The sequence below is a fragment of the Triplophysa rosa genome, linkage group LG4, assembly GCF_024868665.1.
Source record: "Triplophysa rosa linkage group LG4, Trosa_1v2, whole genome shotgun sequence".
Classification (NCBI taxonomy): Eukaryota; Metazoa; Chordata; class Actinopteri; order Cypriniformes; family Nemacheilidae; genus Triplophysa; species Triplophysa rosa.
Genome location: NC_079893.1, coordinates 25,219,577 through 25,280,524, shown reverse-complemented (window position 1 = coordinate 25,280,524; position 60,948 = coordinate 25,219,577). Strand labels below are relative to the sequence as shown.

The window sequence follows — 60,948 nt, the reverse complement described above, 5'->3', positions numbered from 1 at the left end:
GTACTGATTAGGCACCCTATGATCCATCAGACTACAAGTGTGAATCACAGATCGTCTTTGTGTCAGTAGCAAGTGAAGATAGATTAAGTTGTCATGGTTTCTCTCTATCTCAAAACACTAAAACCGTGTCTACACCGGACGCATCGCGCCGCGACAAATGACAATAGAACGCATTAGAACCCATTATAACTTTACATTTTCTCCACACTGGATGCGGTGTGAGCACACCACGTTTCTACAGAAGCTGCAGCTGAATAACGACAAGAGATATTTCTCAGGCACAGTCATTTCTTTGAACAATCAGTTTTTTTACAGTAGCCCTAAATGGACCAACTGCTCTACAGAGTGCGTTTCGTAAATACGTTATCCCCTTCGGCAAATAAGTAAAAACGTGACATCATAGTTGTGTCAGCCACCGTACAGTAGTGCTTTGAAATGGATGGCTGGAGTGAGCCGCTGGTTGGGTGCAATTCACAACCTCACCACTAGATGCCGCTAAATTTCAATTTAATTTGGTATCAAGAACTCCCATATATTCGTACGTTAAAATGATATATTTACAAAATATATTTCTTATTTTGTGTGAACTATCCTTTTAACTCAAGGCATTGTTTTGTTAACTTGACTTCTTTAGCAAAGATCATTATTTGTATCAAACAAATCTGATGTATTGCACAGTACAGTAGAAGCTGAAATCCCCACATTCTAAAATCTGTAATATAGACGGTTTCAAAGCGACAACATAATATATATATATAATATATATATATATACTATAAATATAAATTATATATATAATATAATAGCATATAATAATATATTTATACCACGGGGCTGTTGAATGCTTCATTCTGATTGGCTGACGAACGTTCGACGGGTGTGCATTATTTTTCAGTTAAACGCACACCTATGAAGGTGTTCCAGGTCTGCTGACCGCATTACAGTTCCATATCACTTCGCCAAGTTTAGCCTACTGTCCCCAGTGAATATGTATCTAACAACAGACAAAGTGACGGCAAATTCCATTGTCTGAGAAGAAAAACTATTAATATTTATGGACAGCATGAACATTTGAACAACAATGGCGAGAGCACTGTACAGGACTGTTCAACGATAAAACAAAAGCATATATCAAAGGTAACGGCAAACTACATGACACAATCAGCGGGTTAAAGATAAAACACGAAGCACAAAAATAACAACAACAACAACATGTTAAATTCGTCTGTGGAATGGGTAAACGGGACTTAAAACACACAGCAGGAAGCTTTCATGCCACTGCGAGAACCGCTTCTTATACGACAGGGGTGTTAAATACGACGAAAACAAATCAAATATAGATACTTGTCTTTTCACTCTCAGTGAAGCAAACGCGTGTGCACGTGCACTGTCTGTCTTCCTCTCGCTCTCGGAAAACTGCATATGCAGCTCAAGCAACGCCTTCAGATGAGATGCGTAAGAAATTAGTCCTACCAGAAAGAGCATTCCGGGACAAATACCATACAAATGTCTTGAGATAAAACATCGTAACAACGTCTTGTGGTATCGGAACAACGTCTTGTGGTGTTGTGACCGTGGTATAAGGAATAATTGACTCCGGTCCGTTCAATTATCGAAAGTTAATGCACACCCGAGGTGTAACGGCCACTCCGCTTCGCGTCGTGACCGCATTACCACCTGGGGGTGTGCATTAACTTTCGATAATTGAACGGCCCGTCGTCAATTATTCCTTACATATATAATTCAATTATTTGTCAAGTATGGTGACCCATACCCGAAATGTGACTCTGCATTTAACCCATCCAGAGAGTAGTGAACACACGCACAGCAAGTGGTGAACACACGTACACCCGGAGCAGTGGGCAGCTATCACTGCAGCGCCCGGGGAGCAAGTAGGGTGCAGTAATAAGTAGTAAGTAGTAAGTAATAAGGGTGCAGTAGTAAGGTGCCTTGCTCAAGGGCACCTCAGTCGTTACCCGCCGGCCCTGGGGATCGAACCGGCAACCTTCTGGTCACGAGTCCGACTCTCTAACCATTACTTTGCTAAACTTGTCTCTCCAATATTTTGAATTTAGACTGCAATACCAAGCTCAACTACCATACGGTTTCTTTAAATGCGACCAAACTACAGGATCCATTCAACAAATTGTTTATTTAATAAAATGGACACACAACAAAATTCAACAAATCGTTTATTCAATACGATTACTATACAATAAAATGATAATATAAATTAATGAAATATAAATAGTTATATTAGACACTAGCCCAACACAGACCGGAAGTTAGCTGCAGTCCCGGCACGCGTGTCCGATGAAACGGTCTATACAAGCAAAAATAAGTAGTGAGTTATGAATTCATATAATGAATTTATTTTAGAACTAAATTCTAAAATAAAATTTCTGACTAAAAGTCACTTACAAACAGAATTTAGCAGAACCTGTGTATGTTCACAACTGCAGAATTGGACAGAGCTTGAGAATCACAGCGTGTACATCTGCAGTTCTCTTGCCTCTGTGATCTGGCGATCCTGGCTGACTGGAGAATAACAGCATGTATCTGTGAAACTCACAGCTGCCGGTCCATCTGCTGTATGACAGACAGGTCGGTTAGGAAAAAAAGAATGGCCATGTGCGGCCATTAGTTCTGGGCAGTGCTCGAATTGAATTAAGTCTTATGGGGGGTCTCGCAATATGCAATTTACATAAATGAGCTTACATAAAAGAACAGGCTTCTTTTACTGTATTTTGGATCAAATCAATGCAGACTTGGTGAACAGAAATGACTTTTGAACAGTAGTGTACGTCCAACAGAATAATTCTAGCATTATTTACCAATGTAGTATTTTCCCTAAAAACAACTGGATGATTGACACTTTGTGATTATAATGTTTGTTCCAAAAGACTTGTTTAAATGCAAGAAACTAGTTTATTAGATATTAAAAATATATATTGTGACAAGAACATCTGTGTTAGTGTTGTGGGGATTTTTCAACGATTTCAGTGGTTTACATAGTTACGTACAGAAGGTGGCGGCAAGGGACTGTTATGAGTTAGTCTGTCAGTCAGCAGACTATTCAACCATTTCAGCCCAAAAGTGTGATTTATTCAGTATGGCTATTAATATAACTATGGCTATCAATATGTCAATCATAGCTATTTCAAGAGTGAATCCCGCATTTATATGCCGATGTAATTCCCGAAACTTTGCAGCGTGTATGTGGTTTTAGCAGCATGAAAAACAAGTTTTATACAATTCTGAATGGATTATATATAACGTTAGACCTACCACAGAAACCGCACAAGGGGCACTCCCTTTATAATTACTAAAAAGCTGTCACTCATTTTCATCGAGACCTCTAGCACCCCAGAAGGCCTAATAATAATTTAAGCAAGAAATACAAAAGCCCCGACATGGAGTTGATAAATATAGTGGAAAGATATATAGAGAGAGAAAATTACCCCTCAAAAAAGTAGAAGCTTCCTCTTACCGACTGCGAGTGGAGGTTTATTATTCTCCATTTTTTAGCTGAAGTTAGCTGCACCGGAGCGACGCCAAACAAGCAGTCATGTCAACGATGTCCTGCGCTTAGCGGTCTTTAGACGTGAGCCATTTAAAATATAAAGAAACATGACAACTAGCCCATAAACAAACTTAATATAAATTATTGTAAATAATTAATTCACGAAATTTACCATATCCATTGCATGAATTTAATCACATTTGTCATTATCATTTTTACTCAAATAAAACTATCTGAGGGCCCCCTAAGTCTATTTTTTACTTCCTATGGGGGGTCCCGGATCCCCCCAGTCCCCCTTCAATTCGAGCACTGGTTTTGGGTGATGTGGTCGCTTTCCTCTGATCTGAGACCAGCCCCACTACACCCAGACACTGACATAGCAGGAGGTCCAACTGACAAGTCTTCAACAATAGAATGACATTTAACACTGGTGCATTTGTCTTTTTTTTGTACATAAAAGCTATATATTTTACAGCTAGCGCAATTTAAAAAAGTCTCAATTCTGCATTAAAGCTTTTGAAAAAGTAAGACTGTGAAACCCCAGGGATTTGTTCACTGCATTTCAGTCTTTGGTACTAGGCTTATACATACATCTATTGTTAAACAAACGAGTGAAATCCCCCAGAGCAAATATTCTTTAAACAAGAGTCCACTAAATCCCCCACTGTGGTTCAGAGTGCAGGTATGTTTTCTTTGGGGCTTAACCGATCACTAACCTCGGTCTGGTTACTGTGAGCGTGTATTTGTGTATAATATGATCCGTGTCTCTCGGTCAGGGTCTGACCTGTCTGGCTGTGAAGGTATGCTGACTAACCCAGCTGATAGACTGTTTACAGTATCACTTTACAGCATGCTACAGAGGCAGGGGGTAGGAACACCTCGACCTTTAGCTCCTAATACTATTCCACGTTTGATTATAAACAAATACAGCTAGAAAATAGAAAGGTATTAAGTGATTTACTAGGCCTGTTTGTTTCAAACCAAGTACCTTATTACTTCACAGCTACAGCAATGCAAATAGCATATTTAAATTCAGCAATAAATCTGGGGTTAAGGGGATACAGTACCATAAACTTTGTGTCTACAGCTCAAAAAAAAATTGGATTGGTGCATGTGCATGCTTAAACAAAGTGGACCGTTTCAATTTCTCTCAGTCATTTTTAGATGAGTTGCCCATCTTTGTACTGTACAGTATGTCTCTTGCAGAGCATAGGGGCTTAAGGTAGCTAGTGGAAAAGTGGTGACGTGCATTGCTGTAAAGGCGAAGTGTTCAGATGCCTGTCCAAGACGAAACCTGGAACAAGACTCATCACTACTAGCATAACAGCACTTTGCTGATTTGTGCTATCATATTGATGTTGTCAATTGCTTTATACTGTAGATCCCCTGTATCTTTTAAAGTACTGTGTCTGTGTCATCATAACTATAAAAATCTATAATATTTTGCATTATAGATAGCGAGGTGGGTTTAAGAAAACAATCAACTCAAAAAGGCCTTTTCAAAGTCCCAGTGGGCCATTCCAGTTTTAAATGAAATATTGCATAATAATAAATAAATAAATAAGAAAAATCTGTTATGATTCATTCACCCTCAACGCTGTTTAAAATGTGAATATGACTCTTTATTTGGTGCAACACAAAAGAAGATATTTTGAGTAGCAATGCACCGAATGTTCGGCAACCAGAATTATTCGGCCGAAAATAACGTGAAAAAAATTACGTGTGATATGTTCAAGCAGCAACCAGAGGAGAGAGAGAGAGAGAGAGACTTTTTAAAAAATCTCTTTATTTACAATCACATTTCGATAAACATTAATTAAATATTAAAAGAAAGAAAGAAAAAAAGCATAAATAGTTGGCCACGCATCAGGAAGTGCAGGTTTACAAACATTCAACTCTCAGACAAAAATTTGCAAACAACAGTCATAGTCAATTTCACAAATACATTGGTTTATACGCCATTTGAATCTAAAACTATCCAAGTCATCAACGGACTTGTAAAAAGCATACTCTATGTTAATACGGGATTTTATCAATTAAAAACCAAAACAACATCTGTTAATCCTGCAGCCAAGTAGTTTCCTTTTACGTGACAACCAAATAGCTAATTTTGCTTGCCCAAATATAAAATTTAGTAAAACATGAGCTTGCATCCTGGTCCTGCTGTATTTAGGTCTATAAATGAAAAAGATAGGTGTAAAAACCTCCCCCAGCATTTGACAGTAACCTTCCATTTGATGCAAAAAACGCTGCAGTCTAAAACAATTAAGAAAAAGGTGAAACACTGTCTCTTGCGACCCACAAAAAGGGCACCCCTCCCCTACCTGTGGATCAAGGTATGCTCTGTGTCTGTTTGTAGCTATTATACCATGCACTATCCTCCACTGAAGGTCTCCAGACCTTTTCTCAATGGGATGTTTGTACAGGGTCCTCCAGCAACCTTTAGGGGAAGCGCCTGAGCCAAAAATGTCCTGCCGCTTGGACTCCCTCAAGTTTTCAAGCATTTGAAAATGAGTCACCAGAACATAGAGAGCCTTTCTTTCCCATATCACCAACAAAACCTAGCTGAGGTGTTGTGAAAGAGAGCAGTCCACCCTCCATTTCCTGCCATTCTCCCGTATCAGCTGAAAGAGTCAGTTCTGGAAAAGCAGTGGTATCCACCTCCGATTCCTCTAAAGACAGTCTATAGTCCAGTGAAATCCCGTATTTGAATTGTCAGTCTCTCTGCCACTCGAACTGACCTCATGCCCAATTTTAAGGCAAAGGCCTCAGCGGATATCCATCCACTCTCAGAGATTAAATGTCCAACTTTAGTGATCTTTACAGACCACAAGGCTTCTCTGAGGGAATCTGATTTAAAAATATCCAAGTCCAACGAGGGGTTAAAATACAATGGTTATCTTATCTTCCCTCAGCCGAAATCTCTGTACACCATTGGCTTCTCTAGAGAACTTAAAAAGTGACCATGTTCTTAGCACTGACCTGTAAAAGAATGTTAAACCGGTCAGGTTCAGCTTATTAATGTTCAAGAGAAACAGGTGACGGTACAGCCCCATGTTGCCTGCTCTCCTTAGAAGGGCACAGGCTACTCCAGACCAGCTTATATCCTCCCCATAGAGTAGTCTCTGAGCTATCTGAAGACTAAAAGCTCTTACTCTGGATCTGATGTCGACGAGTCCTCCTTCCTGAATGGGTCAGAGAAACACACAGCTAGGGACTTGCCGCGCCGGAGTAAATTTCTGAACGAAAGTGTCTTTACCGGTCGTTAACTTGTGTACTTCAGACTGGAGCGGGTGGCCTGACAGTAGCCCCGCTGCTCGCGACATCCTTTGACATCATACAGTGGTCGCGTGCACACAGTTCCCTGTACTAAACAACTTGTCAAAGTATGTTCTGTGCATCCCGGCCACGAGTGCACCTTCTAAGACAACAGTCAGCTTTTGTGGGAGGAGTTTGGAGGAGAGACGAGAACTGAAATAGTTGTCAATCAGAATTGCTTGCATGGATGTTTTTTTCTTAAATCATTTTGCAGCGTAGCCTATACTAATCCAACAGTTTCGTTTATTCATATTTTTAGTTTATAATGTTGAATGACACTTTTTAATGAAGTGTTTTGTTGTAGGGGTACAGAGTACAGTACATTCTTTCAGCAATCCGTTATAGGGCTATTCAAGAAGAGAGAGGGTTCAATTTTTTGTTTTAATTTAGCCTACTTGTTTTGCTCAATTTTATTTTAAGTTATATTGTATTATATTGAAAAGCAAGACAAAATATAAAAAGCACATTTTGACCATTCAGTTTATGCAATAGTTAAAACATTGGCTAAATAAATAGAAGAAATGCGAAAAGCCATGTTCGGTGTTCGGCCTTCAGGGCAAGTGTTTCATTTTTATTCGGCTTCGACCAAGAATTTTCATTCCGGTGCATCCCTAATTTTGAGAGATATCTCACTGGTTTTGTGTGCACAGTAGAAGTCAATGGGAGTTAATGTTGGTTGGCTACCAACATTCTTCAAAATATCTTCTTTTGTGTTCTGCAGAAGAAAGAAAGTAAAATAATGAGACAAAAAAATGACATTTTTGGGTGAACTATCCCTTTAGCTCACTCTAACTCACAACTACTGCACTGTGTTTAATGCCTTTTAAAACCTTGAACCAGATTCCTGATGTGCAGTGGGGCTTTGAACTCACCCCAGGACACGTTTCCAAAATTAACCGACGTCCTGTCGCCCACAGAGACTCAGAAGGTAATCAAATTTCTTTCCTATTCTGAGGAAAGACCTGAGAGAAGAACTGAGATGGATTGTTTGAATCTACGACTGTCAGAAGCTTCCTTCCTATAATTCAGACAGGAGGATATAGACAATGTTATTACAGATACGCCCAAGGCGAGACAGGAGCAGAACAGATGTCGGGTGTCACCTCGGGTGTACCACAGCTAAAGGATAGCAGGGCGGAAGGCGTTAGGAAAATGAAGGGTGTTGTAGGGAGAGGATGCAAACTCCCTTTGTTAAAGGGATAGTTCATCCAAAAATGAAAAATCTGTCATCATTTACTCACCCTCACGTTGTTTCAAACCTCTATAAATGTCTTTGTTCCAATGAACACAGAGAAAGATATTTGGAAGAATGTTAGCAATTTTATGCTATAGAGTAATTTAGATATAAAATGCATTTATCCAAAGCAACCTTTTATTCATTGTATATTTTCAGGGTCAATGTGAAGGGGAAGAATTTATAAACTTCCTCAGCTTGTGGTCATGAATATTAATTGAAATTATGTAACACGCCACCTCTTTACGTAAGCAGCTTATGGGAGGGTGGGCTGGCCTGATAAGTTATGCAACATTGGTGAATGAGATTTACTCGTAACACATGGTAACAGAACACTGTGCCACAAAACCACAATGAAGAGAAAGCTCTGCAGCCAAAAGTGTTGCGCAACCAGGGCTGTGATGGAGGGCATACAAAAGGATAAGGGAGCATGAGAGAGAGAGCGTTAATCAGATGTAACTTAAAAAGATGTAACTGTCTCGACATGTCTGGTCGGACTGGAAGTTATCCATTTCATTTAGAATTGATGCTTTGTGTCGATTAAAATTCCTCTCATATTAGTAACAGCATGTTATGACTGGCTCTGTTTGTACATCATTCTGCTCCCGCCTCACACTTCTGTCACACACAAATTAGTCTAATGTTCTCCAATTAACACTGACACAGTGCACACAGTTTTCACACTTATTATTGTAAACGTACAGAAACCGAGAATCAACTGAATGAAAGATCACATAAAATTGATAAAAATACTAATGATAATAAACAATCATAATCATCTTTTTCATAATTAAAATAGTTATAATTAAGACACAACCAATACACAAATGCTCATGGGACAGTTCACACAGTATGCACAACCTGGTTTCACAAGAATTCGTAACTATTTTACGAGGTGGCTTATTCGTATGAATGTGTACGTTGTGAATCATACAAAAACGTACGATTAGGCCTACTTGAAAAAAGCAATACTGACACCCCTAGACCTAATGTCACTGACGCGAAAGCAAAAAAAAGATTCATTCAAATTGGCCTTTACCCTCAAACATTTATTCATGTTAAGAGTTGTCTTAAGTATGTTATTAAGACATTTTATTAATTACACAATGTAGACGATTTCAGGTTTTACCACCTTGAGAACATAGTTTTGTCAGGGGGAAGCAGATCAAACCAAAACCCTTAAGGAGAACTTTATATAAAACGTTCTAGTGCTCCAAACAAGACGACAAGCCACAAAGCTTGTTTTTTGTCAGCTTTCCTAGGCTGATCCTGGATCAAATAGCTCTGATGAAACCTTTACACTGGGAACCGTATTAAAGTTTGGTTTCAGTTTTTTTACTCTTTACCCAGTGCTATCAAATTCACACGAAAGTATCATTTCAGTGTTGATCTGAAAAAGTAGGCTTTTTTACAGTAAATTTTAAACTAAACAACTTGAGCTAAACAATTTGAATGTTAATTCACATTAATTTACACCCTATCAAGCTTTAAAAATATCCTTTGGGCTATATTGTGTCAGATTTCGTCATTTAATAATAAAAAAATCAAGGTTGCTCTAGCCTGCTACATATCTTTGTCTCTGGAGGTACTGTGAGTACTGCAAGGACAGACAAAAATATTTTTCTCTTGTGCAAAATAATTTGAAAGTATTGTTTGCCACACATGGTACATAATACAGCACCTGCTAAATAACTTAAAAGTGCCGGTTTTGATACTTTTAAGCTTAATGAACAGTTCACCCAAAAATGAAAATTCTGTCATCACTCACTCTCAAGTTGTTCCAAACCTGTAGAAGTTTCTTTGTTCTGATGAACACAGAGGAAGCCATTTGGAAGAATGATTGTAACCAAACAGTTCTTGGTCCCCACTGACTACCATAGTATGGAAAATTACTGTATAAATTTCTTTGTTCTGTTGAACACAAAAGAAGATATTTTGAAGAATGTATGAACGCAAACAAACTGGGGAACTTTCTACTATGGTAGTCAATGGTGCCCCCAGATCTGGTTAGAAACATTCTTTCAAATATCTTGCTTTGTGTACAATAGAACAAAACTCGAGAGTGAGGGCGAGCAAATGATGACAGAATTTTCATTTTTGGGTGAACTATCCCTTTTTAATAGCATGGTCTCCATCCACTTGAGTTGTTTAGAACATTCTTTGTGAGTAGATGATGATAGAATTCTCATTTCTGTGTAAACATTCCTCTTAAACTGTAGAAGAAACTATGAAAACAAAAATCCATTAGGTGTATAAAAGTAACGTGAGGTGCATTTTATCCAAACAGCTTCGGGACGAGACGCCCCGTCCAAACATACGATGAGAGAAATCACAAAACAGATCAGCCCACAAATCAGCCACTGCCAACATCCACAAAAGCCTGCTGATGAGAACTCTTACACCCAGTTCCTGTGCTTGCTTTTAGTTTGCATCGATGAATAGACACTTTCTTCCTTCTCTTTTGTACTGTTGAGGCACACGGCCAGTGCCATTTGGACTGCTAGAGAATACAGAGGATAGGCGGGCAGCATTCATAAAGTGTAGCCTATGCACTCTTCTGAAGACACTGACAGAAGAGTCATTCTAGTAGACTTGTCCACTGGTAAAGGCCTATTACAGCATTCCACCGCGTTCCCTCTTATTCGGCAGACTCGTGTCTATTCGTGTGGAGGCCACATAACAGAAAGCATTCTGTTTGGTCTGGCTCGCTTTGAAATAATTATTCGACAACAAACAAAGTTGAGAACATTTATTATATCTAATGACCAGAGTGATCTCACAGAGATATGTGACAGGAGGTGTAAAGTTTATCTTGTGAAATCACTCTTTTTTTCTGAATTTCCAAAGTACTTCTTAAGAATTTCTTCAAATTTAGCACTGTGGCACTATAAAATACCTGTTTGTTTTGACGGATATTTGTAAAGTTTTGTAAACAACTGTTAAACAATGTCTCATTTTGCAATTTGTGGTGGTCCTTAAATGGCTCGCTTCAATTTTGGTTCTAAATGCTTACAACGTATTACAATGTTAAAAGAATAGTTCACCCCAAAATTAAAATTGATCATTTACTCACCCAGAAGTTAAAAACCTATACATTTTCTTATTGTGCTGAACACAAAGAAAGATATTTGGAAGAATGTTTGTAACCAAACTGTTCTGGGCACTATTGACTACAATAGTAGGAAGAAAACTACAATGGAAGTCAATGGTGCCCCAGAACTGAATGGTTTCCCACATTCTTTAAAATATCTTCTTTTGTGTTCAACAAAACAAATAAATGTATTTAGCTTTGTTACACCTTCATGGTGAGTAAATGACAGAATTTTTATTTGTGGGGGAACTATCCCTGTAATTGTCATGAAACTGACACGAAACAGAACCCAAGTGCAGACAGCTCTTTAGCAAAACTAATTTATTAAAACAGAATGAAAACAAGACTGAACAGAAAAATCCCCCGAGGGGGAAAAACAAGACCAGAACATAAAAGGATAAAAAAACTAAAATAAACTTTTAACTAAAGAATTTACGGGACTAGCAAGACGTGGAGGGGGAATAACAAAACAGTCCAACACAAGACAGAAAACACACAGGCTTTAAATAGGAAGGAAACTAAGGGGAGGTAACGAGGGAAACAGGTGAAAGGCGTAAACTAATGATGGGATAATGAATAAGGAAACAGGGGGCAGGGCTAAGGCGGAGGACAGGAGAGCACATGGCTTCCAAAATAAAACACAAGAAATGGGGCTGTCATGATACCGTCGGCCAGAACAAGAGAAATAACTGCTAGGAAGGCGGGATCATGACAGTACCGCTCCCCTAAGAGACGCCACCTGGTGGTCCCGAGGGGGAACACGACAAGTACAAATAAAAATCTAAATCAAAAGACTGCAAATAATAACAAAGTCCAAAACAGGAACACACTTGTGGCCCAGTGACAAGAACACACAGGTGGGCCACGGACAGGAACATCAGCCAGAAGGCCCCAACCCAGGAACATCCCCTGGGGGGCCCGCTGACAGGAACACACATGAGGCCCGGAACAGGAACACACTCAGATGGGCCAAAACAGGAACAGATGCCAGAGGGCCCGCACCCAGGAACATCCTCTGGGGGGCCCGCAGACAGGAACACACTCGGGAGGCCCGCAGACAGGAACACACTTGGGAGGCCCGCAGACAGGAACACACTTGGGAGGCCCGCAGACAGGAACACACTCGGGAGGCCCGCAGACAGGAACACACTTGGGAGGGCCACAGACAGGAACATCGGCCGGAAGGCCCGCACCTAGGAACATACCCTGGGGGGCCTGCTGACAGGAACACACACTGGTGGCCCAGAAACAGGAACAAATGCAGGGAGGGCCATGGACAGGAACATACATTTAGGGCCCGCAGACAGGAACACACTTGGGAAGCCCGCAGACAGGAACACATTTGGGAGGGCCACAGATAGGAACACACTTGGGAGGCCCACAGACAGGAACACACTTGGGAAGGCCACAGACAGGAACATCGGCCGGAAGGCCCGCACCCAGGAACATACCCTGGGGGGCCCGCTGACAGGAACACACACTGGTGGCCCAGAGACAGGAACAAACGTAGGGAGGGCCACGGACAGGAACAGACACCAGTGGGCCCGTTCCCAGGAACATCCCCTGGGGGGCCCACAGACAGGAACATACACTTGGGGCCCAGAGACAGGAACACACTCAGGAGGGCCACGGACAGGAACAGACACCAGAGGGCCTGCACCCAGGAACATCCCCTGGGGGACCCACAGACAGAAACATACACTGGTGGCCCAGAGACAGGAACAAACTTAGGGAGGGCCACAGACAGGGGCAGACTCTGGTGTGGATCATGGCGGCATAGACCCTGGAGGGGATCCCGACGGCATCGACCCCTGAGGGGAACCCGGCAGCATCGACCCCTGGAGAGTACATCTACCTTGTAGAGGGACCCCGATGGCCTCGACCCTTGAAAGGGACCCCGATGGCCTTGACCCTTGAGAGGGACCCAGAGGAGATCAACCCTGGAGGGGACCCCAGGGAGATCAACACTGGAGAGGTCTGCTGGGTTCTTTGATGGCTGGATCATTCGGTCATGATACGCATAAAACAGAACCCAAGTGCAGACAGCTTTTTACAAAAATTCACTTTATTTACAAGGGACAAAACACAACTCAAAATCCCTCGAGGAGGAAAAACAGGAACAATATACATGAGAAAATAAAACTTCACTAAAACTTAACTTAGGTGACAGACCAGGGGTAACAGGACAAGACGATGAGGAAGACAAACGATCCAGCACAAGACAGCAAACACAAGGGCATTAAATAGGAGAGGAACAAAAGAGGCATAACGAGGGCAACAGGTGAAGGGAGTGAACTGATAATGGGATAAGGAATAAGGAAACAAGGGGGCAGGTCTAAGACAGAGGACATGAGCGAACATGGCTACCAAAAACAAAACACAAGAAATGGGACTGTCATGATCCCGTCGGTCAGAACAAGAGAAATAACTGCAAGGAAAGCGGGATCATGACAGTAATATACAATTTAATGTGTTAATGTGAAACAAGTAATAAGATTCAATGTAGGATTCAGTATCAAAATAGTGGGTGGTTGTGGTACATTTATTGTGGACTGTACATGTAACACCTGCATGCATGTTTGTTTGCATTTCATTACAAAGACGCTGTGTCAATGGATAATGTTTCTATCCAACAATAGCGTTTTACCGTCAACACTAATTTTGAGAATTTACAAAACAACCTAATATGCATGTCTAAGATGCTGATATTGAAATAATTCACACGCTAATGCCACACCTTTGCAAACCACAACCACTACTGTATTCAGTATTGCCCAAACAAAGAAATTTGACCAGAGTCTCAATAAAAGATGACACCACCTCAAACATTCTCAACATATCAATTCTTCAACATCTCATGCTCACACCTGACATTTGTTGACAGATTTGACTTTGTTTTTGACTTCTAAAGAAATCTGTAATTGTTGTCAAAAATGTTAAACATTCAAGTTCTTAAAAGAGGCTTGCAAGAATCTCTTGCCAGACTGTTTACATGTTTGTTGTTGCTCTTTTTCACACAGTTTGCATTTCAGCAAATCTTTACACTGATTGCCTAACATCTCACTGCTGACTCAAGAGATTCTGAATAGACTGAACGTACCTTACGTAAATGTGACTAACCACAGACTGTGTGGTGAAAGCTCTGCATTGTGGTTCTCTTAGACAGACTCTTTTTTTTTTGGCTCAGCATCAGTCACACGTTCAGCATGAACGTGATCTCAGTTTGCTACTCTGGGCAAATTGTTTTTGAAACTTTACCAATAGTAAAAGTTAAGCTTTGAGATCACTCACATCTCAATAAAACGCTCCCATATATTTTGTAACTGTATCTGAAAATTCACCCCAAAAAAATTCTAATTACAAAATTTAACATTTAGTCCTCAGTTGTGCTTTGGCATGCATTCATGAATGGGTTTTAAATAGTTTTATGCAGCTTGTAACTCAGGAAAGTACTAGCCAGCTGCTAATCCCATATTTTCAAACAAAGCCTGTCGAATTTTGCTCTTTAATTACACGGCACGGAATATGCCTATTACAGGCCCCGTTTTCTGTTTGTATGCTGGATGTACATACAGTAAGTTATTTATGGGTCTTGGTTAAAAATGCCCTGTGATCAGATTTTGAGCTGGTTTTAGGTTAGTGAAAGAAGAGAAGTCCAGTAAAATGCAGCTAGAATTCTTCTCACTATTACTGTGTGAGATTTTTGACTTACATTACTGATTGGGTCAACTAAAATATGCTTTCTCATCAATAGGAAAATGTGAAATTTAGGAAAAAGAGGTTGAAGTGCTACATTTCATTAATTAGCCTGAATGTTCTATCTGAGTTTTTGAAGATGAACCACTTAACATTTGAACGCCTTTGACCCTTTGTGATGGTTTTGTCTGTTAAGGCCATACTGTGAAATCCCTGAAAGAATTAGAGCCGAGTAACCGTCTAAATGAAGCATCCGATGATATTTTAATGATTAAACTTGAAAGGAAACAAAATGATGCAACAAAATATAAGGCACATTTGAACCACAAGGTTTTCTTGTGCTTTTATCAGTCAACCATTTGTTTCCCCAAAAATTGCCATAAATTTCCTGTAAATATACACAAATATACATGCAAAGAAAAGTATTTTTTTATATATCTCTATGCACTCAAGAGCCATGTAAGCATTCATATTTTACAGTTTTTTGATGGATATTATAAGCATTAAAACCTTATATTTCTTAGTTTACATTTTCATCATATCTTATTCTTCAAGCATTATCTTGACATGCTCAAGATTTTTTACTTTTTGAGCTGTGTCAAGGATATTTTAAGTGGTGTGGAAAATACAGCACGTAAATCAGGGATAAAATGTAATGTACAAAGAAACGTAATAATTAGATACATGCAAATAAATATGATACCATAACAAAATGAACAATACACTGTAAAAAAATATTATTTAGTAACTAGTTCCACAAAATTTCTGTCTCCAAAGTGTTACTTGAATTGTTATTTTTTAGTTGGCCCAAACTTGACTCAAACATTAAAAAGTATGTTTGCTCAACTAGTTTTATAGTTCATTCAACTAAAATGTTTTAATCTGTATTTTTTAACTACAGCAAATTCAGTTAAAGTTTTAGCATGAATTCTATGTGTTTTATGTTATTTAAACTAAGATTTATAATTTGATTATAATAACTTCACATCACATAAAAAAAGAAGACAAATGAACACATAATCGCCTTTATTTTTGAATAATCTGCATTTAGTCAAGTAAGCAGAGACATTGTACATTTTGTCACAACAAGGACGCATTGATCAGCATGGAACCTACTCTTTTTTTCTTGGTAAAACGGAATATGCTGTTTATACTCAAACAATTAGCTAGAATCTTTTGAAATGAATACTAGGTATGATGGGATTAAACCTTTAAAAGATACGAATACACATAAAAAGAGATGCCACATAATTACATTAGTTTTCAGAAGCTGCTTTTAATCTTTGTGAGTAAAATAAATCTTGTACCCAATAGCAGTGTCAAATTAATTCTTTAAAGCACACTTTGATCAATTATTTGTGTTTGGCATGCATAGACCATTGAGCATTAAATCAGACTGTGTGTAAAGGAAAAATAATAAGCCGACAAACTTTTAAAACATGACATCCTAACCTTTTCTATGGAGAGCATATTTTGGGGGTTGGGGGATGGTGGATTGTAGGCATTTATAGATAATTATTTTTGATCACAAAAAAGAATATTTACAACAGTAAATATCCTTTTGTAAATCCAGTCTTATTCATATCATGAGTCTTATTCTGTAACTGAGTGAGAAGTTTTAGAGCAGTCACAAAGCTATTTCTTTATATATAGCCTACTGTGAGTAAAACGAATTAGCCCTTTACAATTCACAGATTTGAATAGTTCAACATCTCATTTCTTGGACAACAAAAGTCTCAACAAAACTGTATTCTGTCGTATTGAAAAGTAGTGGTGTGCTTTGTGTAGCTTATAGTTGAAACAGTCCGTGTGTGACAGTGAAAGAGTGAGTCACGCTCGTGAGCCTGTATTGGGTTCGCGGCGCTACGTCACAGATCCTCATATTTATTCAGCGAGGAGGCAGCGGCATCGTCCAAACTGGCTGCTTCTGGTTTCAAGACACATAAATACACAACGAGACACTGCGAATACACAAAGAACAGCGAGGATCGCCGAAGACGATAAAGTCAGGTAACGACCATACGAATTTACATTTTGTTTTATCGATACGGTACCCGTATGTGTTTTAACGTTCAATGTTGCTAACGGTGATATTGAGAATCAGAGCCGAATTGTAAACAAACTGACTCCCACCAGTGATCGCTTTCGGTCGGTGTTTTATATTGGATCCGGAATGCGTTTTTTTAATTTCTTCGTTTTTATCACGAGAGCACAGTCTATTGTCTGTGGTTTCATTCAGCTGCCTCTTATACTGCCGCTTACAATACAGCGTTATATTGGCATGTATAAATATTGACTTCAATATTTGGTAATATGGTAAAAGGTGATGGCAGATTTTATGAAAGAGGTGTTTAAAATTCTAACAGGGATATTTTTTTGGTTATCAATGAAGGCCATTCGCCTATGACAGTATAGGCTACTTACGTGGCAGCGCTGATTCCTCTAGACGCACTTTGTGCCGCTACTTCATCAGCACCAAAACTTATCAAAACTTAAATGATCCAGCGCCTCGGGTCTCGCGCATACAGCTACTTATTATCATACGTGTTGTTTTCAAACTACCCGTAACATAACAATAAAAACAAACTACTGTGACACGATTATTTTCGTTTGTCAAAGTTCAAACAATTGTATCCCAGTTGGAATAAGATTCCTTAAAGATTCCTTGAATGAAGGCTTGGTAAAAGTCCAGTAAGGTTTATTTATGTAGTGCTTTATACAATACAGATCTTAAAGCAGCTTTACAGTCATAAACGGGAAAGTAAGTTAACAATATATTTGATACTTTGCACATTACGCATAATACAGTACATCAGTTCTGGTTGTGTTTGATTTTAAACAATCATACACACAGACCCTTAGGAAAATGAACCATGGTTTTATTAGGCCCTATTGTAAAAGTGTAGTACCATTTGTATAACTGCAAACATCGTGGTTAAACTATGGTTACTTTAGTAAAACCACGGTTAATTGTACGGTTTTACTTTAAGGGGCAAATCTGTGTTCTACATTTCACGTTTAAACGCAATATCTTAAATTTCTAATACGTAAAATTGAGCATTTTTATAAGAACCCAGAGATGGACATTTGATCTATATTAGGTTTTCCTTAACATGTATTAATCTGTGTCAAAAAAATGTTGCGAATGCAGGAAAGGGGAATGTTTTGGAAATATTTTCAAACAAAAGAGACAACATATAAAATGTGTCCTTTGTAATGCATGCCCCTCTAGTCTCAAACTGGACAAAGGATGCTGGTTATAATTTGTAGGTCATCTAGAGAGTGTTTGCGACCCCCAGGGGCGGTTTCCTGGACAGGGATTATTTTGAACCAGGACTAGGCGTTAAATTAGGACATTTAAGTCATTTTTAAAAACGTACTTTACAAAAAAGATTACTGGTGTGCATCTTGAGACAAAACAAATCGCACTGATGTATTTTAAGACATGTCAGTTGTTTTCACAGTTCAAGGTAGCTTAAACAATGGTGGTTATAAGAGATCCAAATGCAGATATTGTTGCTTAAGGTTTATTTGAAGAAAAATTAATTCACAAAAAAAGGAAGAAAGGGAGCTACAGTGAAGTTGATCAAATATGTGCTATTTGAGGTCGCTCAAAAAGGAGAATTTATTAAAGGTTACTTCCCTTTTTTGGGGGTTAAGCAATGTTTATGGAACAGATTGTTCTGTTAGCACATTGTAATGTTGAGTTTCATACATGGTCACACATGAAGCAATATGATGGAGTCCTATCGGTAGTTTGGAACTTAGAAGATTGTAGAGAGAAATTTGAAAGAAACATTTTTATGGGTCAGCTTGTAGAATCACTATGCTGGAACAATGGGAAACATGCGCATCACACTTTATCTTGTATCGACTCTTGCCTTGAAATAAGGCTTAGCATGAGGCAAGGACTTCCTCTTGCGTACAGTATACAAACCCTCTCATCCGTAACCACTGAATGGAAAAAGGGGATGTGTGTGATATTTGTTACGTTTTATTTGGTACAGCTGTTTCTACAGCCGACAGCAGTGTTTCAGCAATCTCTGGTGTCTGTTAAACATCACAGGTACACTCCGAACCCGTTTAAACGTCCATTTAGAACGATGAATAAAGGCGTCACTGTTCAATGATCTCAATATGATCACTGAAAACATACAGGTAGTCGGAAACAAACACAACCACATTGAATTTGTAGGGTAAACACTAAAGTGCTCTGATGCAACAAAAGGAAAGGACAGCCATCTGTTGTGCTAAAATAAGGGTTTTAAAGTTAGTGAATCACACAATATGGATGTTAATACAACAAGGTCTCTGGCTAACCTTAAACAGTATGTGCTGTTTGGTATTGGTAGGATTAAACACTGATTAGATTGACTATTAGCTTTTTCTCAGAACCAGGCCTTTTCAATTCCGGATGACATCAAAGCACCTTTATGTCTGACAGTAGTCTTTTCTATAGCAGTGACTGTTGTGAGTCACAGTTGATACAGTGGACGCCTCACGAATTCTGTCAGTGCAACAGGCACTGTCTCAATAGGCCCTTTTCACAATGACGTCACTTAACTTCAGCCTTTTCGCAAAGCAGTGTATCATAACATCCGTCTAGCAACAAACAAGAAGAAGAAGAAGAACTTCCGTTTTGCCGTCGCGCTGGAATTTAACAACAGTGAGAAAAAAACTGACAGAACACGTATTCAAGTACTTATCCTAGCACCTTAGCTAACACAAAAAGAAAAGAAAACACTTACCTTCATAATCAAACAGGTACTGTTCAACGAAGAATTTGTATCCTTTCTCTAGCTTTGATCTTGTCGTTAGCGAAAATTTGTCTGCAAGACGTTGTACATCATCTAGACGTATTTGTGGCAGATGTGCAAGCCACTTGGTAAACTCCATTCTGAGGCGCTAGCGGAAGTAACTTCTTCATCTTGAGTTTTACTGGCAGTTGGCAAATCAGCTTATAGGTGCATTACCGCCACCTTATGAACTGGAGTGCTAGCGGAAGTAATGATACACTGCTTCGCGGCAGAACGGAAGATGCGTGACGCCCTCATGCTAGCTAAAGGCAATCAAAATCAGGTCTTTATGTTCTCAGTGCGGACACGAACCAACTTTGAAAGAGCGATTTTGGAATCAGCTTGCTCTGCTAGTCACAACACAAAAGGCAAAACAGTCTCAGATCAGCGTCTTCAAAGAAAATGATAGATATTGCTTTAAGAATAAAATGTAAACTCCCATCTGGAGGTCTCAAAACACAGTACAGCTAGATAACCTTATTCATTCAAATCCTATTCATTCAGATCATCTCTTCCTTAGCACACGTGAACGAATATCTCTCCAGGGTACAATGATAATGTTGGCAGACAATGAGGGTGTGTGTGTATGTTTTTGTGTTAATGGCTAAATCCAGTGGTGCATTTTCCTTTCACTTTGATGAGCCGAAAGATTACAGCGTTACTGATTAAAGTTTTGTTTGGTCTACCATAATAACATCCTGCATCCATCACCGTATTCCATTATGCCTCTACCCCTCTTCAGGTCCTTGATAAACTTCTCTTATGAGGTCTGTCTAGCATCAGGTGCGTCCTTTTCTTTCGGCTGTCACACATAACCTGGAGTGTTTAGAAAAAGCCGAAACGGAAGTGTGAAGAGCACATTCATTTCCTCGTGGCTATCGCAGCGTCATTATTTTCACAGTCCTTTTCCATTCACTGGTGTGATGGACTCCGTATGATGTTGATGTAAGGCTGATGCTCTGTCCAACATAATGTCCACAGATGGGGAAGTCAAGATTAAACAAATTGAACACCTTCACCGGTCGGTTTGCTTTGTCTGCAACACTTCAGTGGCTATATACTGTAAACTCACACACTATGCACCATTTAAAGTGTCATTTGAGGTTGTGCTCTGAACAGGCACTGTGTTTGCTCTTGATTCCTTAAACCACATGTTTAAAGATGCAAAGTGGTAGACTCTTTTTCGTCCCATGTGAGTCGTTTCTATTATTCGTCCGCCGTGTTCACTCTAATGGTTTCTCCCCATCTCACCCTTATTCAGATTCCTTAGAAGAAGAGCTTGGACGGCATGCAAAGTTGTGAAATATCTTCAGACAGCACTGATGATCCTCTTAGTAGAGCCTTACACCGACAACGACAACCGCGAATAGTAGTGATCGGTGCGGGCTTGGCTGGCCTCGTCACTGTCAAAACCCTATTGGAGAACGGCTTCGCCAATGTCACAGTGCTAGAAGCTGCGGACCGTATCGGAGGCAGAGTGCAAAGCATTCGGCAGGGTGAGAAACCTATCTTTCCTGAGGACAACTCAACCTTATGTTGTCCTTTTTATTTATTTAACTCAAAATCAAAACACATTGACTAGTGTGTTAAAATGCCTAACACAAAAACGTGTTATTTAAAGGTTTGGGATGATCTATTGATAGAAATGCAATATAGTATACATAGCTATGCCTTCAGAGGTGTATAACGAGCTTACACAATGAAGCGTTATGTTTTTATTACCTTAGAATGAACTATTTCTATCTGCATACACCGCGGGTCCCCATGCATGTTATTCGCCATGTTCTGTCAGCCGTCGTAGTGTTTCGAAAGGGAGGGGTGGAGTGAGCGGTTGGTTGCAATTTGCAACCTTGCCGCTAGATTTCACTGACTGGACCTTTAACACATCTTTTTTGAGAGTGTTATTAAAATCAGAAATGTTGATTATAAGCCCGGTACCAGGCTGGCTCGACTGGAGGGGGCCAATTTCATATTTTGGGGCAGATATATAATCAGTTCATCGCATGCATAATGTTTTACATTGTTCTGTGATTAAATTGACAGGTCATTGTTTAATAGATAATACGAATGTCTAATACAATTACAAGTATTTAGTATTTCATTTTTATTGTTTTAATTGTCAGCTGGATATTCTTGGAGGGCCCAAGAAAAATCTGTGGGAAGTGCCCCCCTTGCCCCTCCCTAGACCTTGGTTGCTTATTTCTTGATGTTGTAATAGTGTTTATCATACAGTTTGCAGGATTTACATTAAAAAAATATTTTATGTGTGGCAAATTTGTGGCATAATATTCGCCTCGTGCAAGCTACATGCCACGGTACGTGATTTACTTTATTACTGTTTTATACAAATTAAGTAAATCAATAGGTAAAGTTACTTTAAAGAACATTTACATAGGCCTATTTACTGATTTTTAAAGACATTGTGAATCATAAGTCGTGATCTGCTTGACTGACTCTGCGTTGTGATGTATTTTTGAGTTAAACAGAATATCGAATGATAAAAATAGAAATATACTGTACCGTCATTCATACATTCACCTTTATTCTTTAATGAAAATTAAGAATTTCGTTCATACTTTCTGACACTACCTTCATAACAAGCTCCAACTCCTCTCCACAGGTGAAGCCACTTTGGAACTTGGAGCAACCTGGATCCATGGTGCGAACGGGAACCCCATCTACCACCTGGCCGAGGACAATGGGCTGCTGGAGCACACCACAGAGGAGGAGCGAAGCGTGGGCCGCATCAGCCTCTATGCCAAGAATGGTCTGGCCCACTACCAGACCAACAATGGCAAGCGCATCCCCAAGGACCTGGTGGAGGAGTTCAGTGACCTGTACAATGAGGTGATGAAAAGTACAGTACAGTGCACCCAATGAGCTAGAACATTATTGGGCCACTATACTCTTATAATCTATGGGCTTGGGTTTATAAATCTCCTGTAGCTGGTAGAGCATTGCAAACACTAATAAAATGTGTAATTTGAATTGCTTTGGGTATGTATAATGTAAATCTGGTGTATGCTTCTTGCCGCTCTACTCTAGATAGGGACATTTGTAGTCATCTCACTTTACAAAGCTGTATTTGAGTGCGATTGCTCCAAGATACTGGAGCATGTGAAAGATTCTGTTGTGCGAGATTTCCTGAGGATGCGAAGGGCTCATAAATCAGGGATATCTTTGGATTATATTTTGTGTCTTCACCCAGAGGAATTTTTTTTGCTCATTGGTGGCTTTTTCTAAGCTCAGGAGACATTGTTGTGATTCTTCACATGTTTCTTGATTAAGAGTCAGCAGTTTATCACATAATTCTCCTAAAATTATTTAGGAGAAACAAAAATGAGAGATGTCTAAGAGAGTCAAAACTGAGATTGTGGTGAAAGAAGCTTGGGAAATCTCTTTATTGTCTAATTTAGGTATCAGCTTTGTTTCTCCTAAAATCCATTAGGAGAAATAAAAGTAGACACAAGTGAGACATGAGAAAGTATGAAAAGAACTTTTTATTGTTGTGTTTTTTTATGATGATGATGATGTTGATATTGTTTTTCACATTCATTGGACATGACCGTAGGATGAGAGACAGGAAGGGAAGAGGAAATTAGCCTACCTTTAGCTGGGATTCAAACTCGTGCTGCCCACAAGGCAATGTTTCTGACAGGGAGTTATCTTAGTTCAGGATACTAAGGGCTGATTATTCTATGTCTCATTTATGTATCAGCTTTGTCTTCCAGTGCCAGGTGCATATAATTAGTTGAATAGTTGCCCCAGTAAAAAAACAATTCATTTAAAATACATTTATTTCATACTAAGTAGAGTTTAAATGTATAAACTTATTTACTGACATGACTTACTGATGTAAAATCATAATTAAACTTTATTTGGAGTACTACTTATAAACAATGCACATTTCTTCACATTAAGCCTGTGTTTTAATAAAAATGTGTTCTAATGTCACTTTTGATGAGGATTTTATGATTTTTTTAATAAAATCAATCTTTCAATGCAAGATATTTAAAGTGTACCTGAAGTATACTTGTCTTGCAGTAGTTCCTCTTTAGCACAATCAAATACACTTAAATGTATCTTTAGTTGGACTTCAGCCCTTTTTCTTCACAATTAAAGTATATTAAGTACAAAATTAGTTGTTCCAAGTTAGCATACTTTAAGTACACCAATTGAGTATACCACAAATACCAGTTTAGTATACCACGAATACAATCTTAGTGTATTTTCATTAAGTACATAAAATGTAAATGGATTGGATTTGCAGTATACTTAGCATGAAATAATTGTATTTCAAATAAATTTTAGTATATTTCTTTTTCTCTAGGGTAACCAAAGGGCAATCAGTCTATACCAGGCTTTAAAAAATGATGACTAACTTTGAAGACTAGTCTAAGAAGTTTTTGTAAACCAGCCCCAGATATCTTAAATTTCATTTTACGAGAAATGTGTTAAATTTGAAATTTTAACTATCTTAAATATAGGAACTATCATTTAAATAGCATTATACATTTCAGAATATCAAGGCTGACTCATTTAAATGTATCCAAACAAGGAATTCAATCGGATTGAGTCAAACTGAATAATTACTGTCCAAGCTGCAAGAATCACCAAATACAAAAGCTGCAAAGTGATTTGGTTTTTGCAAGACATAAATGAGGTTACATAACATCAAATAGAGACTTTCTTGAGTCTCATGCTTCTCAGAATGTTAGAGTCTCTAAGTAAGGAGAATAATCTGAGCACAGTGTGAGATGTTATTGAGATCTTTTATGAAACGTTAGAGGAGATAAATGTGAGAATGTTAGAGTCTCTAGCTAAGGAGAGTAATCTAAGGACAGTGTGAGATGTTATTGAGATCTCTTATGAAACTTTAGAGGAGATAAATGTGAGAATGTTAGAGTCTCTAGCTAAGGAGAAAAATCTGAGCACACTGGCCCTCATTTATCAAACGAACGTTGAAACCAGCGTACATCCAAGCGAAATAATCAGTTTACGACAACGCTCACATGTGATTCTTTAAACTTTCGTATGCGGCCAATTCCGTCGAACGAATAATCGTACCTTGATAAATGCGGTGGCTGAAATCGATCGTAATTTACATATCACGGCCGTATAAATTCAGAGTGTAGATGCCTCGCCCCTAGATTTTGTGACATGGAGAAACGTAATCCGGCCAAAAAGAGGAACTTTTTCGATTTAGAAATTGAATCTTTAACCTTGAAAAGCGGAATCAAAGGAACTAAAAAAAAAAAACAGTATGGAAAGACATCACTACTGCGGTCAACAGCGTTGGCTTAGTGAACCGAACTGCAGCTCATCAGGTTTGTATCTTTTATTGGATATGTATGTTTTGTAAATATCACCGCAAATTATTGTTTCACTATATTATTTTTACACTGAAAGTATTGTTGATTTAAATTACTTTGTTTGTGTAGTGCATTTAAACTAAATTATAATCTGACTTCATTCTTGAAGAACTTTAACCTACATTAATGTGTTAGTGTAAAAACTAATGTAGATATAAATTACTAATCATTTTTGCGCCGCAATTATAGAATAATGTTTATATGTAAATGTTTTTACAATTTTCTTCATTTAGGTGTAGAAAAAAATGGTCTGTGGTGGAGGAGACAGATGCATGTTTCTAAAGAGGATAAATGTTTAAAATCTAATGTTGCTAATCTTGCATTTCAGGCTGCTTAAATCAAGCACACAGTTTTATGTTTGCTTCATTTATTTTTTTCTCTTTCAGATCTGTCGGAAGCAAGATGACCCCCACAAACCAGCCTGGAGCCAACCTCGAGCTATGACCCAGTGCGCGTCTTTCACACACACCCAAGCACAAATAAAAAAAAACATTAAAGCATGTGTGTTGTCTGTTTTCATTAGAATGCATATTTGTCAAACAAAGACGCTATCACCTTGTAAATAGGTAAACTTACCCATTGCTTGTAATTATATTGATTATTGTAGTTTTTAATGTTTTACTTTAATTGTGTATTTTAATTGTCGTAAATTATCTTAGAAGTAGCCTAAAATCTCATCATTTTTTTTCACCAAAGCACCCGTTAACCTTGTAATTTCAAACAATAAAATGTTCATATAATTAGACTTGAAAAGAAAATACTTCATTAATGTGATGAAAATAAGAAATCGTTTGGAATCTATTTTTACATTTGTTATACTAAACGAAAATATTCTATTTGTCATTATTCCTTTTCCGTTATCAAAAGGATCACACAGGAATTTGGGCCACACCATTTTCTTTTACTTTGGGACATTTTTAGGTTTATCTAAAATAATTGATGGTACCTGGAAATACCACTTATTCACTTACACAGTAGGTACATGGTATGTGCATGTAAAACAGTGTAAAATAAAGTGGTACCCTGCGTTCTACTTTCCACTGAAACAAATCGCTTAATCTCATAATTCTGTGCATGTGTGAAAAAGTTGTTTTTTCCCTCAGAGAAAGCACATTTCACTTCTCGCTCACAGCTGCAAGGGTAAAGGTCAATTGTTGCACAGTTGTTACCTCATCTTGAACCGCTGTTTTCTTTCTCTCATATCGCTCCCTCAATCTTTCTCTGGTTCCATCTATTTTGTTTAATAAATGCCTCTGGCTACGCAGTGCCACAGACTAGCCATGCAGCGATTATACACAGAAATTAACGCAACCACTGCAACTAATGCAATTCAACTCTTGACCGTGGCAAACATACCGCCATGATCTAATGACTTAAGGATATCCCTGGTTTAATCTCGTTCTCCTTCTCTGGTACAGGTGTACGAGCTGACTCAGGAGTTCTTCCAGAACGGAAAGCCAGTGGGAGCTGAGAGTCAGAACAGCGTGGGGATCTTCACACGAGATGTTGTGCGGAAGAAGATCATGCTTGATCCTTATGACTCAGAAAGCACCAAGAAACTCAAGTTATCTATGCTACAACAGTACCTCAAGGTGGGCAGTTCTCTAATGTCTAGATTTTTTGTGTGTGCATAATTAAAATACTAAATATGAACATGAATGAAATAAAAAACTAAATACACCACAATGTGTCATATTCAAATAAGGTGCCACATACTACTGAAGGTCTGATTTTGAAAGGTTATCATGTCCGCCAGCCCTTTAACAAGCCAAGGCCCGAGACAACACAACAGGGAATATAGTTCCCGGTATTTACCGCACCTCGATGACACACGTGTTCTCGTATTTGTAATGCAAGTGATGTCAGGCTCACCCTTCACTTACTGTCGCAATAGCGATTTCCTATTGTGAAATTCAAAACTTTATAGCTTCACCCTTAGAGGAATGGATTCCAGCCCTACTACATTTTTGTCATTTCTCACACTATTTTCTGTATTCACAATGGGCTTGTAATGGCAATCAATCATTTAATTAATCCTCTTCATGACGTCTCATGTTCTGTACTCTGTTATGTAAGACTAGTCACTATAATTCTGATTAAAATTCAGTCATGAAAGCTCTGGACTATTGAGGTATAAGCAAGACAGATTTTAAATGGTATACTGTAATGCAAGAGGTCATGAGAGGAAGGTGCAGAACCAGAAAAAGCTCTCAACTGTACATGTGCCTGCTAGGGTACACCCTCCTTGGTTTGTTTACAGCAGGAACGGTAACCTTAGAATACAGAGCTGAAGCATTTACCGTGACAGCACGAAAACAACTGTAAATCGAACTTTAAACATGTAGCCTAACGAATGCTCATATTTATGTGGATTTGGTGCTAAGAAGTATGTTCTTGGGTTCTTCAGGTGGAGAGCTGCGAGAGCAGTTCACCCAGCATGGATGAAGTGTCTCTAAGCGAGTTCGGTGAGTGGACCGAGATTCCCGGTGCTCACCACGTCATTCCGGTCGGTTTCATTAAAGTCGTCGAGATCCTGGCTCAGGACATCCCAAACCGAATCCTTCGCCTCAGCAAACCCGTCCGCCGCATCCACTGGAACGGCAGCTTCCAGGATGCTAAGGAAATCCCCGACCAGGCTGACCATAACCAGGATGAGCGGCCCAGCCCCCCTCCGGTCTGCGTGGAGTGCGAAGACGGCGAGTGTCTGCCGGCAGACCACGTGATCGTAACGGCTTCTCTCGGGGTCCTGAAGAAGGCTCACGAAACGCTTTTCTCCCCGGGCCTGCCTCAAGACAAGGCGCAGGCCATTCAGAAACTGGGCATTAGTACCACCGACAAGATCTTTCTGGAGTTCGCGGAGCCTTTCTGGAGCCCCGAGTGCAACAGCATCCAGTTCGTCTGGGAGGACGAGGCGCAGCTGGAGAGCCTGTCGTACACGAAAGAGCTTTGGTACAGGAAGATCTGCAGCTTTGACGTGCTGTATCCGCCCGAGCGCTATGGCCACATGCTGAGCGGATGGATCTGCGGAGAAGAAGCGCTGAGCATGGAGACTTGCGATGATGAGACCGTGGCAGAGATATGCACCGAACTGCTGCGCAAGTTCACAGGTCAGTATGTGCGTAAAGATTTGTGTAAAGGTCTTTTTGTTTTTAAAATAAAAACATTTCTCTATGACAAAGAACAGACATACAGCACCCGGTTTAAAGGGACAGTTCACCCGAAAAAATGATCGTAAGGAATGCAGCTCTGAAATTCTCAGTGTCAACAATTCCCAGTGTTCTCAAGTGTCAACATTACTGAAAACAGTAGTGAGTTTACTGTTGTAACCCTTTAGTGAACGCGTACTGTAGTCAGAGCTCAGGGTCAGCACATTCACTGTCAATGACGTCGCCTGGCTGTCATGCACCCTAACTAGGTCAGTAGGTCTTAATCCAGTTCCAGGCACCCTATACCATCTGCTTGAGTCCTATATACACCAATTAGTGTGTTGAATTGGATTTGGTCACACTTTAGCAGTGATAACTGAAAGATCTGCTAATTCCTCATTATGACAGAAAAAGAATAAAAATGTAAGTAAAATTAGTTGGGAATCCATTACAAAGGCAACCTTATAAATAATAGGTGATGTTTACAGTGACTACAGTACACTATATGTACAAAAGTATTCTAATGAACAGGTTTGACTACTTTAATCTACGTGAGCACACACGTTAATGCTACAGAATATAATGATATTCCAAAGAAGTGTGTGTTGCTAATTTTATAGCAACAGTTTGGGCAGGGCCCTTTTCTGTTCCAACATGACAATGGTCTTGTGCACAAAGCAAGGTTTAGAAAGAAATGACTGATTCAGTCTAGTGTGGAAAAACACTATGGAAAAAGCATAAAGCTAAATCCTGAACCATCTGAACACCTGTGAGCCAGACACTCATCACACAAACCCACCAAAGGCCCTTCCAAAGCAGTTGCAACAAAGATGGAAAGAAATGTCTTTAATATGGTATCGTGGCGTAGCATTAGTATTTGTTTTGATTGGAATTGCTGGAATACATAAACATGTTTATTAGAAGGGGGTGTCCCAATACTTTTGCCCATATAATGTATTACCTCATCATTCATTATTTGGTCTACTGGTCTGGAGTTTTGATCAATTGGTGACCAAAATATAAATTCAAAAGATAAACATTTTCTTACTTTTGATGTTTTAACAGGGAACCAGAATATTCCGAAGCCACGGCGAATCCTGCGCTCCTCTTGGGGAAGTAATCCCTACATCCGAGGGTCTTACTCCTTTACTCAAGTGGGCTCCAGCGGCAGAGATGTGGAAAAGCTGGCCGAGCCAATGCCTTATAACAAGAACACAAAGGCTCCAGTGAGTCGACATTCATTTGATTTTGGGTTCTGTTTAATAAGAAATGATAAAGTAGATGTCTTTCTTGGGCAATTGATTTTTTATTTTTATTTTAATGGAAGACATGCTGTTTAGAGCCACTTTGATGCCCTCACCTTTTGTCATTGTTTGAAATTTACATAACTCTGTGTATAACGCCGTCCGGGCGGGAATCCGGGACCTCCCGGGGGTTTTTAAATGTGCCATGTTGTGCTGTGTCTATGAGTCAGATGAGACGATGGTTTTGTTGCACAGGGACCAAACAACCACACACACACACACACACACACACACACACACACACACACACACACACACACACACACACACACACACACACACACACACACACACACACACACACACACACACACACACACACACACACACACACACACACACACACACACACACACAATTAGGAGGTTAAAAAGAACAGTCTGACCCCACAGCGGTTACTGTGCAAAAAGAGCAAGTGGCTAGAGACCTAAAGTGTGAAATCACTTTTCTATAGCAAAAATAGCTTACCAGCCCTAAGGCGATACTGTTATAGAGGAAATGATGGTCAAGCTGACTTTTCTTTCTTTGTTTCATTTCTCCAAAGCCTCTACAGGTGTTGTTTGCTGGAGAGGCCACCCACAGAAAATACTATTCCACTACCCATGGTGCTTTGCTGTCAGGACAGAGGGAGGCTAACCGCCTGATCGAGCAGTACTCTCTGGGTGCTGAAACCACAAAGCCTGACGTTTAAAAGAAACAAATTGCAACGAAAAACAAGAACCACTTACTAGTGACAAAAACAATTGTGTTTTGTGCTATCTGTATTTCAAATGAGTCAATTATGTATGAAAACCTAGTAGGGGCATTAAACTAATAACAATAAATCCTCTTTATACTGTACTTAGATTAGCATTCTGTAGATTTTACTTGAGATGTACTGTATGAGGCTGCCAATGAAGTGGCATATCTGGTCTTGATCATTTTCTTTCATTTTAATCAATGTTAATATGTTTCTATAATTTAACAATTTTTGTAAGTGCCTTCTGTATTTAATGTTACGTCCTTAAAACTTAAAACAAAAAAGACTTGATATGAATAAAGTGTATGTTCACGTGACCCATATGGATGAGTTTTGTTTTGTTTTGCCATATTCTTTCTTCACTATCAAAAAGTATTTTTTAATCTCTTGCAAAGTGAACAATGTGGCATATATTTACTTGCTTTGAAACAGTTCTCAAGTAAACGTACCAGCTAGAGATTAAAGCCTTCTGGGGTTTTAACGCCCGTGCTGTGCTGGGAAAGCTTTGAGACTGATGACTTAATATAGAAAAGACTCTTTTTTTGAAGACCCCGAAGTGGTTTGATGAACTTTGTTTCCTGCATATTTCTGGCATATGTAGACTAACTGTTATGTCACAGCTGTGCCGATTTGCTACTGTAAGCAGGCTGTATTGGGGGTGAGACATTGGACAAAAAATGCGTATATACCCCATATCTGCTGAAAGGTAATTTAGAGACAAGTTTATTTATATGATTACACTGGCACACACATGACCTAAAATCAAACACTGAATGCACAGGTGAGCAACAGATGATAAAACATCACATTGAAACACCACCAGCAACTGGATGTCTTTGATTCACAAACTGCAGCAAGAGTTGAACAATATAAGCCAGACAGTGGACAGTATCCACCATTGAGGCATTTTTTGAAGGTGTAACACATCAAAATTACTCATTAAAACAAGTAAACCTCAATTTACTTACCATTGTTTCAGTGTACAAAACGAAGCGTCTGAGCTCCACCCCAGTAGACCATCAGCCAATCAAAATCGTTTAATCTGTACACAGTGGGTGTCGTCTTTTTTATGCGCCCTGTAAGCGCGTTTTTAAATGCAAACGCGCTTACAAATAATTAGGTTTATTAAAACATACAAAACCGACAGAAAAAATCATAACAGAATTCAGTAACTTAGATAGATGATGATATGGTCACCCTTACGAAAATTTACCATGGTTTTACTACAGTTAAAATTGAAAAACAGTTAAAACAAACAAAAAACATGGTTACTGTAGTAAAACAATGGTTATCACAAAATAATGTTTTTTGTAAAAACCATAGTAAACGATGGTTACTGTAGTTAAGCCATGGTTTTGCCCCATCAATGCACCAAAAAACCATGGTTACTACACTTGTACCACAAACAAAACTTTTGTTTAATTTTTGTAAGGGAGATTTGGCTTAACAATGCTTAGGTTCATTAAATATGAATATAAAATGCAACTTTGAAAGTCATTTTTCTCAGTGGTTGTAGAGTATAATTTTGCAAATCTCGCATCTATCGGCAAAGATCTGTTGTGGATTTAAAGCATGTAATGTCTTGATTGTCCATTGCTAGTTTAGGCTTTAATAATGTATTCAAAATGTTTGATTAGCCATATTAGCCTAGGTTTATTATCAATTTATATACATATATACCCGGTACTTAAAGTTTGAGCTGTTTTAACTGTAAATAATATCCATAGTCCTGGTTTAAAGACCATATAAAACTTAGCTGGTTTTACTTTTTTCTGTTGAGCTGAAAAATGTCAAATTAGAGATAGGCTGGTCTGGGGTAATTTTCCACAAGGTTGGTTGTTTCTTTTTTCTACCATAATTATTACTCACTCCAGTACGCGGAGCTTTACACTGCCATCTACTGGTTGAATAACACTCCTACACTGACTAGTCCTCTACGTCGCTCGGTATTTGGTAGAATTTGCTTGCTTTGTGTTCTCTTCGAAATTAAAACAGTGGTTCACCAACTTTATAATAAACTGATCCCCCAAAGAGAACTTTGTTTTTTCATAGATAAACATGTTTTTGGAAAACTTCTGTTCAAACATTAGCCTTTTTTTTATCACTGTGAGACAAACCTGTCAACTTTTTTAATGTCTTCAAAATGTTTCAGGATAATGACAGGGCATGCACGTTAGGCCATTCCCACGACATACGTTCAGTAACTTACTTTTTAATGTGTGAATCTTGATCCAAATCGAAAGTGTCTACCATTAAAAAAGTCTTCCTCTAAAGACAATGGCTTTTGGAAAGTCAACTTTAATTTTCAATACTACTGCGTAAACTGTTTGAGATAATTATGATGAATTTCTGTTTGTATTTAACACACTGAGACACAGCAAATGTCCCCCACAAGCAGTTGTTTAATGAACCTCAATATTCCAGTCACATCAATGTTTACAAACAATTGAAAAGATGTTTAATGTATGTAAACAGAAAGATATTCTATCACTTAAACACATATCATGGTTTTCCAGACCTCGTGGACATGCAAATTCCCATAGATGCCTCTACATCAGTGTTTTCTCATCTTCTTGTAAACAAACGTCAGAGAAGCACCAGAGCCTGAGATACATAGCAATATTAATGTGAGACCCTTGATTTACAGTCACTCTAGGGAGATCTTTGCTTTGGATGGCTGGTTTCAGAGCAAAACCATATGGCCATGGTTCATCATTGGATGTGTTTCCCACCCCGGATACAGGTAGTTTTTTATACAAGATTGGATTCTTTGTTTGATTTATTTGAAATGTTCTTGAATTGAAGCGGGATTAAAGCTGCAATGAGTGGTGAGTATTTTATGTTTTATTTTGATTTATTTAGAGACTTTGTTGTCTATTTGGAACTCATCTCTGTATTTTTGACTCTAAAAGCTCACACAATTCAATTTGGACCAAACCGTTGGCTTTTAAATGTATGTCATGGCATTATAAAAAAAAACTTTATAGACTTTGTTTCGGATCAAATGTTGTGGAACATGTTAGTTAATCTGATGCTTTTACTCTTGTACACCTTTAGGGGAACTGACTTCATACATCCAATAAGAGAACAGTTTGGTTGAAGTAATTGTACAAATGACTCAAATATAGTTCTGAGGAAACGTCTAGCATTCTTTGTTTGTCATTTGGTTTCATATTTTTTGGACAATTTACCAACCCTTACATTTTGATCTGTCAGCTACCATTTGAATGTTACTATTTAATATATACAGTATATATTGTTTAATATGTATTAAAAAACATAATTTTCCTTTTATGTGTTACATGTCACCTAGAGTTAAGAGAGCTTCAGTTAAGAGTTCCAGTCTCACTGGTTTTGTTGATGGCTGTGGTTCCTCTCAGTCTGGGCACCAGATTTACTCTGTTGATCTCCATGCCCAATACATCCAGTCCTTTCAGCATTGGTCGGATTGGGGCTGGAGCGCTTATTGCTATCAATGCTGCAAACAGCAGTCCAGACCTCCTGCAAGGTCTGCAAACTTTTAGAAAATGTAAAATGTTTATCTTATGTCACGTTATCATATGGCAAATCTGTTCCGCTATAGAACTGCAGTTACTTGATACTACCATTTTTGATGGTATTAATTATAATATTGTATGTATTCATTTGAAATATAAACGTACACTACCGTTTAGAAGTTTTGAAACACTTATTGATATGTTTCCTGTGATACATTTGTAGACGAAAATGATTGTTAATTGCCAACAAATTAAAAGAATTATATAATATTTTTCAAATGGATGGCGGCTACTTTAAAGATGAATATATGGATGTTTTTATTCACAACATAATTCCTAGAGTTACAATTTTGTTATTCCATAGTTTTGATGAGTTTACTTAAAACTGCACAAATTACCAATTAATAAAATGATTGATTAATAAATGTTTAAATACTTTGAATAGTAGTGTATAGTGTATACTGTACTGTATATGCACATACATGTACAAAAATATAACTGCATTAATGCACTAGTAACAAAATGTCAGATTTATTTTCTTGTTCTTGTAATATAATTGTAAATAAATAAATACATAAATGGCAAAGCAAGATATTATTTAGAGTTCTTCACTTTTTCATAAAATCTTTTGACCATTGTTGTGGGACACAGATGCCATATGATAACATTTCCAAAACGTTTTGAAAATATCTCCTTTATAGCATAAAGAACATTATATGAAGACAGTGAAGTAGGCCTATGAGTAAATATGCTGTTGAATGATTTGTGTCAGGCCATCAGCTGGACTATCATTATGTGGATGATGAATGCAGTGATCTGCGTGGCCCTGGAAAGATTGCGGCGCTTAACCATAGACACAAATACAGCGCTTTCATCGGACCTTCTTGCTCAAACGTACGTGCTTTCATTAGCATCATTGCCCAGACCATTGCAGATCAAACCAAATAAATAATTAAAATCCAGCAGACTGAAACTAAACGTGTCAGAAATAAAAATCACTCGCTGGCTATATCATTACTCAGTCAATGGACTGTCAAATGAAGATAGCCGTCCTCTACAAGAGCACAGTTTTAATTAAAGCTTAAACTCGACTTTTATCACATTGAAAGGGCATCAAACGGTAATCACGGAAATAATTATAATCTCATTTGTCACATGATATTATTATCACAAGACTATGAATTATGAAATGTTCATTTAGTAGGAAATAGAAAAATCCCGTTCTAATCATTTGCTATTAAAGGTTTGTGCAGTTACTGCGAAACTAGCAGCATATTGGAACATTGCTGTCATCAGTCCCATATGTGCCCATCAACAGTTTCTTGATAAAAAGGTCAGTTGTTATGTGCATGATGTTAACATTAACTTGTGTTGCACCTTCTGCATTTTGTTTCCCGTCTGCTAAATGTCTCTTTCTTTGTTTTGGCTCCATTGACCTCAGGCCTACCCAACATTAACAAGAGTGTTTGGACCTTTTACGAAACTGGGAGCTTTCTTTGTGGAGATCTGTAAAAGGTTTGGCTGGCAGCACATTGGCATCATTTATGACAGCAAGCCGGCATGGAATATTCCAGCTGAGGGAATCAGGTGTGTCCATGAAATTATTATAATTCTGCCAAACCTTGTCTGCTTATTTGTAGCTGTGCTTTTTGTACAATTTTCTGTTTAATACATACATTTGGTTTTATTTCATTTTTCTCCAAAGGTACCAAGCAGAACATAATAACATCACAGTGGCCAAATATCTAGAAGTAGGTGTCTATTTCCCGCAAGACTCCTCGTTGACCTGTTCCAAAATCTTGAATGAGATCACGCAAGTGTCTCGCAGTAAGACAAGTCTCATCTGTATGTCAGCTGTATGTGCCACAATATTGCATTGTTGCCCCATCAGATCTCCTATAAACTGTACAGACGTTTTTGTACTTACAGTTATTGTGATATCAGCACGTGGAGAGGTGGTCCGCCGCTTACTGATCGAAGCTCACAAGAAAGGCCTGACCAACGGAGATTTCGTTTTCTTCTGTTTTGAACCATATAGGCTTAAGAAGTTGTTTGGGAATTTTGACTGGAAACAAGGTGTTACATAACCAAAAAGCTTTGCGACCCTCATAAATTATGACAAATACCATGTATTTTGATATTAATAGTGCAACATTTTCTAATTCCCAGGTGATGAATTTGACTTTGTGGCAAAGGAAGCCTATAAGGCCCTGTTTTTCCTGTCTCTGTATAAACCTGAGGATGAACAGTACCAGGCTTTCTCAGAGAGCGTCAAGAGAAGATCCAAAAAAGACTTTGGCTATACATATTCCCATAATGAAAAGGTGGTGTAGATGTTATAAATAAACAACAGTAGAGTAGAAACAAATATGCCACACTCTGTCAAGTTGAAAGATTGAAACAGACTGAAAAAGTGACAAAAATCTCTTGCTTAATTGTTTAATGGATGTCAAGTGGTACATGAAAAAGCAGCAGTAAAGAGGCAGATCAGATACGGGTTGCATGTTCTAATGGTTTCATGGAAACACTTAACATAGTAAAGGAAAAAATTGAAATCGGCCCACCCATAAGAACGGATCATTTCTATAGATATTATGTTTTTATATAAAAAAGTGCTAATCTTTTACATTTGGCTAAATGGACTTTACGTGTATTAAGTGCATTGAAATGACTTGTAAATAATCACTTGCTGCCAAGGAAAAAACAATGCTGGTATGATGTATTTTAATAACCCTATATTATGAGTTTTTATTGGGTGTACAGGTATCAGTGCTAGCAGCTATAGCCCATGACAGTGTTTGGCTCTACGCTCAGGCGTTAAACGAAACCTTGGCAGAAAATGGAGACCCATATGATGGCTTTACCATCACCAGAAGAATGTGGAACAGAACCATCACAGGTTAGTAGAGCTTCCTCTGTGGTTTGGTTTTGCCTGTAGCATATCCTACATAATTCCTTATGTTATATTGTTAATTGAAATTTGACAGGAATTTATTATAACACCTTGCTGTGACTTACAGGTGTCCAAGGAGAAGTAACTATGGATGCAAGTGGAGATCGTGAGTCAGCATACATGATGAAACAACTCCAAGGTGGAAACCAGTTTCAGGTGAGATGCTAGCTTATGCTGTTAACGCAACCAATTCAAACGAATCTTCTATTCTAAATCACTTTTGTTAATGAACCTACTTTTTTACAGATCATTGCAAACTATTTTGGGACTGATAAAAAATATTTGCCGGTGAAAGGGGTTCACATCAACTGGACTGGAGGTCGGACAAGTCCGCCCAAAGACTCTCCAGACTGTGGCTTTAGAGGAGAACTCTGTTTCTATCTAGGTACAAGAAATTTCATGTTCACAGTTGGTCCACTTTTGGTAAAATGTGTAGGGTAAGCAGAGATAAAGCTTTTAAGGAGATTTAAAGGACACTCAAATATGCTTTACAAGTCTTTTCAATGTACTATTTAAAATGTTGGCGGTTAGTTGGTTTACGTACAGTAAATATGTTACGTAATGTAAGAACATTACTCAACTCAACTCAACTTTATTTATATAGCGCTTTTACAATTTTCATTGTTACAAAGCAGCTGCACATGAGACACATTGACTACAAGCAAAACAATCAAAGTTGTACCTGCAAAAACAAGAAAAGGTTGAAACACAGAAGACAGACACACCCACACACAAAACACTCCACACACACAACACGCACACGCACCAACACACACAGACACAGAGATACACACACACACGGATGCGCACGCACACACACACAACACACACACACACACACACGTACACAGACAAGTACGCACACACACACACGCTCAGTGAGAGCACACATTTAGGATAAAGGAGAGAGAAGCACAGGTCAAATATAACAGATAATAAATTCCTATATGCAATATTAATTAAGTAAAACTTTAAAATTCTAAAGCAGCCCCCCCGGTCAGGCAGATAGTGCAAAAACAGTATGCAAACGGTGGCGAGGAACCCAAAACTCTAATCGAGAAAAAAAACCTCAGGAGAACCCAGGCCCAACCAGGGGATTCCAGTTCCCCTCTGGCAAAAGCTGCTGCCTCTGCACAAGCTCCAGAGAACTTGCACAACAAGGCTAAATAAAATAAACAAACTAAATAATAAAATAAATTATAGTTTAAGATTATCATTAATAATAATCTAATAGCAACATTACTTATAGAGCCACATTGAATAAAGTTTAAGGCAACATTTTTTTTCTCATTTTTACAGGGTATGTTTGTGCAGTTCTAGCCATTGAGATTATCAGTAGCAAAACATTTAAACACTATAACATTTTATAGTAAAAAGAAATCTTGTCCTCCAGGGGTGAGACAAACAGTTGTTCCCCCACCAAAAATGAAAATAAATCAGAGCAATGTTAGGCTACAAGCTGGCGGGGTGAAAGTATTTTAACATAAAAGCGCACTCTTCTGTTTAACATAATTATCGAAAATGGAAACTAAACCAAAATAATTGTTAGTTTCGGCTTTATATTAAAGTTCCAACTCAAATTTCCAACGTCACTGTTCAGCAACTCTGTTTCCAGCAGGGGGCACCAAATGCCCATCTTTACCCTTTACACAAGCCCATTCACCACACACAGCTTTCTCATTCCCTATCCTTGTCTTGTGGCATTGCCCCATTCTTTCTCTTTGATTAAAAATAATGTCTTGAATAATGTACAATGCCTGAAAGACCCCAATCTCCAACTCAACAACAATATAGATTTCTCAGCAATCCACCGACTGGATCTCCCCCAAGCTAACAGGTAGAAGTAATAAAGTCTGGACAGACTTACACAACCAAATAATAATTCTTTTATCAGAATGCTGAATAGGTGACTGACTATGTTTCATAATGCACTGTAGAATTACCTCAGGCAATATATGGTTTGCTTTATTATCCTTCAAAAAGGTGGAAATATTTGAGTGTTGACACCAAGTGAATGCTGTAATTGTCTCATATACCTACTAATGAGTAATGTATGTTTTTATCAGACAGAAAATTATTGATTGCTTCCTGCATTATTGCTGGCTTGGTGACCACAGGGACTCTTACAATCTATGTTTTGTACAGGTATTTATTTTGAAATAATACAGGTATTAAATATTTGATTACGTATGTTTTTTTCAGACCGTATGTTTAGTAACTTACTTTTTTAAATTGCTACTTTATTGAATGGCAGAGTCAAGCTCAGACATAAGATAAATTGAATTGCAACAATATGATGGTGCCTGACCTTCATCATTGACCCACACGTGAATACTATGATACGTATACATTTTGATTCCTTTAAAACGATGCTGATTTCCAGGAGGAAAAATAAAAATGACATAATTTATCAAAATAACATCATTTTCCTTTAAGAACTTGGAAATTGTTGTATGCTACAAATGTGATTTGTGTATGCCAATTGCATGCTATAATGAATTTTGTTAGAACATTGTAATTGGGTATTTATAATGAATTTCTGTTGATTTAATAGTTTAACGGTTGTCAGACAAAATATTAGAGCTGACCTCATTTGAGTCAAGCCCTCTGCAATTCTCTTATCACTGGCTCGCAGGATTGTAAGACTAAATAGTTGCTTTGTTGACACGAGTCTGTGTACTTTCTCTAGACGTCAGAAATTTTTTTTATTAACAGAAAGTATAAACTCCAGGAAGACGCTGCCAAGATGCTGTGGGAAGTCAGCGCTGCTGATGTAATAATGATGGAGCACCACTCCTTGACTATGCCAAAGGTTTAGACCCCCTTAGTATGAAAACACAGAAGTTACTCTTTTGTGTCACAGTTTACATTACAATATCATTGTGATTACATAACTAACAAATATTAAAAGTAAAAAAAACTGTAAGAGTAATAAACAAGTTTATGTCATGTTTGTCCTGTAAGAAAACTGCGCGCGCGCACGCACGCACGCACGCACGCACGCACACACACACACAATATAGTAAAATGTTCCTTCTTGATTTAGTCCCGCAGGTCTGAATCCATTCAGGCATCTTTGGAGTCCATCATTAGCAGCATGCAGGACAGGCCATCTGCACAAAGAACTGCAGTCTACAAAGTAAAATTGTCTTAAAAGTAACACTATATATTACCGGTTAATGTAATATATAGTGCACAATACATCATTTTGACACAATGTCATGATTTATGACAACTAACAAAAGTTAGTTGCATGACTCACCAAGTGAGGATTTACGTTTTCCTTTCTGGATAGGGAACAGTTTGTTCTGTTTACTTTTTGAATGTGAAGAACGCTCATCTGAACAGCAAGCTGCTGGCTGAGCTTAAACAGGTGAAGCTTGTTTAGAACATTGACAAATGCATTCACATTCATTCATGTCACAACGTGCATTTACCAATCTATATCTACAGTATAATCAGATGCAACTCAGCCAGCATCTTAATGTTTTTAAACTATCACAGTCCTAAAGGGATGTGCTTGTGTGTTTTACAGTGCAGAGATCTGACACACCATAATATTTGCAAATTTATTGGAGCTTGCCTGGAGACCCCTCAATCTTTCATTCTCACAGAGTATTGCCCTAAAGGAAGCCTGCAGGTACAACCACGACGCCAAGAGAATGTCTTTTTTTCTACAAGTTATTGAAAAAATGTACTTTCTTTACTTTATTGGTATAAAAATTCTAAATATATATATATACATATACAGTATATCCTGTACATTAATCAAATGCACATCTTTCTTCTCATGACTGCACATCTACATCTATAATGCCGTCGGTTGTTTTTTGATTCTAGAATTGAGACACCTTAGCTTTTCAAGACATAATTTAAATTTCTTATACATATTACACACTGTTATGTTATATGATTTATTCTACATCACTATATAAGTGTGAATGTGAATTGAGATAATTTTCTATGCAAATTTTGCAGGACATTTTGAAGAATGACTCTATCAAGCTGGACTGGAACTTTAAGTATTCCCTCATGTCGGACATCGTGAAGGTCATTGTGTTTGTGTGTGTGTGTGTGTGTCATTTTGCAGATTAAATTGATTCTAGTAGTATATAAATGTATAATGATGGATAGCAGTAGTGATAAATAGAATGTGACTTTGGTGTAGGGTATGGACTATTTGCATCGCAGTCCTCTGCACTCTCACGGTCACCTCTCTTCATCCAGCTGTGTGGTGGACAGTCGCTTTGTCTTGAAGGTCACCGGTTTTAGATTTAGCTCATTCAGGCTTTCAGAGAAAGAGGACGCCTGGACCGGTGAGCATCTTCAATTCCTTTATAGCAGCAGATGAGGTTTGTGACTCCGTGATCTATGAAGCAGTTTTGAACACATTAGGCAAATAGAGCAGACTACTTTGAAAATTTACAGCATTATTCCAATTCACTCTGAATTGACCTTCTTAAAATGTTTGGTTATATATAGTAACGTATTACATGTATAACAAACAATGTTAGTGACTTCGCCCCTTCGTGTAAACTTGCACACATAGCTTGATATTTAAATGGTATGTGTTAAACATTTATTGGTACTTTATGTTCTGCTACTGTGTTTGCTTTCTAAGCTCTGCTATGGACGGCCCCGGAGCTGCTGAGGCAGTCCATGCCTGCTAATGGTACCCAGAAAGGGGACGTCTACAGTTTTGCCATCATCGCTCAAGAAGTTGTATATCGCCGAGGGCCTTTCTACATCCCCAGCTGTCCATTCGGTTCTAAAGGTATATGACAGTACACTCCATAACCCCTAAGGCTTTCTGTTTTGAAAGACCCAAAGTGAGAACAGCTTCAGATGGACAACAGGAGTGGAGATCGTTTGATCTTTTCTTTCACAGAGATTGTGGAGAGGGTCAGAACGGGGGGCTGTAGCCCTCTGAGGCCGCACACAGACTGTGGCGAGTGTGAAGAGGAGCTGGAGGATCTGCTGAACATCTGCTGGAGAGAAAAATCTGCAGAGAGACCAGACTTCTCTTTTCTGAGGACTGCCATCAAGAAACTCTGCCCGAATGGGTTTGTAGTGCAACACGACACAGGACATGTTCATATGTTTTGTGCAATTCTGGGGAGTATATGTATTCCTTGGGAATCGAACTCATGTCTTTGACATTGCCACCACCATGCTGTGCCAGTTGAGTCATGCGCAATAAAACCATATTTGATTGGCAGCTGATGATTGGCACTTGCATACCGCTGACCAAACCGAGAAAGAAACGCTGACTTTTATGGTCTTCTCTGCACGCTGTTCTTTTATTGGAGTTTCTGTTGATATAATCTTGCCTACTTGTAAAGTCCGACTCCCAAGTCAAGTCTGATTTAAAGCACGTTAAACAAACAGCACTGAGACATCAGCTTTACGTGAATGCAACCACGTCCATTTGCTCTCTCTTGACATGGAAGCAGTGGCACACAGCGCACACTTCCTTGTTGTACTCGTTTCAGCTCTAAGCGATGGTAGTTGTGACTAATGAGCACTTTTGCGGTAATAAATAAAAACAGAGCAGAGACACAAAGGCTCATTAATTATACTTACAGATGACAGGGCTTAATAAGGTATACAAACAAGCACGATATGAGAACTCTGGGGACCAATGACACACAGCCGAGCAAGCACAGGGCCCCGTGAGAGCAACACTGTTACTGCGTATCACACTGAACATCTATTCTGGCACTGGAGAGAGAGAGAGAGAGAGAGAGAGAGAGAGAGAGAGAGAGCGAGAGAAGCGAGAGAGAGCGAGAGAGAGAGAGAGAGAGAGAGAGAGAGAGAAGAGAGAGGGAGAGAGAGAGAGAGAGAGAGGAGAGAGAGAGAGAGCGAGAGAGAGAGAGAGAGAGAGAGAGAGAGAGAGAGAGAGAGAGAGAGAGAGAGAGAGAGAGAGAGACTCGCAGGGAACAATATGAGGAGAATTAACATACAACAAATTCCGTCCCATATGGCTATTTTTGCATGCATGACCAGGGCAACATAGTTAGCAAACATGATTTGACAAGCACTTTTATTACTGCTTATAGTTAGTGGTGAAATTATGAACAGATGTAAATATACACTATAAATGGTTGCAATACAGACATCATTGAATCCTAAATTTGCTTTTTGGGTACTTTTCATAATGAATTACAGTTTCCTTTAACGTTGAAGATTTACACAACTCATATCAAGGACCTGAATATCATAAACCATGTCCTTGCATTTCATTTACAGCCATCTAAACACCCTAGCAACCACATAGCAACCCAATTAGAACCACTTTCAACACTAGCCCTGCATCCGAAATCGCCTAATTCCATACTATAAAGTAGGCGAAAATAAGTATGAGTCACGAATATGTCCGAAATCTCAGAATGCAACATGAAACAGTAGGCGAGAAATACCCGGATGGTCTACTGCTTCCGCCGAGATTCGTGACTGTGGATCGGATGGACACTTATCGATGCCACGGGAGCTGAGCAACGGTCAAATTTCAAAAGTATATCAAATAAAAATAGCGTCAAACTTTAAAATGAATTTCTTGTGACTAAATTATGTTTTATCAGTGCCTGCGTACAGGTTGTTCTTATTACGTCATTGGTCAAAGAGCATTCGGGTCACATGACCATAAAACATGGCAGATGCAGTATGTCCAAAATGTATTCATACTACTCATACTATATAGAACGTACTGTTTTAACAGCCGATAGGTAGGTACTTATTCAAATGAAGTACGTTCTATCACAGTATGCGATTTCGGACGCAGCGTAGTTGTGTGTCTCAATCAGCTCCCTTGTTCAGTAGTCAGGGCACTGATCAGGGAGTCATTTTAAGGGCTGTCTCATTCGCAAAATCCTTCCAGTGCACTGAAACGTTCGCTCCTTAAAAATTCCCACAATGCACCGCAAAAAACCATCGATTCTCCCTATGTTCCCGTACCGGAAATCACGTGACCATTTTTGAAGCCGTTTAACCAAAATCGCACGAGCCAACTCAATAAACTTCATTATTTTATACATAAACACACATTGCTAGACAGCCAGGGAACACAATCTATACTTAACTGTTGAATTTAATAATTGATCAAATGTGTGCATGGATATGTAACAGAAGATTTTAAGTGTTTCTCATATGTAATTCAACCAGTATTTAAAAATAAAGCCTTTTAGGTTTAGGGTTAGGTTCGCGAGATTTTGGCTGCAGCTGTATCCCTATAGCCACAACCATAAATCATTGGCTACTGAATTGTATGTCAATGGTGCTGCCATATTGAGGAGGGCAAGACTGCCTTATAAACACATACAGATACAGGTGAAGGGGAGCTGCAGTTTTTCTGGATGAACAGTCCAGTAACATTTACATTTCTTAATGATTTACGAAATTATGTTGAAAATGAAAAACCAAGTTCTCTCATTCTCTCATATGTTTATAGCCTTGCCCTTCCTTACATGGTGGCACCGTTGGCATTGCAGCTGTGGGCCAAATCACTCAGTGAGGCATCTCTGTATTTCTATGGTCAGCGCTGTATGTTTGTATTATATTGTTGTATATTGTATGTGGGTACGTGTTGTTGCCTTTGGATTGACACTGGGTTTATAACATAAAAGCAAAAAAAGAACTGGGCAATCATGTGGTTGTATGTGTGTGCATATATCTGTGTGTGTTTTAGGGGTTCTGAGAACATTCTAGATAACTTGCTGTCCCGCATGGAGCAGTATGCGTGTAATCTCGAGGAGATAGTCAGCGAGCGCACCGCTCAACTCCAGGAAGAGAAGAAGCGGGCAGAGGGACTACTCACGCAAATGTTACCACGGTAACACACCACTCCACATTATAACCATAAAAATGCTGATCCAAACCTACATACGCATTATTTTTGCCATTTAAATCCTGTTTTTTGTCTTTTCCATTCTAAACTGTCATGTTACTAAATATTTACCTGCACCTGGCCTAACAACGGGCCTACGTGACGAGACCTGTACTGAACATTACCTTGCCTTCCATTTTTAAAAGTGCACATCTTGGCGTATTTTTAGATCCGTTGCTGTGCAGCTCTTAGCGGGAAAAACAGTGACAGCCGAGACCTACGACTGCGTCACCATCTATTTCAGTGATATCGAAGGTTTCACCGCCATGTCAGCTTCCCTCACTCCAATGCAGGCAAGGATGCATGACGGAGAGGTTTCGTCAAGTAATGGCTGGAATACACTACAAGACTTTTAAAATCTGAACAGATTTTTTTGAAACTAGACATCATACACTTGCAGACTTCTTGAAAGTTTCGGATAGAAACACACTAACTGATCAAATCTGCAGACTGGCACAGACTTTCTGCAACAAGTCCAGACTGAAAATCTGGGCAAAATCTGAGCAAAAGTCTTGTAATGTATTTTAGCCTTTACTTGTCAGAAACTTTTACATGGATTTTGGAAACAAAGGAGGGTTTTTCTAAAAATGTAAGATTATTCTACTGTGTTTCCATTTGTACATCAATTTCAATTGTACATTTTGATGACTTTTATTGAGATTCAAAGGAACATTAACAGATATTTACAGTAACCACAGTCCACAGCTCTATAATAAAAAGACCCGCACAAGCTTATCAACAATGTGTGTATGCGTGCTTGTGCGGGGGGTTTGTTGTAAGATCAAATGCCATGTAAGCCCTGTCAGCTCTGAAATGGCTCTCACATGTCCCATGAGACCTCTTGGCATTACAAGGTGACATGGCACAAGTGCTGAAATCTCCTTTCAGTCACGAATACCGGGCTTCTGTTAGCATAGCTGCTGGCTCGCTACCTCGGTTCAAAGTGGAAATAATACATTCACACGAGTTTATTTCAGGATCTTCCTGCTGCCCGCAGCCGAACCCCAATGGAAAACCATTGTCACCATTTGGAAACTTTTCATGTCTGAACCTGTGTGTCTGTTTATATTCGTCTATCCAAGCTGACAGCTATAAACTGACCGTTGCCGTTTCTTTTCTTGTAGGTTGTAAACGTGCTGAATGACCTGTACACATATTTTGACAATATCATCGACAATCACAATGTATACAAGGTATAACTAGAATGCACACTTTGACCCAACGTGAATGCCTGTGAGACATATCAAAATTCAAATGGGCTGCTTTACATGTATGTTTTCTCTGTATCCAGGTAGAAACCATCGGTGATGCTTATATGGTAGTGTCGGGCCTGCCTATAAGAAATGGACTCGACCATGCGAAGGAAATTGCTAGAATGTCAATAGCTATAGTGCAGGGCATGAGGAGTTTCCACACTCTCCATGTACCTCAAAAGCAGCTGAGGGTTCGCATTGGAGTCCATTCAGGTAATGATTGGAGAGTGAACAGGTGTTAAATAGCACTTTTTTTTACTTTTTACATTTTCTTTTGTCTGTGAGAGCCACTTGAATAAATTTGCTCATTTTCTTGTCATGCTGTCAGTCTTTCACATGGCTGTTGGATGACTTTTTGCATTATTTGCATGCGTATACATGGTTCGGTTTGCACATACTGGTCTCCTTGTGGAGTGATTTAAACTCCTCTTTGATAAATTCAAATAAAGTAAAGAATTTTACGTTGTATGCACCTGAATTACGCATATTAGTATTACATAAAAAAATATACAAAATGCATTGATATGTTGATTAGTAAGTGTATAGAACAACAGGTTAAGTACTGTTGCAAATAGAAAAAAGGACACTGGAACTGTTTGTGCCGAGTTTGTTAAAACTACTAAAGAATGTTCACAAACTCAGAACAGATTTTTGAGTATCCATTTCTTAAAAATACAGTGCATAATTCATGTTACAGGGCCCTGTGTCACCGGTGTTGTGGGTCTGAAAATGCCACGCTACTGTTTATTTGGAGACACTGTGAACACTGCCTCTAGAATGGAGACGTATGGATTACGTAAGATTACTCGTGAAGGACTTTAAATGAACTGTGAAAGATGCTGCGGTATACTGTAGTGTCACTGCATTGACCTACCTGTTGAAAAGATCAGCTGGTCAGCAGTTCATATTTTGTGTAGTTCATTGTGTATTCAGAATTCACGCTGGACAAAGCTGGTCTTTTTTGGAGGGTTGATCAATTTTTTATCAGCTTTTGTTCGTAATATTGCAGAGAGATGTAATGTTGGAGGATCAATATGTCATTTACATAACAAACATATGAGAATCATGAAATTTACCTGACTTTCTCCAGCACTGAAGATCCAAGTGAGCAGTTCTACCAAGACTCTCCTTGACACCTTCAAGACATTCCACTGTGATCTGAGAGGTGACATCCACATAAAGGTACCGTGTTTCTGTCACGTTATCTGTTCATCACACTGATAATTGGTTCTTCTTACGCTTGATGTGACTTTTAGCATCAGTACATTACTTGCGCTAACAGTAATAAATCCATTTCATTACAAAACCGTTACTGGAACCTGTTAATCAAATGACATCATCTGTAAACATGTAAGGCAATTAAACATTCACAACCGAAACATCATTACACAGAAACATCATTTCTGAAAGAGTGGAAATATTTATTCGGTAATGAGGTACAGCTGGTAAGAAACTAGAAATAGATCTCAATGACTTTATCCTAACAACAGTTTTGAAGAATCTGAACTGCACGCACCTCTTTGTTCTTTTCCATTTCAGGGAAAGGGCTGGTTGAGGACGTTCTGGCTTTTGGGAGAAGATCCAATTCAGATGTCTCGCTAAATACGTTTCCCTTCTTTTGTCAATTTTAGTTGAGCCATCTACTTGTATATTTTTGTTTGCAATAGACTACAGCAGAGATGACATATTTGTGTATGCAAACACAGAGTTAGCATTTTAGCACTTCCGGTTCCAACGCCCCAAAGTCCATGAGTTTTTTGAATAGGTTAATTGCCTGAAATATGATCTGTGGTTAACAAAACCTCGAAATATTTTCTAGTTTACTCGATGACATTAAAGCTTTATTGTGTCTTAAAAACGGCGGTTGCACACAAGTTGCTAAAAGCGACTACATCATTTGGCGGAGACATTAGAGCTCATCGCGCATATACTGTAAAATCTCACAAGTAATGCAACATGGGCACAACTCTCTAAAAATGTGGATGGAGGATTCATTCACTGAGTAATTACTTACAAGGGAACACGTTGAAAAAGGTTGTCGAAGGCTTGGTGGTGGTGACATTGATATCGAGCGACCGTAGTGTAGTCAGGTTATAGCCTCATGTTAGCTTTTTACTTCTGGCATTTGTATTTAGGCTTCAAAAGTACCAAATGTTGTGTTCGTTTGTAAATGTTATCTTGATAGACAAAACGTGCACATCATAAAACTATGCAATTAATAGTTTTATTTACAGACTGTCAAAATGATATTTGCTAAATTAAATGTGGGAGAAGCCCTGCAGCTCCTTGTGGTTTGGTTACAGAGCTTTAATTTCACAATTGTAATAGCAATTCAATAGCAAGTCACTTAGACTTTGTATAGCCAACAGCAAAACAATCATATCTGATGTGTCAATTTTTCATTGATTCAAAAATTCTTCTAGGTGTTGTTTGCGTATTCATTTTCAGACATTTATCAATCTTTGAACCCTACAAATAAAGTAATTCTATCACTCATACTGATAACCCTGACTGTATTCTATAATTGGTTACCTGTACGGACCCAGCACTGCTCAGAGTAGGTCATTGTATTAATAGCCCTTCCATTTCACAGTTGACCCCTGATGATTCATAGCCCCCTCTGGCCGTCCGTGCTTTCACTAAAAGCCCTTAACTGTTGTGCCGTGTTGACAGCAGGCCACTAAAAACTCCAGATTCAATCTTAATGGTCTACAAATTGCCAATGTTGAAAAGAACCATCCACGTCGACATTACTCTTTTCGCACACTCTTCCCAGTTTTAAGCAACCTTTGCCCCCTTGTCGATATGAAATACCACAGGTCGCACATGCAGTATTTTTAGGCAAGGCTTTGCCTGATAGAATTGTGCCATTGAATCGATTTTTGTCTTGTTAGGGGGAGAATATAAAAGGGATAGTTTAAAAATAAAAACTCTGTTATCAGTTATTCACCCTCATGTCATTTAAAACTTGACAAGAGGGTGAGTAAATGATGAATGAATTTTCATTTTTGGGTGAACTATCCAGTAACTTTTTCCTGCGTATTATCTTCAAACAACTTTAGAAAAAAGAAATTAAAATCTTTTTACTTAGACTGTTTTGTTCTAAGTTTTGAGTCTTAAAGACCTAAATTGTTAAATGTGTACACCCTTAAAGTGACCCCCTACAGTGAAATATCTTAATGAATTTTTCAGATATTTTATATCTCATGAGTCCATCAAAGTCCGCAAAAGTTCCTGATACAGTATATTACATTTAAATGACATGCAGATATGTCTATTTGTGCATGGCTTTTAGCATTTGTCTAGATTTTTTTCCCATATCAGAATTTTTTTTCAAAACATTCCAAAATCAGACATTCACAGAACAGTTACTGTGCTTTCATTCCAATTGCTCATGACACTTTGTATCACTTAAATATGTAATGTGATCTTCTGGAACATGGTTTTCCCTCGATTCATTTTTCCTCATGTTGCTCTTGCTTCCTGCAATATAGGATACAACGTATTCCTTAAGTGGGACTCGTGGCATTCTTCCAAGGCCACTTTAGCAATTTCCCTCCAGTTAAGATTCTTGTCACGGAAGCTGGATCAGTGAAAAAAGACTGTCTCCTTTTGCAATGAGCCAAGACCTGAAAAGGCTGATTTGTTTCATGCACTGAAAGTGCTGATGGGGTTGCTTCCTTCCTTTGATTAGCCTTTTGTATCAATGTTGTTATAAGCTACGTCGAGGTCATGTATACAGTAGAAAGACATTTTGCGGTATGTTTGCTTTGGCCGCGTGCCTGGGCGGCACTACCATGCGTCACCCAAACATTGGCTGGATGAGAGGGTGGCGCTATAGTCTATAGGAGCAAAGCAGGGTCGGGTGAGAAAAGTCTTGGAGATGTGTCTGGATGGGTCAGTGGTTCTCTCTCTGACCTGGTTACCATCAATCTGTGGAGGCTGTCAATGGTTCCCATAGTTTACAACCTTGCTGGCCGCACAACAATTATGGGCTTGTTTTCTTTTGTGATGACCTGATAAGGGGCTGCGATGAGTGAGCTTAAATTCTTGATCAGATCATTGTTCTTGTTACATGGGGCAAGTGAACGGGAGAAATGTAACCCAAACATCCTGGAACAGATTAAAGGATATCCTGCTTACTTTAGCCAGACTGAGGAGTGGGTTAGTGATATTGTGGTTTCTCCAGCAACGATTTTGTATGCAGTTTGTTTTAGATCTACAGTAGTTTAAAGTTCTTTTGTTTAAAGAGTTAAACTGTGTTCTAAAATGTTATACACTGTAGAAAATGCAGGGTTGTTCTCAACACATCGTTGCCTCAAAAAGGGACGAACCCAACCGCTGAGTTAAATTAACCCAACCATGTTTGAAACAACCCAGCAGCATACAGTTTATTCAACGGTTGGGTTTTGTTTCTTTTTGACCAACCATGGGTTGAAAACAACACAGACGTTTAGTGTAATTTTATAGACTATATTTTACACAATTTTAGAATTTCAATAATTAGGAGACAACAGAGATTATTTCATATTTTTGTCCATTGCATTTTACATTTTGCTTTTTTATAATTTGCTTTACTGTTTAAATTCTGCTAATAAGCTTATAATAAAATGGTCACTTCCATTGTGACAACTTACCCCATACAGTATAGTGTCATAATGGGCCTATGCATTATTTTAACTTAACGCGTAAGAACCCAGACACATTTAAATTGGAAATAAATAAGTCCAAAATATTTTTTAAATAAAGCTACTGTTGTAAGGTTTACAGCCCGTTGTACCATACAGTACATTACCACAATATTTTAGTTGGTTAATTTAAGAAATTACAGAAATGACATGGTATTTAAACATTACAATTGTTAAGGTTAAAGCATTTAAAAAATGGTTGACACTACAACATGTGTCCACCAGGAAGTGGAATTTTGGAAACGTTGTCTTGGCAACACAAAACTCATCACAATTTACTGTCACATGAACTAACCTAGATGTTTAGTAGATGTCCATTCCTGAGTTAAAAGCCAAGGATTTAGTACGACCTTTCCAGATCATCAACAGTGTTTATGACTCCACATATCTACTGGAGTAAAGAATGTAACAACTAGCCCCGGTTCCCTCTAATCAACATAATGATTGTAATCAAAGTTATGACACATCTAAAACGCATAATCAACTATCAATTTCATAATTCTACTACGCTAAAAGCATTACCATGTTCGCAAAACCCGGCAAAGTCTAGTTATCATCTAGCATGTGCAACAATGTAACACAGACTGTCTTTAATGATTTCTGCTGCTTTATAGTCATACAGTATCCTTGATCATATTCATAATTAAACAGAGCTCTCATTATACAAAGCTCAATGTAACACATCCCTGCCTGTTGGTCCCAATCTGCCTTTTCAATAGCACAGATGCTCTCTTCTCCTCTCCTGACAAACACTCGCATTACATATGAATGACTGGACTGTAGACAGCGCCAAGGAGCGAGTGTGCCTTTTATCTGGAAGCAATTGAAAACCCCACATGTTTAATTAAAGCTCATCCTACACACTTGAGAGACTTGATCATAGACCGACGTTCCGGGTACCTAGAGCGATGCTTCACCTGCCTGAGGTGGCACAGCGGAGGGGACGTGAAGTTTAGGAGGGGAGGGGGATGCGCATAGCACCTCATGCACCCGTCTAGCATAACATCTTTTGGAATTGAACAACAGGGTTTGTCATAGGATAGAGAACTGTGCGTGTAGTGTAGGCTAGGGAAGATGGCGTAAGATTTTGGGGTAGTTGGCCTATCAGCCCTTGACACTTCTGACATATCATGAAGCATGGTTTCCATGACAATCAAGTTACTCACACTCAGTTGCATCTCAACTACTGGTCAGATGTGCACACTGAAGCAAAGATATTAATATTAACAAGATGCGCCACTGCCGTACAATGAATGGTGAGGAATGCAACGCTCAATATGGCCGTTCTAGCGAAGGAAGTCCCGCCTTTCAGATAAACGAGCCAATCCTCTGGGGCGGGGCTTTCGTGAGGCGCTTGCCAGCCTGCGTAGATGTAGGCAACCTCGAATAAGGTGATTTTTAACGCAATTTAAGCTTAGCAAACAAAAGTTATGATACAGTTGATGTCATGTTTTCTATTGATCGGAAACGGGCTGTTTAATTGTGATTTTTGCCAACGATTTTTGAAATATCTGACTTCCCCCATTCAAGTATATAGGACTGTGGACTTGCTATGACGTAAATAGCTGCCCAGAGGCGTTGCAAACATGGCCGCCAAGTGGCACGACTTCCGTAAACGGACTTTGACTGAAGTCACGGTGCTAGCAATACCATGGGTTTGTGACACAAGTGACCCATTACAGATAAAATACATTTTTAAATAAAAGTGCAAATGCATAAATCTACTGTTATTGATACATAAAATCAAGTTGAAATTGTTTTAAGACATCCAGCCCTTTTTGATGTATTGATGCTTGTGCAAAAAATAAAAGAACAACAGAGCTCATTCTGTCTCCTGAGAAATCTGCCAGGGCTACTTGGTCGGCTCATGATGCTTGAATAGAGAGGCACTGGAGCTGCCATGAGCAGATGTTCAAAATGGATCCACGAGAACGTTTCTTAGTAATCGCTCATTTTATGTGTTCATATCAGTTTCAGGATGATGAGTATAGAGCAATGAGCTGCTGGTTAACCACCTTGGTCTAAACATGCTTGGACAAAAACGAATCTCTACCGCAGCAGTTCTAAATTGGTGGATTCTGATCGTAGACATCGGGGAAAAAGCTCAATGCAAATAATAAAATGCAACTAACCGTATAAACAGACATAGTTAGGAAAGTAAAATAAACATGATGAATTTACAAGCGTGAAAAGGCTGCCTTTATCGTCTGCTGTTGACGTCAAAGGCTGTGCGTTCAAATAAACATTACGATACAGTGGTGCAAATTCATCTATCAATCGACATTATGGTTAAACGGTAAATTATACTTTTTTTCAGTTTAGTCCTGCATGGGAATGTTAAGACATATCGATGTTTTATCCAAAGAACATTTTTTGTTTACTTTGTATGATAAGCAAATCTGGCACTGATTTTTGAATGTGATGTTCAATTAAATTTTATTCTAAAGTGAATAATCCTCGAGAGAAAACAGACTTAGCCGGGAGGACCAGGTCTCCTCTGACGTGCTATACAGCTGCACTCAGTAACTTTAAGTAAAAGGTTTTTGGTTAGTGCGGAGAGCTTATTAGTAGGGATTTATTAAATTACACTTGTTTAAGTCTAAATAAGTCTGACTTACTTTGTTGAGACTGCTTTTGTGACCAGTGTAAATCTGGATCCTGTAGGAAAACGAATTATCCATATCTACCTTTTCCATATCTCTGCTTACATTTACATTTACTCATTTAGCAGACGCTTTTATCCAAAGCGACTTACAGAGAGTTCAGGGAGCAATAAGCGATATGTCATACAGGAGCAATAACATTAATATTATTAATATGAATATTAATATTGCATTCATCAACATTCATTGTACGGCAGTGGAGCATCTTGTTAATATTAATATCTTTGCTTAATGCTTAGTATTTATTAGCGTTACTGTTAACGCTAATTTAAGTTTAAGAGGTCATGATGTGTGATCAGATACATTGGTACAGACATGCATAGCACAGCCCAGCCAAATTCAGCCTGAGGTCAGGATGGAATGCACTCAATGCAGCATCTTTACTGATGTAATCTATGAAGGGCAGATTCTCTTCACAGCACGAGTGCGCCCTTAGGAACTGCAATTACTTTATCTGATGCGTTCAGCTTAGAAAACATGACAGCATGTAACTATTTTTTAACCGAGCTCAGCTATACGGAATAAAGCAAACAGCTCAGGGAATCTGTTGGATGCGAGTTTGATTTGCACAACAATGCCCAACTCTTAATAGCCAACACACAGGCACCCACACACGCCCCGCCTACATCATGATCAAGAGAACCTGTTTAGTGGTTATTAATGTGGCATATGCAAATGAACACAGACACTTTGCCATCCTCACTTCACCGCCGCTGGTCACCGCATCCGGCAGAAATGGAGAAAGGAAGAATCGGTTAAACATGGCAGTTTAAAGGGGAAAACAAGACTTTTATATAGAAGGTGAGTATATTTGCTCTGATTTGGATTATATAAGTAGCCTATATGTGAATCCAGCATGCATAAATACAACAGGCACTGTAGTAATAAGAAAAATTATATCTTAATTTACTTAAAAGTTTTTCCTTTTATTCAGTTTTTAATCACATTTGATCATTTTTAAATGTAGTCATTGAATATAGTTTTTCCCCATGGGTATAACCGTCCATCACTAAGATTGTGTTATCATGAAACAGGATGTCCTTACAGTGATCCCATTTATGATTGACAGGTTCGTTCATGTCCTTGGTATTATGAGACGGTGATGTTCAGGCAGTAATTTTTTTATCTATACGGATCATAAATACATCTGACCCAGATTGACATTAGTGCCCTGCTCATTCTCTCCCCTCAGTTCCTTGAAAGTCAAAACATACTTTAAGTACGTTGGCAGAACGCAGCAATTTGATTTGGGTAAAGTATTTTGCTTGGAGCGCACAAGCGCTGGCTTTCGTTCCAGAATAACAAACAAAGCAAGCGATAGCACAATCATGTTGGATTTCCATGCTTTAGTTTAAATATAAGGATTAAATGGATGAGGGGCAAACTATTAATATAACCTCCGGCATTGGTTAGGTAACCTCGGGGATATAAACAAATAAAAACTGTTTAGATATTGTCCTGGACGGTCAGGTAAGAGGAGATTTTGTTATGGAACAGCAGAGTGCTCTGTTATGGTCTGCAGGTGAAGCAAACCTGCTCCTTATCTTTATTATGCACTTAGTATTAACCAGTGTTTATGTCTTTAATTTGGAGTCGCAGGGTTTAATTGGCCATGTTTGAGATGGGGAAGGACCACACACATATTCTTTTCCAAGTATCTTTAAGTTACTGTATATTCTGAGAATGTTGTCTTGATCACAGGTACGTATGTGCACAGGATGTTGTTCAAGATGTCCTGCTGTGCACAGAAGGAAAAGAGTCTGTGGGTGTAGAACTGCTAATCTATTTGTCTGAGTGAATTGAGTGTCTAGTCCTAACCTTGTCATTCTGTAAAAATGAAAATCATGAGCTAAAGGGAACACAATTAATGTAATTTAGCAGGCAAGTCATCTTTTTATTGTTGCCATTTGATGTTCTTCATTTTCAGATCTAATCCGTCTCTATTAAATGTTTGTATTGACACATCATTGTGGGAACTCATTTACTTAACAGTGCTGTTTTATTATTTATGATATGCGTATTAAAAGACGAGTTTAGCATTAAAACAAAAGTACAAGATTATTGATTATTACGTTATTAGAGTAACAACTGACGTTTCAGTTTGTTACCACTTTTTTGGTAACTTTACGGTGCTTTTTGTATTTTTTGGAGCTTGGTTGCTATGGACTTTTCATATGTGGTGTTTTCAGTAATGTTATTATTAGTTTTTACATGTTTTTATTTACTGACACTTTTATCCAAAGCAGCTTACAATTGGGAGAGCATTAAATGTTGTCATTTAACATTTGTTGACAAACTTTCAGACAAAAAAAGACACAAGTTAATCATTGTTAATACCTACAAAGAACCAAATTAAAATCCAAAACCACATACAGTCCCATAACAGAAAATATCTTTGTTTTATGATAATGTCAAGGAAAAAAGAATGACAAATATTTCATAGCTGTCTGTTTTACACGGTCCCGTTGGAGTTAATTAAATGTTTATTGTTACTGAACTAAAACCATTCTTTTACACTTTCTTTCCTCTCTGCTAAATATCCCCAGATGTTGTTTGCAGCTTCTGTCACGGGCTGAGGAACATGACTGTCATTCATTGGGAAATGACACTCTCTTCTGCTTGGTTGCATCTGACAGAATTCATTGGTGGCTTTAATTTAAAGTGACACTCATTTAACAAAATTAGCGCAATAAAAGCTTTCTTGCTTAAAGGTACAGTTCACTATTGTTATTTTTCCTACTTTGGTAGTCTATTGTGGCCAAGAACTGTTTGGTTAGCATTCGTCCAAATATATTTCTCAACAAAGAAATTCATACAGATTCGGAACAACAAGAGGGTGAGAATTTTAATTTTTGGGTGAACTGTCTCTTTAAATGCCGTCTATGTTATTTTAGGAATTCAATTAAGTATGTCACTAATACTACAGTAGACCTTTAAATTGTACATAACACATAAAACTCTCCACATTAGTAAACACGTAACATTTTAACAATGCTATTGTCATCATGATATACACAGACACAAACCCAAAGGTTACAATAGGGCATACAGCAGGAATACCATTCCTGAAACAGTCAAGTTGAGGGGATTTTGATTATTCCTGGCAAAATGCCATCTTGAAATAATCCAAAATATTGTTTAATGAGAATGGCAGATTTGGCTTGGGTTTCCCACTCGATTCTGCATTTCCAGCCTTACAAGAATTTCAGGGGCAGTTGTCACTAGCGAAAATATGAATTATTAAAGTGAAATTGACAGATTATTATTATGTGGTGAAAGAACACAACCATTTTATAATCATTTATCATTATATCGGTAAACATACTTGATAATACAATTTTTAGTAACAGACTCGAGTCCAATTCACAAGTCTCAAATTCCTTTACAGTTTTCTGGCTATATAAACTCTTTTTGCATTAATTTTTTATAATATAAATTCCTTCATTTTAATATATTTTCAAAAAACTAATTTTATCTGTAATGCACTTAATTAGAGTCCAGATAAAAGTAAATTGTTTCAGATTGAAATTCTCAGTACAAATATAAGGGTATGCCAAAACTTCTCCAGGGCCCCAAAAACCCCTCAGACCAGGGGCGTAGCCAGAACTTTTTTTTAGAGGTGGCCAGGTAAGACCCAGTGATTTTATTAGGGTGACCAAAAAATCATTACAGAAAGAAATTCTTTAACAACATTCGCAAAAATGTAATTAATGAATGAAATCCAGTTAAACAAGACTGATCTTACTGACCTGATCCTTCTGCTCGCGATGGACTTCCATGGTACACAGACAGTACACTGTGACGTTAGCAGCTGTTCAGCTATAGCGCTCAGACTGTTTGCATCAGTGCGTCAGCGTATGACATCATATTAACGCGAGAGTAATGTTCTCGCGTTACTTTCAGTGCATACGATAAATGATCTGCGCAGCTCTATAAACTCCGAAACACATCTTAAAACTGCTTCGCACAACAGAGGTGGCCAGATAGGTGGCCATCCATCATTCAGGGGAAGTCGTGGCCACCCATGGCCACCATGTAGCTAAGCCCCTGCCTCAGACCCTAGAGGGTTAAGAGTGATTTGAGTCTCATACTCAAATTCTATCTCCATTACATTTTTAAATCTTGACTGCTTGTGTCTGATTTATCACAGGTTCAAAAGCATGGCAAACTTCTCAGAATGGAAGGAGGAGAGCAACATCTCGCTCGACTCTGATTTCGAGCTCTGCGCTACATCCCGCAGCCCTGTTTCACGAGTCAGCCTCTATGTCTTCATCATCTCCGGGATCATCTGCACCATCGTCGGCAACCTTCTAGTGGTTCTTGCCATTGCTTACTTCAAACAGCTCCAGTCTCCAACTAACTCTTTTGTCATGTCTCTGGCTCTCGCTGACTTCCTGGTGGGGCTGGTAGTTATGCCCTACAGCATGGTAAGGACAGTGGAAGGATGCTGGTGGTTTGGTCCTACCTTCTGCCACCTTCACTCCAGCCTGGACGTGATGCTATGCACGGCCTCCATCTTTCATTTGAGCTGCATCGCGTTCGACCGCTATTACGCCGTCTGCAACCCCCTGGTGTACACGTTTAAGATGTCCCGCAAATGCGTGGCTTTGCTTATCGTGGTGTGCTGGGCCGTTCCTTTCCTCATCTCCTTTGGTCCTATTCTACTAGGGCTGCACAAACTAGGCGTTGACGTTCCTTTGCCTGAGAACGTTTGTGTTTTTTTGGTAAACCGCATTTACGCAGTCATGGCATCGTTGGTAGCATTCTACCTGCCCATGGTAACCATGCTGGTGGCCTACTGGAAGATTTATAAAGCAGCAAAGCGCCAGGCCATGCAGATAAATGCCATGGAGGCTCAGATGGCAGCAGGTGTGGGCAAAGATTCCAGTAAGAAGCAGAAGCATCGCAACTCCATAAGAAGAGAAAGAAAAGCCGCTAAAACTCTGGGCATCATCATGGGGGTATTTCTTCTCTTCTGGCTGCCCTTCTTTACTGTCAATATCATTGACCCTTTCATTGAGTATGGGACCGCTGGTGTGGTATGGGACGTGTTCCTGTGGTTGGGGTATGTCAACTCCTCCCTAAACCCTTTTCTTTACGGTTTCTTCAACCGCTCTTTCCGAAGGGCTTTTCTCATGATCATGGGATGCAGGATATGTCTGCGTGGCTCGGCCCAAGGAATGGATCTCTCTCACTCGAAAAGAGATGCCAATGAGCGCACAGAGAACCAGTAGACCACAGCAGCAGTTTATTTGTACTGTTTTAAAAAAATGAAGAATTCAGTCATAACTGAACTCTCGTTTTTGGATGAAAACTCTTTAATAAAATGTCCTTTGACCAAACCTGTTTCTGCTGTTTGTTTACTGATAAAGTTTGAGATTGCGACAAGAAAAGCAAAATGATGTTTATTCAAAGATTATCACAACCTGTAAACACATTATTCCAAACACAGTTTGCCAGTAACATGCCAATATAAAATGAAAAAGTAGGATTTTTTTCTCAGCACATTAGGACATTTTTAGGTGACATGATGAACAACAAAATGCACGCAAACGTCAAGGGTGACCATTCTGTAAAAATATGTTGCTTTTCTTCGAAAAATGTATGTTTGCAATGAATAAATTACTGTAGATGTCTGGTCTGGATTTAATATTTGTCACAGTTTTGGTGTTCCAGAGCAATTTTTTCTTGCTATTGTCAACACTGTTGCAATGTCCATTCAACGGATAAAACCTAATGTACTGTGGATTAACAAAATAATGAGCACTCCGTAGATACAAGTACAAGCTGTTGTGGTTACGGTAAACATTTCATATTTCATATACATATTTCATAAATGTTATGGTAAACATTTCATAATCCAATTCAAACACACTTGCAGAATGAGTTCTGGTATTTTTAACGAAATGGGATGCATGGGATGATAAACACAATAACCAAGGAACAGGACATTTTTTGCTATTTCAGGCTCAAAAAAGTCACTTAGCCTGTGCACTTATGCTGCCTATCAACAGACCCATATTAAAGACATCCTCCCTTGTCTCAGATTAACACCCTTGACCTGTTGAAAATCACAGTCATAGCTGAAATATGTGTGAGAACATATGATAAATCTTGGGTGTGCTCACGTCTTCTTGATATTTTAAAACGCATAAAACAACAAAAAAAACTCAAATAATTAAATTTGTCGGCAGCTGGGGCGCCAGAGAAAAAGAAGTGTATGTTTAATAAAAATGACATGCTATTGTTTAACTGCATTTGTATGTGAAAATTCTTCTAAATAAAACACTAAAATTCTGTAAAAGCTTGACGGGGAACTTGCAACAGTTGGCCTGCTCCCATAGAAAGGCAGGCAGTTTAATTTAATAAGGGGACGAGATTTATTTATAGTAAAAATCAATACAATAATTGTAAAAATGTGACTTTCTCTGAAATGCATTCAGAATGACTACAGTTAACGTCATTGGGAATTGTTTATTGAACATGAACATGTAAGAATTTTTATTCAAAACAAACAAAAAAAAACTTAAGAAACCCATGAACAACTGTTAATCATTGATGTGAGTGTTCTGCAATCCACAGGAAACCGGGGAGGACAAGATCTCAGCATGATTTGCTTTTCAGTACATTCTTAGAAATCTTAAATGGAAAAGGAAATCACTTGGAACTCAACCATGCAGAGCTTTAAATATAATTTACAAGTCATAAACCCACTCTCTCTCACTTTTGTATTAAAACATATTCAGAGCTCTTTTCCCAGAACTTGTCCCGATGGTTTTGCTTGTTCACAAAAGCTGTCAAGCGATTTTGACATTCGATTTCTTATAACAGTGACCTCTACTGGCCGTTGTAGCATTTCGTCATTATCAGCCATTATGTACTCAACCTCCTGTTCTTCTAAAACCTGTACGACTTTTTTTCTAATGTGAAACACACAAGCCATGTGATGCTTATGTGAGGAATAAACCAACACTGAGCATAAACTGTCCTTGGTGAGGATTAATGTGAAGATTAGCAGTTCATAAAGCAGACCCTCATAAAGCTTTCATGACTTCAGAAGACTTTTATATTGCATAAGTTATATGGATGACGTTTATGACACTTTTATGACACTTTAATGATGGTTTTGCATGGATTTAAATTTTGGGGCGAAGTAATCTTTTTATGGGTAAGATAACGTGTAGCATCAAATTGGTTGGTCTCCGCAGCCCAGGGGAAAATTTTATTGCTCAGATGATGTAACGGATTTATCAGTTATGCTTAATTTAAGTATCAACTTTGATTTTTCTACTGAAATTGCTTAGGTTAGCAAAACCGACACAAATAATAAAGTATAAAGTTCACAACAGCGAAATTAAGGTGATAGGTTTACCGGTTCACAAAACCCTTTTCTGTCGTCATTTATTTGCCCTCATGTCATTAAAAACCTGTGAAACACAAAAGAAGATATTTTGAGAAATGTCTCAAAAACGTTATACAGGTTTGGAATGACGTGAGAGTCAATGATAAAAAAAAAAGATTCTGAGGATTCATGAGATGCGAGTATGAGATCACCATTCTGCGTGCTCTTGTTCAGGTTTATTCTGCTTAATAGTTGACATTGAAAGACATCATCACATCGGCATTACAAAGAAACCCAAATAATTTCTCAACAACACAAAAGCTGAGTTGTAGTCCTGGAGCGAGGAGGAACTGTCGGTCCTTTTGTGAATGACAGATTTATTCTTGTCTCATGGTTCAATGGAGAGATGCACGAATAGCACACGTTTTTTAACCACCCTTTGAAAACATCT

The 60,948-nt window shown here is 38.6% G+C and overlaps 4 protein-coding genes across 4 annotated transcripts in view; 3 read left to right on the top strand and 1 right to left on the bottom strand.

The window, feature by feature from the left end:
* The first annotated feature begins 16,759 nt into the window (after nt 1-16,759).
* On the top strand, nt 16,760-30,536 carry smox (spermine oxidase). The gene is made up of 7 exons (XM_057331889.1): nt 16,760-16,872; nt 20,920-21,154; nt 22,279-22,505; nt 26,449-26,622; nt 27,438-28,137; nt 29,242-29,402; nt 30,025-30,536. The coding sequence occupies exons 2-7, from the start codon at nt 20,947-20,949 to the stop codon at nt 30,169-30,171; spliced, it is 1,617 nt and encodes a 538-aa protein (XP_057187872.1). The 5' UTR covers nt 16,760-16,872; nt 20,920-20,946; the 3' UTR covers nt 30,172-30,536.
* A 2,504-nt stretch (nt 30,537-33,040) lies between these two features.
* On the top strand, nt 33,041-48,233 carry si:dkey-37g12.1 (atrial natriuretic peptide receptor 1). The gene is given in 27 exon segments (XM_057331775.1): nt 33,041-33,047; nt 33,533-33,727; nt 34,489-34,610; nt 34,960-35,049; nt 35,158-35,303; nt 35,422-35,543; nt 35,646-35,792; nt 35,886-36,040; nt 36,480-36,615; nt 36,737-36,825; nt 36,916-37,054; nt 38,736-38,814; nt 39,385-39,496; nt 39,716-39,808; nt 39,965-40,042; nt 40,205-40,379; nt 40,598-40,719; nt 40,838-40,985; nt 41,291-41,443; nt 41,558-41,732; nt 44,354-44,497; nt 44,721-44,844; nt 45,676-45,744; nt 45,843-46,017; nt 46,502-46,600; nt 46,895-46,986; nt 47,344-48,233. Coding segments are annotated over 27 exon segments (3,249 nt in total). The 3' UTR covers nt 47,407-48,233.
* A 5,626-nt stretch (nt 48,234-53,859) lies between these two features.
* LOC130553433 (5-hydroxytryptamine receptor 4) lies at nt 53,860-58,390 on the top strand. The gene is made up of 2 exons (XM_057332389.1): nt 53,860-53,956; nt 57,306-58,390. The coding sequence occupies exon 2, from the start codon at nt 57,316-57,318 to the stop codon at nt 58,387-58,389; it is 1,074 nt and encodes a 357-aa protein (XP_057188372.1). The 5' UTR covers nt 53,860-53,956; nt 57,306-57,315; the 3' UTR covers nt 58,390.
* Nucleotides 58,391-58,544: 154 nt separating this feature from the next.
* The window catches only part of adra1d (adrenoceptor alpha 1D), a 10,368-nt gene continuing 7,964 nt past the window's right edge, over nt 58,545-60,948 (bottom strand). Inside the window, exon 2 of the mRNA XM_057332841.1 lies at nt 58,545-60,948. This exon is cut by the window's right edge and continues 1,074 nt beyond it. The gene's annotated coding sequence lies outside the window, so the exon portion shown is untranslated.

Bases quoted from the DNA above. Each gene is read 5' to 3' on its own strand.
- LOC130553433 (XM_057332389.1), top strand. From the start codon at position 57,316: ATGGCAAACTTCTCAGAATGGAAGGAGGAGAGCAACATCTCGCTCGAC.
- smox (XM_057331889.1), top strand. From the start codon at position 20,947: ATGCAAAGTTGTGAAATATCTTCAGACAGCACTGATGATCCTCTTAGT. The intron at 22,506-26,448 runs GTGATGAAAAGT...TCTCTGGTACAG, and splicing joins TCAGTGACCTGTACAATGAG to GTGTACGAGCTGACTCAGGA. The intron at 26,623-27,437 runs GTGGGCAGTTCT...TGGGTTCTTCAG, and splicing joins TGCTACAACAGTACCTCAAG to GTGGAGAGCTGCGAGAGCAG.